This window comes from Nicotiana sylvestris, chromosome 6, assembly GCF_000393655.2.
Source record: "Nicotiana sylvestris chromosome 6, ASM39365v2, whole genome shotgun sequence".
Taxonomy (NCBI): Eukaryota; Viridiplantae; Streptophyta; class Magnoliopsida; order Solanales; family Solanaceae; genus Nicotiana; species Nicotiana sylvestris.
The window spans coordinates 212,133,429-212,205,517 of NC_091062.1; the positions used below are offsets into that span (position 1 = coordinate 212,133,429).

Below are 72,089 nucleotides of genomic sequence, written 5' to 3' on the forward strand. Positions count from 1 at the left end.
TGGAAAACTATTTTGTTTAAATGATTGATTCTTGAAAGTGTTCCTAAAAATTAAGGTGTTTGGTTTCAGTTCAGATTCATGGAGTTGGATTTGTAGTATTATTGTGCCATATTAAACAGAATATAATTTATGGCCCTCCGAAATCTAGTTTGAATTCCTTTTAAAGTAAATTGAGGGGTGTCGTGCCCAACAATCTTAAATGCACGGCCTTCATTTAGTTAATGTGTTTGCTTTTTTTTTTTAGAATTCGAGGCGTGCCATTTAGCAAATTTTCATGACCCTCGCGAAGTTAAACGCGTAGTTGCTTCAGGCGCGTTCTTTTAATAATTTATCTTCTTAAATTCGGGTGCACATTTATTGACCCAAATCCAAATCTCAACAATGTTAAGATATGTCAAAAACCATGGGTGTATTTATGTGACGTGGTTCGAGACGTGTTTTAAAAACGTTGCAATTTTCTTTAAAAAAATGAATAAAAGCGGTTAAAACTAAAATTTTCATAAATTCAAAATGTATTAAAATCAGATAATTAAGCCGAATATAACAGTTGAGCGACCGTGCTAGAACCACGGAACTCGGGATTGCCTAACACCTTCTCCCCGGGTTAACAGAATTCCTTACTCGAATTTCTGGTTCGCGGACTGTTAAACAGAGTCAAGCTTTTCCTCGATTCGGGATTCAACCAGTGACTTGGGACACCATAAATCTCCCAAGTGGCAACTCTGAATCTTTTAATAAATAGATCTCGTTTCGATTGTCACTTAAATTGGAAAAAACTCCCTTTACACCCTTTCTCGGGGGTGTAGGTAAAAAAGGAGGTGTTACAATAATAATTAAGATTATGGTAAGACTTGGCTTTAAACAATTCTGAATAATAGTCAACTTAAGATAATTTCTTCTAGATCTAAACTTAAGAAAAGACAGAGACATTGAATTTGCACACTGACCTAGTTGACTTTTGAGTACTATTCAAATTTAACCCGAGTCACTACAAAAAAAATTAAAACCGTTCTTAAGTTTGGGTCTTAGCTAAAATGGTCCCTATTTTATGAGATGGGCAATAATAGTCCCTTAGTATGGCACTGTGAGCTGCATAAACTTTTCTTCTGTAAGTTTTCACAAGCAAAATTCACGCACTACATCATGAAGTGTGCAGCATTCTATGTCACCATTAATTCTCGTTCTAGAGACCATTACAAGGCTTCTCTTAAGTAGATCGTTCAAGCAAAATCTAGATGCTTCCTCCATGTTCTTTGTGTCAACATTCACTACAAACTCTTCAGCCATCCACAACTTCAGCAAATCATGCATGGGAATCTTATGGTCTTCTGGAAACAATCCCATATAAAGAAGGCAAGGCTTTAAGTGGTCTTCTAAATGCTCATAACTTGATTGTATTACCTTCATGCTCTGCTCTCCTAAAACATGAGAACTTAAGTCATTGGCAAACTCCAGCCACAAGGATGCCTCCCTTTCTGTTTTCACTATAATTCCAGCAATCAGCACAATGACAAGAGGCAATCCCTTACAATGTTCGGCAATTTTTAACCCTGCTTCCCATAGATCCAGGGGGCAACTCTCTCCTTGAAATACTCTTTTCTGCAATAATTCCCAACTCTCTTCCAGTGTTAGAAATCTAAGAGAATAAGGATCACTGTGGTATTGAAGATGCTTAGCCACTTCTTCAATTCGAGTTGTTACCATTACTCTACTTCCATATTCACCTTTAGGGAAACATAATCCTAGGTCTTCCCACGCCTCAACTTTCCATATATCATCTAAGACAATGAGGTATCTCCTGCCTTTTAGAGTCTTCTGCAACTTGTCACCTATGTCGAAGTCCTCATTCATTTTCCACTCCTTATTTGTAGCTTGTTCAAGAATATCAACCAACAATGTCCTCATGTCATATGTTTGTGAAACAGTACACCATGCTTTAACATCAAAGTGGTTAATAATAGAGGTATTGTTGTACACTTTCCTTGCCAGTGTTGTTTTACCAAGTCCGGCCATTCCAAAGATTGAGATAACGTCGAGCTCCTTTGATCCTCCAGTCAATTTCTTCATTATATGTTCTGCATCTTTTGCAAAGCCCACAACTTCATCATCAATTGATGGAAAACTACATTGGGTAGAAGGCTCTGCAGGAGCTTGAGATCTTTTTTCACTAGTCTCAACAACCTCCATGTCAATTGGCTTGCTGTCTTTCACGATTGCCTTTGAGTTAATAGCTCTGTCAGCTTCAAGCCTTCAATAAAAAGCAATGAAACAAGATCAACAATCTTCATAATTTAGAGAAAAACCCAAATTATATATAAAAAGAAAAGTAGTGCTACATGTAAAGTCTTTTGTGTCTAAGTTAAAGGCACCAAGATTATTTAGAGAAAAAACCAAATTTATTTTTTTCCTTTTATTAGTAATACCTAATACATTCGTGATGTATTTCAAATTTTTAGCTATGCAAGCAATTCAATGCAAATACATACAAAGTAATGCTCTTTCTGCAGAAATTAAATGCAGCTTCTGATAATACTATTAACAGAAATTAGATGCAGTTACTAGGAAAGATCCAAAATTAATTTTGGTAGATTTAGTTAAAAGATTCCATGGTCATTTTCAGTATGATTTGCAAGGTTTATGCCCTTCCTGTTAAGAAAAATGACTTAAAAAAACTTTTCGCCCAGCTTACAGACTAACCATTGTTTAAGATCTGGTGGGAAAGAAAAGAATTAAACTCATAATAAAGAAGATAAAATGTGAAATATGCTACAAAAGACCAAATGAGAAATGTCAAAGTAATCTCACCTTTCGTTAGATTGAGAATGGAAATTGGTACAAGGTTGCTTATTTTGATGGTTTTGGGCTACACACGGACGTTGAAGAATGAAGACTGATATAAGTAGTGGTTGTTGGAATATATCAATAAGTAAACAAATTAATGTACTCCCCACAGACGGTGCCAATCTTTTTAATGTCTATCCTAATTTGCAAATATCTCTTATGAGAATTCTTTGAATGCTTTAATACTTAGCATCAAATTGCATGGTTATAATTATTTACCTGGTACAGAAGTTATGTGCATCTGTTATAGAATTCATTTCAAATCATTATACACTTTGAATTCTATGTGTAGAATAATGGATATGAAAAATAAAACTATTCTTATAGAAACCAACTTTGGTAAATCCAAAGTAACTACTAGAAGACCTATTAAATGGGATGAGATTGATTTCCCAAAAGAATGGGTCATAGAAGAGGCTGTTGCTCCTCGAAATACTGGTAATACTAAGGTTACAGAAATAGAACAAACCTCAAATGGTACTGTTAAAATCAGGTTCAATGAACCAGAACAAATTGATAATATCAGTTTATCATCTAGATTAACTAGATCTAATTCTTCTTATATTTTCCAATTGATTATGTGGTAGATTTTCCATCAAGAGCATCTACATCACAAATTAGAGAAAATAGTAGAAGAATAAATGAAGTCAGCATTAGTAGTGATAATATTGTTAAGGTCAATAATATTCCAGATCTTGAACCCACTACATCAGAAATGGATTTTAAAAATGGTTTTAAAAATGAATGACAACCAAATAGATTTTAGTCCGGGTTCACCGGCAAGAAAAATGATTTTAGAAGAATTTCTAAAACTCAGATGGGCAGTTTTCAGAAAATGGTTTCATGAAAATATGTCTCCTGAATTGATACAATTTTTTAGACATGACTTTTATACAGACATTAGCAAAAATAATAAGATTATTACTTTTGTTCCTTGGTTTATGTCTAAGCATGTTTATAACTATGTTTCTGTGTTGGAAAGAGATTATACGCTCACTAATGGGAATACTATTAATTCTATCTTCCCACCCCAACAATCTTTTCATATAGGGAAAAAAAGATAAAATCATTTACTGCACTGCTTTTTCAAAAATATTTGAGAATGATGTTGCTACAATAACTGCTAAGAATCTGAATACCATGCTTACCCAAAACAATTATACTAACATGTATGTGAGTATTCTGGGTGAATAGGTTATTAAGATCCATGAGAAATTGGACAAGCTTATAGCTGAGGTCCAAAAGGGTCAACATAAGGATACTAAAGGTAAAGAACAAATCGCTACTACTAGTATCTAACCACCACCTGAGGTGAAAGACTTTAAATTAAAAAGTCTCGATAACATTGAGGAACTTCTTAATAAGAAGTTTGGAGAATTTAGAGCTAGTCCTCTAAGTTTAGAGCATGCATCTACTAGCGGAACAAAAGTAGCTGACGAGATTAATAAAATCTCCGAAAAATATGCTCGAAAACCATATCAAAGAATGTTTTACTACCCAAAACCTACACCCCAAGATGTCCTGATAGAAGAACAGGACAATGACCATTACCACCAAGGTTATAGTGGGTCAGATATCTATGAATGGAAGATAGATGGTCTTGCCGAAAGGCAAATTTATACGATAGTACATAGAATGCTTATGTACAGTACTATCTGTAAAGTTAATAAGAATACAGATAGGGCAATTGCAGAAATGATTATTACCGGATTTACTGGCCAACTGAAAGGATGGTGGGATAATTATCTCACTCAAGACCAGCGCGTTCAAATAATGCATGCAACCAAGACTGAAGAGGATAAGATTGTACAGAACTCAGTCTACTCTTTAGTCATGAATATCATTGAACACTTTTCTGGAAGGTGGTCTGATAATAGTGAGACCATTAGGACAATGCTCTAGAATTTGAGGTGTAAAACCCTCACATCTTTTAGATTGTATAAAGATGTTTTCTTATCCAGAGTAATGGAATTACCAGATTGTAATAGTACTCACTGGAAGTCTAAATTTATAGACGATCTCCCTCCCTTATTCGCTGAAAGGATCCGTAAAGTCCTTAGAGGCACAGGGATGAGTATTGATTACAATAATTACTCATATGGGAAACTCTTTAGTGTATGCACTCAGGAGGGTTTAGCTCTGTGTAATTAATCAAGCTAAACCAGCAAATTAAGAAACATCGTCTCACTGAGAGACAACAATTAGGTGAATTTTGAGAGCAATTCGCCATTGATATACCTTCTAAGAAAAAGAAATCCCATAAAAAGGATTTCAAGAAACGAAAGGGTTCATCGGAGAAACGGCGGGAAAAGACCATTCGTAGAAAGGCTTTTCATAAAGCCAGAAAGGGTTTTGTTAAATCAAAAAACCCTCAGGCCTGTTATAAATGCGGTAGAGTTGGCCACTACGCAAAAGATTGTAAAATCAAGGATAAGATCAAAGAGCTGGATTTAGATGATAATATCAAAGATTTTATATATAAGATTCTTTTAAATTCTTCTCCATAAATATCTGACACTGATGAAGATGATTCTTCAACCAGTGAAGAACTAAGAGTCCTTCATGAAGAGAGTTATACTTCATCTTCTGAAGACGAGCAAGAATCCCGTAATAAGGGACAATACTCGAATCATTGTTGTAATACTGATGATGAAATCTTTAGTATTTATACTCAATTTAGAGACTTAAAGATCAATGTTATTTCTAATGACAATCTGATTGATCTTTTAAGGGTTATTAAAGACCCTAAAATAAGATCTCAGCTTATAGATAAGCTCCCTACAAGTTCAGAAATAGGAATAGAGGCGGAAGAAATTCCATCTCAAAAAGGACCTTACACCATGAGTGAAATACGAAAAATGGTGAAAAATAAGTCTCAGCCTGAAAGGTTAGCTACTGTCCAAGATTTAAGTATTGAGATAAATTGTCTCAAGAAAGAAATCTCGGAATTGAAAGCTTCAAATGTAGCTTTGGATGAAAGAGTTTTCAAATTAGAAAATTCTGATTCTATCAATATAGACCCCGGGATAAAAATTGCTGAGCTAGACAATATTGTTAGTTCTTCTGAGGAAAGAACTGCGAATACTTTACTAGCAGCAATGGATTTTCCTGTAGATGAATTTGTAGAAAAATTGCAATATTTTATCACTCAAAAACTTTTAATAAAAATAACTCTTTTAATTGATTATAATTTCAAAAAAGAGTTTGTTGCTTTATTTGATAGTGGAGCAGACTTGAATTGTGTGAAAGAAAGGGTAATACCCTCTAGATATTTTCACAAAACCACTCATCGTTTGAAAATGCTAGTGGTGGTGTAATAGGCATTTCATATAGATTGCCTAGGGCTTATATTTGCCAACAAGATGTTTGTATACCAGAAAGCTTTGTTCTGGTGAAAGACATTGAACGCGATGTTATACTAGGTGTCCCATTTTTTATAAAACTAATGCCTTTTTTATATTGGGATACAAAAAGCTTTACAGGTACTTATAATAGTAAAAGTATCACTTTTGAGTTTATAACTCAGCCAGTTCAAAAAATTTTGAATGAAATTATCTCTAATAATATTTCTTCAAAAGCCAGTCAAATAGAATTTTTGAAGCAGGAGATTTGTTCTATTACTATAGAACAGGATTTACAAAATCCTAAGCTGGTAGAAAAAATTAATTTTCTCAAAAATCAATTTACTGCTTCTATTTGTGGTGACCATCCGAATCAATTTTGGAGTAGAAAGAAGCATATTATAAGTCTTTCTTATGAAGAAGACTTTTCTGAGGATAATATCCCCACCAAGGCTCGGCCTTGTCAAATGAACTCCGATTATTTGGAGTTATGCAAGAAGGAAATTGATTCCTTAAAGCAGAAGGGTTTAATTAGACCCTTAAGGTCCAAATGGTCTTGCACTGCTTTTTATGTTAATAAACATGTGGAACAGGAACGAGGAGTTCCTAGATTAGTCATTAATTATAAACCCCTTAATAAGATTTTAAAATGGATTAGATATCACATTCCTAATAAGAAGGATTTACTTGATAGACTACATGATGCCATTATATTTTCAAAATTTGATTTAAAATCAGGTTATTGGCAAATCCAGATATCTGAATCAGACAGATATAAAACTACTTTTAATGTGCCAATGGGCCAATATGAATGGAATGGCATGCCCTTTGGTTTGAAAAATGCACCTTCAGAATTTCAAAAAATTATGAATGATATCTTTCTTCCTTATACGGATTTCATAATTGTTTATATTGATGATATTCTAGTATTTTCAAAAAATATAGAATCTCATTTTAAACATCTTGACCTATTTAGAAAGATTATTATACAAAATGGTTTGGTCATATCAAAACCGAAAATGATGGTATTCCAAACTTTTGTTAGATTTTTGGGTCATAACATTGAGAGAGGTAGAATCATCCCCATTAATAGAACTATTGAATTTGCATCCAAATTCCCTGATATTATTACTGATAAGACTCAGCTCCAAAGATTTTTAGGAAGCTTAAATTATATTTCCCCTTTTCTAAAGGATCTTGCTAAGGACACAACTCTTCTTTATGAAAGATTAAAGAAGAACCCTAAGGCTTGGACTGACAGTCATACTGAAGCAGTCAAGAGAATTAAGCAGAAGGTTAATAACCTCTCATGTTTGACTCTCGCCAATCCTACTTGGGCAAAAGTTGTAGAAACTGATGCCTCTGATATTGGCTATGGCAGAATACTGAAACAATGTTCCCTTGTAGATAAACAGGAATACCTTGTTCAATTTTATTCTGGTAAGTGGAATAACTCCCAGAAAAATTATGCGACAATAGCTAAAGAAATTCTTGCTATTGTTAAATGTGTGATGAAATTTCAGACTGAAATTATATAATCAGAAATTTATTATTAAATTTGATTGTCAGGCTGCTAAATTTATCTTTAATAAAGATTTCAAACATGATGTCTCCAAACAAATGTTTGCTAGGTGGCAAGCTTTATTAGCCCCTTTTGATTTTGAAATTATATACAAAAAAGGGTCGGATAATACCCTTCCTGATTTTCTTACAAGAGAATATCTGAACTCATAGTTCTTTCTTTAATTGGCTTTACAGATTATGAGGCCTATATACAAACCTCCTCGAGGAAGGGGGAGAGGAAGAACTCCTGTTGAAAACAGAAGCAATAATATTCTCGCCCAAATGGGAAGCCAACAGTTAATTACTGCTAATATAGCAGAAGGTAATACCAATCATCCTTTATATAAGGAATTCATGGATTTCATACAATCCAAGAAGAGTGAAGGTACATCATCTAATGTACCAACCTATTCCTCAGTAATAACAGAGGATAGCAATGAAAACCTTGAAGTTTATAACCGAAAGGATACAAAAGAGTTAATAATTCTTTTGGAGCAATCCGGCCTTAAATGGAAGGATAACCCATGGCACTTAATGGCTAGATATTTCGACATAGCGTCATACGCTACTCCTGCTTATAAATAAAGGATGCATTATGAGATAATACTCTCAACAACAGGATCAGCTGAAATCCAGCATTTTTATCCTGCGAATACCAAGAAAACTTATAGTTTCTCAAAAATCATTATCAAAAAGGTTATACCAGCAGATGAATGGGGTATGAGTACCCTTAAGGATCGGGAATATACTCATCCTGATCAAAAAGTCTCAGTTAAATTTAACTATTGGGACTATGTTGAAAGTTTTAATAAAACTTTCCTTTATGAGAATCCTAATAGGAGAAACTCATGGTTTATTAAATTATGTTCTCATATGAACAACCAACAAATTCCAAATTGGTTTTTTAAATGGTGAAAATTATATGGTCCATCATTAGAAATACTTCCCCCTATCTTTAAGAGTTTATATACTCAATGGGTAGATATATCTCCCAAAATTATGCTATTACAGAAAGATAATATCTTTTTCGACGAAATTGCTGCTATGTACTTCTTCATAGAATTTTCTATCCCTTGGATCATGAAATGGGATGTAGAAACAGGTTATACCAGTGAAGAAATCCCCTGTCTCCAAAGAATTGTTTATAACAAGTTTTGGACAAAACTGGTCCAAACAAACCAGCAGGGCAAATTATTTGGTGAAGAATTGATCCAATAAATTAATGACAAAATAGATGAATATGTCAAACAAGAAAGGATGAATATCAATGAGGGAGAAATCAGTCCTTTCCAACAAGTCACCAAAAGACTCCAAATGAAAAAGGGAGCCATATCTAAAAAAGAGATCCTTACTTCATACTTCGAGGAAATAAAAAAGGATCTTGCAAAGAATTTTAAAGCAAAAATAGGGGACGATATATCCATGACCTCACTAGCAACTACTTCAGATGAAGAAGTTTGTGCAGCAGGAGAAGCTCAAAGCACTGCGGACACAGAGGTAAATTTAGAATAAACTAAGGACTTCCTTGCAAAATTGAAGGAAACCGCAGAAGAATCTTCTACAAAGAAAAACGACAAGGAAAAGAGAATATATGAAGGACAAGAAGGCCTAATACAATGAATTATTGGGGTAATAAAAATAACTTTAATAAAGTAAAGGGGTCCCTCCATTATTGAAGGGAATCTGCTTTTATAAAGCAATTTGTCCGTTTGTAATTATTAAACTTTATCTTTTTACATTGTCGGCCAGTTGTTACTTTTTAGTTTTGTTTATTTGTAGACTGATCCATTATATAAGCATCATTTTTCATTCTTTAGAGGCAGGCTTTAGCCAACATCAGCTCTGCCTTCTCTCTAGATTTTCTTGTACAAAGCTCTCTAGTAATATTTTTCAAAGTTTCGAATAAAAATTAGAAAAGGTCACTTGGCCACCAAGAAGGGTCTCAGGTGTGGTACTGTTCCGGTTGGTTCTTTTCCTCCCCTCCCCCCCCCCCCATCTTTTTTATACTGTTAGCCTAAATGACAGGCTAAACAGGTAAGTGTTAGACTTGGTTCTAGATGGTTATTTACTATTCATGCTTATAGTAGTAGGGAGTCTACTGTAGCAAACACGATGGGGTTTTTGGTTAAGGACTATATAGACCAGGCAGTTACTAGTCTCGACAGTAAACCTTGGTTAGTCCCAAGCTAATCGGTGATGCTCGTTAAACCCGTTTAGGCAGGTGGCCGTTGAAGGGTTGTGAAGAGTATCGTGGTTTAAAGTTTCCTTAGAGATTAGTGGCTAGGCCATGACTGGTGTCCTTGTAATTCAATTCCTGGACCCTATTCGAAAGCGATCCATTCCCCCTGGTATCAGAGCCATGTTAGTAGAAAACCTAAGGTCTAAGTTTAACACTTAATCTCTTAATGAATATCATTAGGAAAAATAATACTGTTAAAAATAGTAGGAAGGAAGAATATGATCTTCCTCAACAATTAGACCTGCTTAATAAATGGACCATTCCAATGGTTAAACCTAAGGTTATATACCAATTAGGTACCTTTGAACGAATAGGTTTAAAGCAAGTGGTTAAAACTACTGAAGAAACGCTCACAGTAGATAGTGACCATGCTACATTCAGATTATTATCTGAGAATGATCTAGCGCCTTATAGGGATTCGCATAGATTTTTGCATGTAGGCTTAATACAAGTTACCTATGGATTATTGGCAAATCCAGATATCTGAGTCAGACAGATATAAAACTACTTTTAATGTGCCAACGGGCCAATATGAATGGAATGTCATGCCCTATGGTTTGAAAAATGCACTTTCAAAATTTCAAAAAATTATGAATGATATCTTTCTTCCTTATACGGATTTCATAATTGTTTGATGACATTCTAGTATTTTTAAAAAATATAGAATCTTATTTTAAACATCTTGACCTATTTAGAAAGATTATTATACAAAATGATTTGGTCATATCAAAACCGAAAATGATGGTTTTCCAAACTTATGTTAGATTTTTGGGTCATAACATTGAGAGAGGTAGAATCATCCCCATTAATAGAACTATTGAATTTGCATCCAAACTCCCTGATATTATTACTGATAAGACTCAGCTCCAAATATTTTTAGGAAGGTTAAATTATATTTCCCCTTTTCTAAAGGATCTTGCTAAGGACACAGCTCTTCTTTATGAAAGATTAAAGAAGAACCCTAAGGCTTGGACTGACAGTCATACTGAAGTAGTCAAGATAATTAAGCAGAAGGTTAATAACCTCCCATGTTTGACTCTCGCCAATCCTACTTGGGCAAAAGTTGTAGAAACTGATGCCTCTGATATTAGCTATGGCAGAATACTGAAACAATGTTCCCTTGTAGATAAACAGGAATACCTTGTTCAATTTTATTCTGGTAAGTGGAATAACTCCCAGAAAAGTTATGCGACGGTAGCTAAAGAAATTCTTGCTATTGTTAAATGTGTGATGAAATTTCAGACTGATTTATATAATCAGAAATTCATTATTAAATCTGATTGCCAGGCTGCTAAATTTATCTTTAATAAAGATTTCAAACATGATGTCTCCAAACAAATGTTTGCTAGGTGGCAAGCTTTATTAGCCCCTTTTGATTTTGAAATTATATACAAAAAAGGGTCGGATAATACCTTTCCTGATTTTCTTACAAGAAAATATCTGAACTCATAGTTCTTTCTTTAATTGGCTTTACAGATTATGAGGCCTATATACAAACCTCCTCGAGGAAGGGGGAGAGGAAGAACTCTTGTTGAAAATAGAAGCAATAATATTCTCGCCCAAATGGGAAGCCAACAGTTAATTACTGCTAATATAGCAGAAGGTAATACCAATCATCCTTTATATAAGGAATTCATGGATTTCATACAATCCAAGAAGAGTGAAGGTGCATCATCTAATCTACCAACCTATTCCTCAGTAATAACAGAGGATACCACACTACTATTATAAGTACCTGTAAAGCTTTTTGTATCCCAATATAAAAAAGTCATTAGTTTTATAAAAAATGGGACACCTAGTATAACATCGCGTTCAATGTCTTTCACCAGAACAAAGCTTTCTGGTATACAAACATCTTGTTGGCAAATATAAGCCCTAGGCAATTTATATGAAATGCCCATTACACCACCACTAGCAATTTTCAAACGATGAATGGTTTTGTGAAAATATCTAGAGGGTATTACCTCTTCTGTCTCACAATTCAAGTCTGCTCCACTATCAAATAAAGAAACAAACTCTTTTTTGAAATTATAATCAATTAAAAGAGTTATTTTTATTAAAAATCTTTGAGTGATAAAATATTGTAATTTTTCTACAAATTCATCTACAGGAAAATCCATTGTTGCTAGTAAAGTATTCGCATTTCTTTCCTCAGAAGAACTAACAATATTGTTTAGCTCAGCAATTTTTATCCTGGTGTCTATATTGATAGACTCAGAATTTTCTAATTTGAAAACTCTTTCATCCAAAGCTACATTTGAAGCTTTCAATTCCGAGATTTCTTTCTTGAGACAATTTATCTCAATACTTAAATCTTGGACAGTAGCTAACCTTTCAGGCTGAGACTTGTTTTTCACCATTTTTCTTATTTCACTCATGGTGTAAGGTCCTTTTTGAGATGGAATTTCTTCCGTCTCTGTTCCTACTTCTGAACTTGTATGGAGCTTATTTATAAGCTGAGACCTTATTTTAGGGTCTTTAATAACCCTTAAAAGATCAGTCAGATTGTCATTAGAAATAACATTGATCTTTAAGTCTCTAAATTGAGTATAAATATTAAAGAGTTCATCATCAGTATTACAACAATAATTCGAGCATTGTCCCTTATTACGGGATTCTTGCTCGTCTTTAGAAGATGAAGTATAACTCCCTTCATGAAGGACTCTTAGTTTTTCACTGGTTGAAGAATCATCTTCATCAGTGTCAGATATTTCTGGAGAAGAATTTAAAAGAATCTTATATAAAGAATCTTTGATATTATCATCTAAATCCAGCTCTTTGATCTTATCTTTGATTTTACAATCTTTTGCGTAGTGGCCAACTCTACCGCATTTATAACAGGCCTGGGGTTTTTTTGATTTAACAAAACCCTTTCTGGCTTTATGAAAAGCCTTTCTACGAATGGTCTTTTCCCGCCGTTTCTCCGACGAACCCTTTCGTTTCTTGAAATCCTTTTTATGGAATTTCTTTTTCTTAGAAGGTATATTAATGGCGAATTGCTCGCAGAATTCACCCAATTGTTGTCTCTCAGTGAGACGATGTTTCTTAATTTGCTGGTTTAGCTTGATCTCATTACACAGAGCTAAACCCTTCTGAGTGCATACACTAAAGAGTTTCCCATATGAGTAATTATTGTAATCAATACTCATCCCTGTGCCTCTAAGGACTTTACGGATACTTTTAGCGAATAAGGGAGGGATGCCGTCTATAAATTTAGACTTCCAGTGAGTATTATTACTCTCTGGTAATTCCATTACTCTGGATAAGAAAACATCTTTATACCATCTAAAAGATGTGAGAGTTTTACACCTCAAATTCTGGAGCATTGTCCTAATGGTCTCACTATTATCAGACCACCTTCCAGAAAAGTGTTCAATGAGATTCATGACTAAAGAGTAGACTGAGTTCTGTACAATCTTATCCTCTTCAGTCTTGGTTGCATGCATTATTTGAACGCGCTGGTCTTGAGTGAGATAATTATCCCACCATCCTTTCAGTTGATTAGTAAATCCGGCAATAATCATTTCTGCAATTGCCCTATCTGTATTCTTATTAACTTTACATATAGTACTGTACATAAGCATTCTATGTACTGTCGTATAAATCAAGACCATCTATGTTCCATTCATAGATATCTGACCCACTATAACCCTGGTGGTAATGGTCATTGTCCTTTTCTTCTATCAGGACATCTTGGGGTGTAGGTCTTGGGTAGTAAAACATTCTTTGATATGGTTTTCGAGCATATTTTTTTGAGATTTTATTAATCTCGTCATCTACTTTTGTTCCGCTAGTAGGTGCATGCTCTAAACTTAGAGGACTAGCTCTAAATCTCCAAACTTCTTATTAAGAAGTTCCTCAATGTCATCGAGACTTTTTAATTTAAAGTCTTTCACCTCATGTGGTGGTTGGATACTAGTAGTAGCGATTTGTTCTTTACCTTTAGTATCCTTATGTTGACCCTTTTGGACCTCAGCTATAAGCTTGTCCAATTTCTCATGGATCTTAATAACTTGTTCAACCAGAATACTCACATACATGTTAGTATAATTGTTTTGGGTAAGCATGGTATTTAGATTCTTAGTAGTTATTGTAGCAACATCATTCTCAAATATTTTTGAAAAAGCAGTGCAGTAAATGATTTTATCTTTTTCCCCTATATGAAAAGATTGTTGGGGTGGGAAGATAGAATTAATAGTATTCCCATTAGTGAGCGTATAATCTCTTTCCAACACAGAAACATAGTTATAAACATGCTTAGACATAAACCAAGGAACAAAAGCAATAATCTTATTATATTTGCTAATGTCTGTATAAAAGTCATGTCTAAAAAATTTTATCAATTCAGGAGACATATTTTCATGAAACCATTTTCTGAAAACTGCCCATCTGGGTTTTAGAAATTCTTCTAAAATCATTTTTGTTGCCGGTGAACCCGGACTAAAATCTATTTGGTTGTCATTCATTTTTAAAACTATTTGAAAAATCCATTTCTGATGTAGCGGGTTCAAGATCTGGAATATTATTGACCTTAACAATATTATCACTACTAATGCTGACTTCATTTATTCTTCTACTATTTTCTCTAATTTGTGATGTAGATGCTCTTGATGGAAAATCTACCACATAATCAATTGGAGAAATATAAGAAGAATTAGATCTAGTTAATCTAGATGATAAACTGATATTATCAATTTGTTCTGGTTTATTGAACCTGATTTTAACAGTACTATCTGAGGTTTGTTCTATTTCTGTAACCTTAGTATTACCAGTATTTCGAGGAGCAACAGCCTCTTCTATGACCCATTCTTTTGGGAAATCAATCTCATCCCATTTAATAGGTCTTCTGGTAGTTACTTTGGATTTAACAAAGTTGGTTTCTATAAGAACAGTTTCATTTTTCATATCCATTATTCTACACATAGGATTCAAAGTGTATAATGGTTTGAAATGAATTCTATAACAGATGCATATAACTTTTGTACCAGGTAAATAATCATAATCATGCAATTTGATGCTAAGTATTAAAGCATTCAAAGAATTCTCATCATTTAGAGATATTTGCAAATTAGGATAGGCATTAAAATAAACAGGGCCATAGGCCAAACTGGTTTGCACAGTCCCTATAAGAGACTTCTTCCAGTTTTGATTTCTGCTATCTCTGAGTGCTGCTATAAAGCTCTCAGGTAAGCCTCTTAGAGTGAGTGGCTTGAAGGCAACTTGTATTAAGCCTATATGCAAAAATCTATGCGAATCCCTATAATGGGCTAGATCATTCTCAGATAATAATCTGAATGTAGCATGGTCACTATCTACTGTGAGCGTTTCTTCAGTAGTTTTAGCCACTTGCTTTAAACCTATTCGTTCAAAGGTACCTAATTGGTATATAACCTTAGGTTTAACCATTGGAATGGTCCATTTATTAAGCAGGTCTAATTGTTGAGGAAGATCATATTCTTCCTTCCTACTATTTTTAACAGTATTCTTTTTCCTAATGATATTCATTAAGAGATTAAGTGTTATACTTAGACCTTAGGTTTTCTACTAACATGACTCTGATACCAAGGGGGGGACGGTTCTTTTCCGAATAGGGTCCAGGAATTGAATTACAAGGACACCAGTCCTGGCCTAGCCACTAATCTCTAAGGAAACCTTAAACCACGATGCTCTTCACAGCCCTTCAACAGCCACCTACCTAAACGGGTTTAACGAGCATCACCGGTTAGCTTGAGACCAACCAAGGTTTACTGTCGAGACTAGTAACTGCCTGGTCTATATAGTCCTTAACCCAAAACCCCATCGTGTTTGCTACAGTAGACTCCCTACTACCATAAACATGAATAGTAAATAACCATCTAGAACCAAGTCTAACACTTACCTGTTTAGCCTGTTATTTAGGCTAACAGTATAACAAAGATGGGGGGGGGAAGGAAAAGAACCAACCGGAACAGTACCACACCTGAGACCCTTCTTGGTGGCCAAGTGACCTTTTCTGATTTTTATTCGAAACTTTGAAAAATATTACTAGAGAGCTTTGTACAAGAAAATCTAGAGAGAAGGCAGAGCTGATGTTGGCTAAAGCCTGCCTCTAAAGAATGAAAAATGATCCTTATATAATGGATCATTCTACAAATAAACAAAACTAAAAAGTAACAACTGGCCGACAATGTAAAAAGATAAAGTTTAATAATTACAAACGGACAAATTGCTTTATAAAAGAAGATTCCCTTTAATAATGGAGGGACCCCTTTACTTTATTAAAGTTGTTTTTATTACCCCAATAATTCATTGTATGGGGCCTTCTTGTCCTTCATATCTTCTCTTTTCCTTTGTCGTTTTTCTTTGCAGAAGATTCTTCTGCGGTTTCCTTCAATTTGCAATGAAGTCCTCAATTTCTTCTAAATTTACCTCTGTGTCCGCAGTGCTTTGAGCTTCTCCTACTGCACAAACTTCTTCATCTGAAGTAGTTGCTAGTGAGGTCATGGATATATCGTCCCCTATTTTTGCTTCAAAATTCTTTGCAAGATCCTTTTTTATTTCCTCGAAGTATGAAGCAAGGTTCTCTTTTTTAGATATGGCTCCCTTTTTCATTTGGAGTCTTTTGATGACTTGTTGGAAAGGACTGATTTCTCCCTCATTGATATTCATCCTTTCTTGTTTGACATATTCATCTATTTTGTCATTAATTTGTTGGATCAATTCTTCACCAAATAATTTGCCCTGCTGGTTTGTTTGGACCAGTTTTGTTCAAAACTTGTTATAAACAATTCTTTGGAGACAGGGAATTTCTTCACTGGTATAACCTGTTTCTACATCCCATTTCATGATCCAAGGGATAGAAAATTCTATGAAGAAGTACATAGCGGCAATTCCGTCGAAAAAGATATTATCTTTCTGTAATAACATAAGTTTGGGAGATATATCTACCCATTGGGTATATAAACTCTTAAAGATAGGGGGAAGTATTTCTAATGATGGACCATATAATTTTCACCATTTAAAAAACCAATTTGGAATTTGTTGGTTGTTCATATGAGAACATAATTTAATAAACCATGAGTTTCTCCTATTAGGATTCTCATAAAGGAAAGTTTTATTAAAACTTTCAACATAGTCCCAATAGTTAAATTTAACTGAGACTTTTTGATCAGGATGAGTATATTCCCGATCCTTAAGGGTACTCATACCCCATTCATCTGCTGGTATAACCTTTTTGATAATGATTTTTGAGAAACTATAAGTTTTCTTGGTATTCGCATGATAAAAATGCTGGATTTCAGCTGATCCTGTTGTTGAGAGTATTATCTCATAATGCATCCTGTATTTATAAGCAGGAGTAGCGTATGACGCTATGTCGAAATATCTAGCCATTAATTGCCATGGGTTATCCTTCCATTTAAGGTCGGATTGCTCCAAAAGAATTATTAACTCTTTTGTATCCTTTCGGTTATAAACCTCAAGGTTTTCATTGCTATCCTCTGTTATTACTGAGGAATAGGTTGGTACATTAGATGATGTACCTTCACTCTTCTTGGATTGTATGAAATCCATGAATTCCTTATATAAAAGATGATTGGTATTACCTTCTGCTATATTAGCAGTAATTAACTGTTGGCTTCCCATTTGGGCGAGAATATTATTGCTTCTGTTTTCAACAGGAGTTCTTCCTCTCCCCCTTCCTCGAGGAGGTTTGTATATAGGCCTCATAATCTGTAAAGCCAATTAAATAAAGAACTATGAGTTCAGATATTCTCTTGTAAGAAAATCACGAAGGGTATTATCCGACCCTTTTTGTATATAATTTCAAAATCAAAAGGGGCTAATAAAGCTTGCCACCTAGCAAACATTTGTTTGGAGACATCATGTTTGAAATCTTTATTAAAGAAAAATTTAGCAGCCTGGCAATCAGATTTAATAATAAATTTCTAATTATATAAGTCAGTCTGAAATTTCATCACACATTTAACAATAGCAAGAATTTCTTTAGCTACCGTCGCATAATTTTTCTGGGAGTTATTCCACTTACCAGAATAAAATTGAACAAGGTATTCCTGTTTATCTACAGGGGAACATTGTTTCAGTATTCTGCCATAGCCAATATCAGAGGCATCAGTTTCTACAACTTTTGCCCAAGTAGGATTGGCGATAGTCAAACATGGGAGGTTATTAACCTTCTGCTTAATTCTCTTGACTGCTTCAGTCTGACTGTCAGTCCAAGCCTTAGGGTTCTTCTTTAATCTTTCATAAAGAAGAGCTGTGTCCTTAGCAAGATCCTTTAGAAAAGGGAAAATATAATTTAAGCTTCCTAAAAATCTTTGGAGCTGAGTCTTATCAGTAATAATATCAGGAATTTGGATGCAAATTCAATACTTCTATTAATGGGGATGATTCTGCCTCTCTCAATGTTATGACCCAAAAATCTAACAGAAGTTTGGAAAACCATCATTTTCGGTTTTGATATGACCAAACCATTTTGTATAATAATCTTTCTAAATAGGTCAAGATGTTTAAAATGAGATTCTATATTTTTTGAAAATACTAGAATGTCATCAATATAAACAATTATGAAATCCGTATAAGGAAGAAAGATATCATTCATAATTTTTTGAAATTCTGAAGGTGCATTTTTCAAACCAAAGGGCATGACATTCCATTCATATTGGCCCATTGGCACATTAAAAGCAGTTTTATATCTGTCTGATTCAGATATCTGGATTTGCCAATAACCTGATATTAAATCAAATTTTGAAAATATAATGGCATCATGTAGTCTATCAAGTAAATCCTTCTTATTAGGAATGGGATATCTAATCCATTTTAAAACCTTATTAAGGGGTTTATAATTAATGACTAATCTAGGAACTCCTCGTTCCTGTTCCACATGTTTATTAACATAAAAAGCAGTGCAAGACTATTTGGACCTTGAGGGTCTAATTAAACCCTTCTGCTTTAAGGAATCAATTTCCTTCTTGCATAACTCCAAATAATCGGAGTTCATTTGACAAGGCCGAGCCTTGGTGGGGATATTATCCTCAGAAAAGTCTTCTTCATAAGAAAGACTTATAATATGCTTCTTTCTACTCCAAAATTGATTTGGATGGTCACCACAAATAGAAGCAGTAAATTGATTTTTGAGAAAATTAATTTTTTCTACCAGCTTAGGATTTTGTAAATCCTGTTCTATAGTAATAGAACAAATCTCCTACTTCAAAAATTCTATTTGACTGGCTTTTGAAGAAATATTATTAGAGATAATTTCATTCAAAAATCTTTGAACTGGCTGAGTTATAAACTCAAAAGTGATACTTTTACTATATAAGTACATGTAAAGATTTTTGTATCCCAATATAAAAAAGGCATTAGTTTTATGAAAAATGGGACACCTAGTATAACATCACGTTCAATGTCTTTCACCAGAACAAAGCTTTCTGGTATACAAACATCTTGTTGGGAAATATAAGCCCTAGGCAATTTATATGAAATGCCTATTACACCACCACTAGCATTTTTCAAACGATGAGTGGTTTTGTGAAAATATCTAGAGGGTATTACCCCTTCTTTCACACAATTCAAGTCTGGTAGAGGCGGTGATGCCATTACCAGGTAAGTCTGGTAACCCTACATTACCTGTTTTGGGCCGAGTCACTTTACAAGGGTAAGGAAATCTGAATTAGCCCAATATGAAATTATACAATCAATTTCATATGCTCTCTAATGCTAGGCCGTCAGACTACCCCCAAAATATTTCTAGTAAAGGCCCAATAGTTGATAACTTGGATAACGGGTCTCTTTCTACACAACAATTACACGAAACCCATTTCTATACGCATGAAAAGTGGTCGGCCATATCAATCAATCCCTTTATTCCTAACACTAACTCTATAGCTCTTAAATCACCATCTTTAGTTAATTCTCGCACGTCTTCCCAAGAGTGCATGCCACATACTCAAGACATGCCATGTAACCAAGCCTTTACACCCCAAAACCTATTAAACATAGACAACTCATAAGGGACTCTTCCTAAGATAGACACATCGGACCAGGCAAGTAATAGCATAGTATCAACTTTGCATGCTATAGTAAATTTTGTTCCTTCTCAACCTGAACTTCCCCAAAACCAAGGTAAACAATATGATGATTTACCATATGAAGATCATCATGATCAGTCCTCTATCCTATCTACTCTAAATTCAAATACGTATCCTTACTCAACTCAAACTCCATACCCTTTTACTAGTATAACTTCTGCATCACAGAAACACCAAACATCCTTAGATAATGCAGAGGCCAACGTTTATAGGTATGAGTCGGAATATTCGAACCAGCAGTCAATCTTCCATATACCTCGTCTCAATGGATGGTCCTCAGTTGCCTCATAGCTCATCACCTCTAATTTACACATCTCAGGTGATGACAACCGATCTCCCTCTCCAATCTTGGCTAGAAATGGGGTTGCAGGGTTATGCACTGATATTCAACCTATAACTCAACAACCAAGAGTTGGTGTTGTTGACACAAAATCCGACTCACTTAGCGGAAATAGTGACGGAAGGAATGAGGTTGGGAATGGAGGCTTTCAATATGAACCAATGGTATACAATTCAGACTCCTCTTCCGATGGACCAACAGGCTTCAAGTTCAACTCAACAGCCATGGTCACACCAAATGGCACAAATGAGTCCAGCGTGGGAGCAAATTGTAAGCCTCTTACCCTTTTATCCACCACATCACATGGGCTAGATTTTTGCCCCGTGGTTTCAGCCCCTGGATACATTCAATCCACTATGCCCTTATTCCAGTCCACTCAGTCCCTTAGAGAGTCTTACTCCACCAAAGAGCCCAGTCCACTCTCCCCCTCCTTCTCCACAAGAACTAGACAGAGAGACAACAGAGGAATTGATAGCAATTCTTGCTGAGATGAGGGAGACAAGAACAGAATTTTGGTGGTTAAAAGGGATTTAGTTTTACAACCTTAAAGAACAGTTCAAAAAAAGTTTATTCTAAAGTGTCTACCGGAAATGGTTACATACAGCCTCAATTTTCGACCAACCACCAATCCCGACGTAGGAAAGTATGTTATGGTGATCATACCAACACTTCTTCAACTCCCATTGAGTCTGGATCCTCTAGTGACTCAGAATCCTTTGTCCCAACCCAGGAACCCTAATTCTTACAAGAATTTTCTAGTTTGGAATTGTAAGGGTTCTCACAATCTAGAGTTTAGGAGACATTTTAGGTCTTCATTAGATAACCATAAACCTACTCGTGCTATTTTACTTGAAACCCACTTGCATGACCATGAAAGGCTACGTGAAGAATTTAACTTTAGTAACATGGCTCAATCTCCTGCAAATGGGCTCATAGGAGGATTAGTGGTTCTTTGGAATTCTGTTCTCATCAATGTAATTGAAATGAGAGTTGGGGAATAGGAAATACATTGCCTTGTCCAGGTTAGTCCTACAAAACCTACTTGGATTTTATCTGCTATTTACGCCAGTAGACTCTATCAATTACGTGATATGCTTTGGAATAGTTTAATTAACCTGCATGTTAACAATGGTATGCCTTGGTTAATAGGGGAGATTTTAATGAAATTTTAGAAGCTAAGGAAAAGTTTGGGGTCTACCAATTAATAACAATAGGTCAGATAAATTTGCTAATTTTATGAATAAATGTAGACTTATTGATTTAGATTTTCAGGGCAGTAGGTTTACCTGGACTAATAAACAAAGAAATGGACGTACCATATTAGAAAAGCTTGATCGTTTTTTGGTTAATTATGATTGGCTAAATTTATTTCCAAACTCCACAGTTATACATTTACCTCGTACTCACTCTGATCATTGCCCTTTGCTTATTAATTTGGAGCCTTCTCAACCTCTTTATAATAGAATTTTTAGATTTAAGACTATGTAGACATCTCATCCTCAATTTCAAAAACTGGTTCATGCAACATGAATGAATGATGTACCTTTATTAGCTACTACTGAAAATTTTAAGAGAATAGCTACACGTTGGAATTTCAATATCTTTTGTAACATTTTTGAAGGAAAAAGAAAATTACTAGCTAGATTAGCAGGCTTATAGTCTTCAGTACATTATCCTACTAGTGTTTTCTTGCATAATCTAGAAACACAATTAAATTTGGAATACAGTCACATTCTTCGTTCAGAAGAGGAATTTTGGCAGTTAAATCTAGAATAAATTGGTTGAAGGAAGAGGATTCTAACACTAGATTTTATCATCTATCTACCCTTCATAGACGTCGTAGAAATAAAATAACTGCTTTACAAGATAATGTTGGGAATTGGGTAGACTCTAGTACTGAAATTTGTAATCTAATACTAAATTACTACACTAATTTATTTCATACTAATCATCTAATCTCAAAAGATATAATAAGGACTTCTTATAATTGTTATATTTCTTCAAATGATTTACTTATGATGGAATTACCACTTCAGCAAGAAGAAATTTTAACAGTTTTGAATAGTTTTAAACCATACAAATCTCCAGGACCAGATAGATTACATCCAATCTTTTACCAAAAATACTGGAGGGAGGTAGGTGCTAAAGTCACCTCTTTCTGTCAAAATGTGTTAGTTCTAAAACTATCGCAATAGATCTTAATAAGACTCTTCTTTCCATTATACCTAAGGTAAAGCATCCTACATGAATCCAACAATTTAGGCCTATCAGCCTTTGTAATACGGTCTATAAATTAATTACTAAAACAATAGTTAATAGGCTTAAACCAATTATAGGAAATATTATAGTAGCAACACAAATAAGCTTCCAACAAGGTAAAAGAGCTTGTGATAATGCCATAATAGTACAAGAAGCCTTAAATTATCTTGCTAAAATGAAAGGGAAATCTCCTGCCATGTTATTAAAGCTTGATTTAGAAAAAGCATTTGATAGATTAGAATGGCCTTTTATAAGACATGCTTTAGTTTACTTTAATATTCCTCAATCAATGATCTTTTTAATTATGTCCTGTGTGACAACTACATCAATCTCTATTTTAATCAATGGTTCGAGTACCCAATATTTTACACCTTCAAGAGGAATCCATCAAGGAGATCCTTTGCCACCCTATTTATTCATTATGTGTATGGAATTATTATCTAGAAATATATCACAATCAGTGGACTACTTAAATTGGCAACCTATCCGGATTTCTAATAAGGGTCCATCACTATCGCATCTTTTCTTCGCAGACGATATAATGTTATTTTCTAAAATAACTACTAAAAGTTCCCATGCAATTATTGATGTGTTCAATAACTTCTCAGAATGCTCAGGGCAAAAGATTAACTTTGATAAATCTAAGTTATTTTTCTCTAAGAATTGTAGTACTAATGATAAGGTTTTTGCAATAAACTCATTTAGTATGAAAGAAGGAACCTCTTTCGGAAAATATTTAGGATTCCCCATGTTCCAAGCAAAGCCTAGAAATGTTGATTTCAAATTTTTGCTTGATAATTTCAAGAATAAATTAGCAGGCTGGAAGTCTAAATTCTTAACACTGGCAGGAAGAGCCACTTTAATAAAATCTACATTAAATCAACTTTCTAATCATATAATGCAATATATACATATTCCTTCTAATATTCTCCATAAGCTAGATCAGTATCAACAAAATTTCCTATGGGGTTCTACTTTGGAGAAAAAGAAATTGCATCTTGTTAAATGGGATGATATTACGAAGCTAAAATATACTGGTGGATTAGGAATAGAAAAGTTAAGATATAAGAACAATGCTTTATTAGCAAGTTTAGCATGGAGATTATTTAATTCACCAAACACTATGTGGGCTAAGGTGTTACTGTCCAAATATCTACATACTTCTCATGCTAAAAGAAATTCCAATATTTGGTCTAACATCATCACTGGTTGGAACCTATGCCAGTTAGGCATAAAATGGAATATAGAAAGAGGCACACACATTAGGCTATGGGAGGATCCATGGATTGCACCCGGTACAACTATTAGATCAACTATCTATGGACCTTTACCTTTGGAGTATCAAGACATGACTATATCATCCTTTACTAATAATGAGAGATGGGATTGGAATAAAATTCCTTTTGACCTACCCAATACCATTAGACATCTAATTAAATCGGTTTATATTTCAAAATATGGTAACAAAGTTGACAGAATTTTCTGGGGTTTAACTCCTACGGGTATTTTCAGTACTAAGTCCATGTATAATATATTAGATACACAACATAATATTACTATAACAAATTATATAAATTACGACTGGATTTGGAGGCTACCTGTTCAACCCAAAATCAAAGGGTTCATATGGTTGCTTTTTAAAGAAAGACTACATGCTATGAAATATCTCAAATATTGCAACATCATTCAAGATGCTACATGTCAATATTGCCATGAGAAAGATGAAAACACTAAGCATCTGTTTCTAGAACGCATTAGTGCTAAAACACATTGGCAGACTTTGGGTATACTTGATTATATCATTTACTTATCACAAGATTCGAATGATTCTAATTGGATTCATAAGCTTATAACTTTCAAAAACTTTTATGTTTCATACAAGATAAATCCAACCACATACTTGTCTTTGAGTTTATGGAATATTTGGTTAGCCCGGAATAATAATTGTTATAAACATAGTACATCAATAGCTTCTACGGAGTTAACTACTCAACAAGCTGCTGAATTTACATATCTTATTGCTAAAAAGCATACTATTAGGAGAAAGAGACAACAAAATATTAAATGGAAACCTCCTAAATTTCCTTTCTATAAACTAAACACTAACGGTACTCATAATAACAGTAAGTCTGGTATTGGTGGTTTAATACGAAATGCAAATGCGGAATGGGTAACAGGATTTGCAGCATCAATTACAGCAGAGTCAGCAACTACAGCAAAAACATATGCTTTAATGCAAGGACTCCAATTAGCTCTTGATCGTAATCTACTACCACTGGAAGTAGAAGTGGACTCAAAGGATTTACTAAGATTACTCACTTCCACTAAAGACATACCTAATAATTTAATTTCTGATTGCAGGTACCTCCTGGACAGGTTTGGTAAACCTATAGTAATGCATGCGTATAGAGAGCGGAATGGAGTTGCGGACAAACTGGCAAAAGAGGGCTGCAATTTTGACTTACAATCAATGGTGCATATTTTTAATGACAGCCCAGTTTTAGCAAGGTCACTTTTGAGAGGGAAAAAAGTGTAGTGCATGGACCTGTTTTGGATAATGATAGGCCTAACTCTAGTGATTACAATATTGTAAATATGAATGTTAATAGTAGTAGACCTATGCGTAGTAGTAAAATAGTTGGACAAAATATTATAGCACCCAATGCAGGTGCCTATGCTTGTAATAGGATGCAAGGTATGCATCCCGCCTCTGTACGCAACGTTTAATATAATATAACTTATCTTTTAAATCAAAAAGAAACTTGAGATTTAGATTAAAATTATGGTGAAACGCTCAAACTATGGATAGGACTACAAAATTAAAGTTTTACTAGATAAAAAACTAAAAATTGGATAACAAATTAAAACTAAGGAAATACAAAATAAATATCTCGTGTGGGTAATTTTATGATCGAAAATTAAAGTCTATTTGTATCCTAATGTTAAAAGAGAAAGAAAATTTAATTACACGTTATACAAAAACAATTATAAGAAAATTCAATGGATTTAAAATATAATAAAAGAACTAGTGTAAATAGTGATAACATTCTCTCTTGGCGCACGTTAACGTGGCTTTGCTAACGTGCGCTTGGAAGCCATGAGAGGGAGAGGCAGACCCAAGCGGAACCAGACGAAGATACCAGTGAATGATCAGCGATCAACGGAAACAAGGAGTGTTGTGCTGGAGCTGTTTGTGTCACCAAAAGGGTTACGAATTGAGGAGCCGAGTGAAAACTGTACTCCTAGAAGCATGCAAAGTGAGCTAAACAGAGTAGATGTAGATCTATCACTGGGTAAAGGCAAATCGAAGGAAATTATAGCTACTCCCACAGCTGAGCGAGCTATAATTGACGGATCTGGACAAAAGGAAGTACAAACACAAGGAGAGAAACAGAATAAGAATGTAACAGTACCATGCAGCTCAGGTACTGTTAAAGACGGCGAGCAAGGAGAAGCAAGGAAGATGACCATGGACCAATCCTAGGCAAACGTGGTTGCAGGGAATAAATTGGCTATTAAAGGGATGAATTTACAGTACATAGCTCCAACAGTTCAAAATGGGGAAAAAATCGCGAAGCTAGAAATTGAAGATGTTGAACTAGAAACTGAGAAATGGAGTTCTGCTATTGTTCTATATGTGATTGGGGAAACACCTACAATTGGAGCTATGGATCGATTTCTGACCTTAGTGGGTAAGTTTCCAGTGAAACCACAAATCTTCTATCATAATGAAGGATATTTTGTAATAAGGTTCACTAATTTAGAGGAGAGGGATCAAGTGTTGTACTCTGGGCCACATACGATTAATAACAAGCCTATGATAATGAAGGTTTGGTCGGATGATTTTAATGTACATGATGAGGTCCTGAAAACCATTCCCCTATGGGTGAGGTTTCCAAACTTACCCATAAATTGCTGGGGCATGAAAGCTTTAAGTAAGATAGGAGCACATTAGGAAATCCAATATATGCAGATGAATGTACTACTGGTTCAGTTAGGATTTCTTATGCACGTATGCTGATAGAAATGGACATCACAAAGCCTCTACCTAGATATGTGAAGCTACAGGATCATAAAGGGAAGTTAATCCAACAGGAAGTCACCTATGATTGGGAGCCAAAATACTGCACAAAATGTCTGAAAATTGGACATGATTGTGCAGAGATTAAAACAGTACAACTCCAAAGAGTGGTGCAGCAGAGGAAGATCATAAAAAATAAGCAAGTATGGCTCAGAACTGACAGGCAACATGATAATGTGAAGAAGGCTGAAGTACAGTAGGAAGCAGTAGTGATTAATCAACAGAGTGAACCAGATCCAATAAACAATGATGCTCAGAGAAAGGAAGGGGGGTGGATAACTGTCCTAGGAAAATCAGCAGCAAGGGCAGCTAAAGCTAAAAAAGCTAAGGAGCAAGAGATATTGGGAAGCAATGGATTACAAAACCTAGCAATAAATCAAGCATATGATGAGCCAGGTACAAGTACAATGCAAGAGAGGAGTTAAAAGGTGCAGGGGCTGTATCACCACCCATACTTTATACCTGTATGAGTGTGATAACTTGGAATGTGAGGGGACTGAATAAGACTTATAAGTAAAAGGAGATAAAAGAATTTATAAAATGGAATAATAAAGCAATAATAACATTAGTAGAGCATAGAGTAAAAAATCAAAAAGAGAATGCAGTGATAAAGAAGCTAGCACCTAGTTGGGAATGGATTTCTAACTCAACTATAAACCATAAAAGCAGAATCTGGCTCATGTGGGATCCTAGGATATACACTTTTGAGCCAGTGGAAATAGAGGAGCAACTGATACATGGTCAAGTCAGAGTTATTGCAAAAGCTGTTATGTTTAGTTTTTCAGCAATATATGGATTACATACTGTTAAAGACAGGTTGAAGCTATAGGACAAGATGAGGCAAATCCACAGCATACAACAAGGACCTTGGCTAGCTATGGGAGACTATAATGTTGTTGTGCATCCACAAGATAGACTATGTGGTACAGATGTCCGAGATATGGAAACAAAAGATTTTAAGGAGTATATGAGGGATACAGGAATGAATGAGTTGCAGTATGTGGGGAGGAACTACACCTGGACTAATAATCATACCTATAGCAGAATTGACAGGGGACTTGTAAATACTACTTGGATGATGACAATGCCAAATGTGAAAGTTCAGGTGCTGGAACCAATGGTATCTGATCACTCACCATTGAAGCTAGAAATCTGTCAGGCACAAGGAAAGAAGAATAGGCCTTTCAAGTTATTTAACTGTATTGCTGACCACCCTCAGTTCATGCAACACATTGAAGAAGCTTGGAAGGATAGGAGCACAAATGGTAGAATGCAGACAGTATGGAACAATCTTAAAGGGGTAAAAGAAGCTATCAAGAGCCTAAATACTCAGCATTACAAAGGGGTCGATGGAAAGATCAAAGAGATAAGGAGGAAGCTACAGAGAATACAAGAGGAAATGAGCTCAAAGCTGCAGAATAAGGAGCTAAGTGACAAAGAAAAAGAACTGAAGGGTGAATTAGAAAAATGGGGAAAGATAGAAGAAAGCATATACAGGCAAAAGTCAAGAGTGCAATGGTTGAAGTTGGGAGATTCTAATTCAGCCTACTTCTATGCACAAATGAAGAACAGGAATCACTTGAATGAAATCCAAAACTTAACAAATGAGGTGGGAACTCAGCTCATGATGGAGGAAGATATAGAAGCAGAGATACTAGGATACTATAAAAAAATTGCTTGGATCAAGAGTTGACAGCATACCAGCCATCAATCCAAATACCATGAAGCAGAGAACAACATTAAATAGAGACCAACAGGTTCAGCTAATAAAGCCAGTCTCCAAGGAGGAAGTGTGGGAAGCCATGAAGGGTATCAGTGACCTTAAAGCACCTGGTTATGATAGGTTTAATGCCTTATTTTTCAAGAAGACTTGGCAGATTGTAGGTGAGGATATAACAATGGCAGTGTTGGAATTCTTTGAAACAACACATATGCATAAACCTATCAACTGCACAGCAATAACTTTAGTGCCTAAAGTCAGAACCCTATGAGTATTAAAGAATATAGGCCTATCTCATGTTGCACAGTTCTATACAAAGTGATCTCCAAGGTTATAACCAGGAGATTGCAGGAAGTTATGGAGGACTTAGTAGACAACACACAATCAGCTTTTGTGCCTGGAAGAGTGATAGCTGATAACATAATTCTAAGCCATGAATTAATGAAAGGCTATGGAAGAAGAGGAGTATCACCCAGATGTATGATGAAACTGGATATGCAGAAAGCTTATGACTCAATTGAATGGCCATTCATGGAGCAAGTTCTAAATGCATTGGCTTTTCCTGACAAATTTGTGAAATGGGTTATGACATGCATGGAGACTGTGACTTATACTGTGATGATAAATGGAAACCTGACAAAACCATTTGAGGCCAAAAAGGGGTTAAGGCAAAGAGACCCTATGTCTCCATTTTTGTTTGTGCTGGCAATGGAGTACTTAACAAGAAGCCTCAAAACATTGAACCAGATACCAGATTTCAACTACCATCCTAAGTGTGCAAAGATGAAATCTTGCAGCTTGGATTTGCTGATGACCTTTTATTATTTTGCAGGGGTGATATAGGCTCAATAAAGCTCTTGTTCCAATGCTTCATGGAGTTCTCAAATGCTTCTGGCCTGATGATCAATAAACACAAGAGTTCCATCTTCTTTGGTGGAGTATCACAAGCTGATCAAGAGGAAATCCTAGAGTTTCTAGGAATTCAAAAGGCTAAGCTGCCAGTAAGGTACTTAGGTGCCCCACTAAGTTCAAAAAGAGTATCCATAGCCCAGTGCCAACCTCTAATCGACAAGATAATGGGAAGAATAGAGTCATGGACTACCAAATTTCTATCTTATGCTGGCAGAGTCCAACTGATAAAAAGTGTGCTATTCTCTATACAGACATAATGGGCACAAGTTTTTGTGTTGCCTAAAAAGATTACAAAGTTAATTGAAGAAATGTGTAGAAGTTTTTTGTGGACTGGCGAAGGAAGTATATCGAAGAAGGCTCTACTTGCATGGGAGAAAGTCTGCTTGCCTAAATCTGTAGGAGGCTTCAACATTATGAATATAGCTGTATGGAACAAGGCTGCCATCTGTAAGCAATTCTAGAATTTGTGCAAGGAGAAAAAGAAATTGTGGATCCAGTGGATACATAGCTACTATATCAAAGGAAGACACATATGGGATGTTCAACTAAAACAAGCATCGTGGATAATGAATAAGATCTTAAAAGCAAAGGAGACATTCGTGGATGCAGGACTCAGCTATGAATACATCATGAATATGCAAAGCTGCTCAATCAAAAACATATATCACAGTTTGCGTGGAAGATTTGAAAAAGTTAGTTGGAGAAGGTTAGTCTGCCATAATACAGGATGCCCACGATGGACATTTATTCTAACTGTGGCAGCTCATGGGAAGCTATACACAAAGGATAGATTGCAGAAGCGGGGATTGCAGGTGGATCAGAAGTGTGTATTGTGCAACCAAGCCAATGAAACTATACAACACTTTTTTTTTGAATGCACATATACGAAAACATTGTGGAGCGCGTTGTTAACATGGCAAGGAATTAGAAGACCTGTAGCTGGTTGGGATGAGGAACTACGATGGGCTGAAAAGAAGACTAAAAGAAATACAGCTGCTGCAAAGTTATATAAAATGGCAGTAGCAGCAACAGTATACCATGTATGGAAAGAAAGGAATACTAGAATTTTTCAAGCAAAAGTGACAAGTTGGAAAGCAATGAGTAAGAAGATCATTCAAGTGATACATTGTCGAAGTACCAAACATACAGCGGGGATACTACATAGACTAGATTGGTACCCAGTGTAATAGTTAGATATAAGTGTATATAACAGCATATGGGGAGTGGGTGAAGTATAGGAAAGAAGGCTATCTTGTAAGGTTTTTTTGACTTACTTGTAAATATTTTCCCCGGTAATACAAAGTTTAATTACCAAAAAAAAAAGAATTCCTTCCAAAAAAATATAATAATAAAAAAATTATCTATTAATATTTTAAACTAATTCAAAGTTATAACTTAAAATAAAATGTGATATTATATATTTTGTTTATTGGTAAAATATTAATGTAAAAAACTAATTAAAAATTCATAGTAGGGAAGAGGATGTTAGAGGAAAATAGAGATAGTGTGAGAATATTTATACTTTGAATTAATTAAGTATAAGTATATTAAATAATTAAATAATACTCAAAAATATTATTGAAATATTTAAATGAAAATAGAGTTCCAAGTAAGAAGATAAAAGTACAAAAATAAATTAAAATTTAGGAATAAAAAAATTATATTTATATCTATATTTATATTTATATGTATATTTGTGTGTGTGTGTGTGTGTGTGTGTGTGTGTATATTCACTCATAAATTTTCTTCTATATTAGATGGAAATATGGAGGTAAAAAATTAATTAAAAAACTAGAATAAAAAAATATAGAAAGACATAAATTGAGATAAGCTATGACTATTTGTACTTTGGAGCTATAAAAAAAACTAAAAGTTACTTACGATATTAAAAATTTATTGAGTTTAAAAATTAAATAAATTCAAGAAGCAAATTAAGATCTTACATAAAGTATACAAATTATTTATAAGGTAAAAAAATTAAATAATCAAGAAAAAATAGTTTAATAACAAAGTCATATTAATATTGATAAATCACGCAAACGAATATTTTATACGTAAATATTACTACAATATTTAGATATAAATTTACAGTAAGTTTAAATTTGAAAGCATAAAATACTTTTTAAAATGCGGTCCAAATTAGAAAATAGAATGATAAAAATTATTTGAATTTGAGATGAGAAAGTTTTTAAATTTTTATCAATATTATATTTAGAATGAGTGGGGTAGAAATAAATATTAAATTCAAACAAGTTAATAAAAATTCACATGACAATGTAATAATATTAGTTATTGAATAATATAATATTATAAATAAAGAACAAATAGAAAAATTAAAATTCAGATTTTTTATCATAGAGAAAAGGGTAAAACTTATTTAAATTTGAGATGAGAAATTTTTTTATATTATGATAAGAAAAATCATAATATGGATAAGTCCACATAACTCAAGTCTAATAGATAAAATCAAAAACTAAATATTGAATAAAAAAAATTAGAGATAATGTGAGGAAATTTGTAAATCATAAGTTTAGAAAATAAAATAAATTTAAATATACAATACTTAAAAAATTAAAAAAATTCGAGAAATATTTTAAAAACAAAATAAATATTTATTTTATGATTACAAAAATTTATATATATTAATAAATAGAGAAAAAATAAAAATTCAGATTTTTTATCATAGAGAAAAAGGTAAAATTTATTTAAATTTGAGATGAGAAAGTTTTTTATATTATGATGAGAAAAGTCATAATATGGAAAAATCCACATAACTCAAGTCTAATAGATAAATTCAAAAACTAAAATATTGAATAATAAAAATAAATTAGAGATAATGTGAGAAAATTTGCAAATCATAAGTTAAGAAAATAAAATAAATGTAAATATACAATATTTAAAAATATTATTAAAACTTAAAAAAATTAAAATTTTCGAGAAATATTTTTAAAACAAAATAAATATTTATTTTATGATTACAAAAAATTTAATAAAAAATAAAAATAAAAATATATATATATATTAAGAAATAGAGAAAAAAATTCAGATTTTTTATTATAAAGAAAAGGGTAAAACTTATTTAAATTTAAGATGAGAAAGTTTTTTATATTATCATAAGAAAAATCATAATATGGATAAGTCCACATAACTCAAGTCTAATAGATAAAATCAAAAACTAAAATATTGAATAATAAAAAATAAATTAGAGATAATGTGAGGAAATATGTAAATCAGCAGTTTAGAAAATAAATTAAATGTAAATATACAATACTTAAAAATATTATCAAAACTTAAATTTTTTAAAATTTTCGAGAAATATTTTTAAAATAAAATAAATATTTATTTTATGATTACAAAAATTTATATATATTTATCTATATTATATAAAGAATAGTAGTGTTAGTGATATTAAAAAAGTTACAAATTGATGAAAAGCCACATAAAACGTAATAAAACTATATATTAGATTAAAAATAGCAAAATTATATTAAATTATTAAAAATTTACTATTAGAAAGAAAGGGAAAGACTATTTGAATTTGAGATTAGAAAGTTCTTAAAACTATATTGAGAATGTTCAAACTATGGAGAATACAACGAAATTGAAGTCTTATTTATGAAAAATAAAAAAATAAATGCATATTTAAAAATACATAATATAGGTACTAATGAAAATTAGAAATTAAATTTGAATCTTAAAACTAAAAAGGAAAAAAATTTACGTAAAGAAATAAAATGACAATGAAAATATTACTACAATATTTAGATATAATGTGTTCAAACTATTAAGAAAATATTTTCCTATGATTAATATCTGAATTGAGTGCAGTCAGATTAAGTTTGAAAGAATAACATAATATTTTGAAAATGCGGTCCAATTTACAACATAGAATGATAAGAATTATTTAAATTTAAGATAAGATTTTTTTATTTCATAATTTTTTTTATTTTTGAAAATGTCATGTAAAGAAATAAAACAGTAAAAATATTACTATAATATTTAGATATAATGTGTTCCAACAATTAAGAAATATTTTTCTATGATTAAATTAAAATTCTAAAAATATAAATTAATTTCTAATATAGGTAATTTTACTAATGATAATTAAAAATTAAATTTGTATCTTAAAGCTAAAAAGAAAAGAAAATTTAGTTGCATCTAATACAAAAATAATTATAAGAGAACTCAATATATTTGGAACGTAATAATCAAATAACTTATGTATTAATATTTTAGACTAATTCAAAGTTACAATTTAAAATAAAATATGATATTATTTTGGTTATAGGTAAAATATTAATATAAAAACTATTTAAAATATAGTAGGGAAGAGATTTATAAAAAAAAATAAAGGTAGTGTGATTTATACTTTAAATTAATTGAAAAATAAATAAATTAAATAATTAAATTATATTTAAAAATATTACTGATAAATTTAAATGATTAAAAAATTCCGAATAAGAGGATACAAGCATAAAAATATACCAAATTTCAAGAATAAAATATTTATATTTATTAAAGACTATTCAAAAGATAATAAGCAAGATATTAATTAAATTATTAATCTAATAAAAAAATTATATGACAGTATAATAATATTAAATAATAAATAATACAATAACTATAAGAAAAGAACAAAAATAAAAAAGAATTTGCATAAAATGATGTGATGAACAAGACATATTTGACTTTTAGTCAAAAACAAAGTGATAATAAGAATTTTCTTAAATTAATATGATATAATGTGCTCAAACAACACAGATCACAACATGACATATTTAGTATTTTTTAATATTGACACCGAAACGAAATACAAGTACTAAAATCAAGGGATTAGTTGCCACAAATAAAATAAAAGTTGTCTACTACGAGATTTGAATAATAATTTTATATCTTACTTCAAAATTAATATCTAATGTTATATAACTTTTATATGTAAAGTTTATATTTTAAGGTTATTTGTACATAATTCAAACAACATAGATTACAATTTGATATAATTTGTGTTTGCGCATCGCGCGAGTACTAATACTAATATTACTTAAGGAGAAAAGTATAAGTTCACATACATACCCCTCCTTGTAGATATGCTCCTAGCAGCGCATTGAGATTGAAGGAGACAAAAGCAAAGAGATCAAAATAAACAAAAAGTATTACAAATGTCGTGTCATATCAACAATTTATGCTCAATAGACATAATTTGCTGCGCATTTGCATCTATATTCGTTTTTTGGGTCACATTTAACTTGTGCTCATTTTGTAAAAATAATTGCAAATGTACTCACTTTTTCGCATAACTTCAGCATACGGGGTTGAAGTATCAAGGGCAATCACGCAAAACTTCAGCATTCTAGTAGACGGGTCTGAAGTAGCAAGTGTGCTGAAGTTTTTGTTTGTAATTGCTGAACTTAAGCATAGTAGCTGAAGTTTTGTTCTCTATTTGCTGAAGTTTTTGTCTGTAATTGCTGAACTTAAGCATAGTAGCTGAAGTTTTTGTTTGTAATTCCACTAAATAAGCTAAAGTTTTTTTTTGTCCTGGACTCATTAGTTTTGTCATTAAGCTTTTTTAAAAACTTCAGCAGAAGATGTTGAAGTTATTTAATTTATTTATAAAAACTTCAGCATTAAATAAGCTGAAGTTTTTTTGTCCTTAATAAGTTTTTTCAAAAACTTCAGCAGAAGATGCTGAAGTTATTTAGTTCATTTGTAAAAACTTCAGCACTAAAAGCTGAAGTTTTTTGTCGTGATTCATTAGTTTTGTTATAAAACTTTTTCAAAAACTTCAGTAGAAGTTGCTTAAGTTATTTAGTTCATTTGTAAAAACTTCAGCACTATATAAGCTGAAGTTTTGAAAAAGCTTTACAACATACTAGATAAATAATCAGATTGCCAATAGTATCTAAATCATAAATTTTTGGAAACAATAAACGTGAAAAGAACAGAATTATCATTGTCTACTAACTTACGTACGTGGAAATATTCACAAATTATTGTCTACTAACTTACGTAATTATTTATAATTTATTTTTAAATAATCTGATAAACATATTTATGGCAGTCATCCTATGAACTGAAGTTTCATAGCAACACCAACAGCAGCAGAAAGAAGAAGGAGGAGGAGGAGGAGAAGAAAGGGGGCTGAAGTTATTTAAAAAGTGGGTACAAGTTAAAGCTTTTTTAAAAAATAAGTATAAGTTAAATGGGGGAGACCAAATAGAGCGCCCCGTGCAATTTGCTTCGAGATCGGTACTTAATGGGTACAATTTTTCAGTTAAGATATCTAAATAAAAAAGTCGGACAAATTTAAGGGGCGGTCTAGCTTCAGCTAATAAAGAACTTCTCACATCTCTCATGTTGATGTTGGTCAATTGATATGTAAAAAAGAAAACTAAATTAACTTGGAATAGCCTCCAAAAAATGGTTTTTCACTTGCAAAATTTTTGTGGGTGCTAACGGCTGGTTTAGAGTTAATAAATTGTTGGTGGTGCTTGAATAATAAAATTATGGTAAGACTTGGTTTTAAGCAATAATTTAGAATAATTCTCTTACTTAAAAAAAATCTATTCTAGATCGACATTTAAGAAAAGATAGAACTTGAATGTGTATACTCGCCATATGAATCATATCATTGTAAAGTTGACCTTGAGTATTACTCCCTCCGTATCATACTTTTATATTATCAGCCATGGTTATTAAAAATAATTGTCTTAAATTATTTGTCATTTTAAAAATTCACGATAACAGTAATTATTATTTTTTTCATTTTTACCCTTAGTAATAATTGTTCTTGAAGATGAAGATAACAACTAAATAGAATAAATATTCAATGAAGAGAGATTTTATTTTAAGATATAAATAAGAGTAAAATAATCTAATCTCTTTCCTAACGAATATTTATTAAAGGGCGTGTAAAAGAAAAACACGACAGATAATTTGAGACAAAGGGAGTATAATCTGGGTCATTAGAGAAAAAATTAAAATCGTCCCTTAAATTGTGGGGTTTACTGAAATAGTCCCTATTTTATGAGATGAGCAATAATAGTTCCTATTTTATGAGATGAGCAATAATAGTCCCTATAGTATGCAAAAGTGGTGCATATTTGGTCTAATACAATAAAACTGAGTAAAAGTCAGGGGAAAAAGTGCATGTTATCGTTGCAGATGTCAAAACATTTATTTTGCAAATAGATGTGGTATTTCGGTTGAATTATGTGTGAGGAAATAATAGAGATGGTAAATTGTTTCATAATTTATAATAGAAAAAAATATATTGTGTAGCTAAGTTACCCTGTAGCTTAACTTTATGCCTCTTTTAATACCCTAACACGTAAAAAAATAATTTAAAACCCCCTTGAACGATCACTTTAAATCAGTTTTTTTTGTGTGTGTGTGGGGGGGGGGATTTGGGGGGGGGGAGTGGCACTCAACTGATATGATAAGGCAGAACATCTTTGCTAATAAAGAATGATTTAGCAAATTACAAATAAAGGAAAATATAATAACTTTCTTCATTTAATTTTTATGTGAAGGTGTTTAACTAGTCACGGTATTTAAAAAGGAAAAAAATACTTTTAAAACTTATGTTAAACTTGTTATGATATTTTTGTGGCTATAAAATCGAGTTATTGAGGATGAAATGAGAAATTTAAAGTTAGATTATTTTTAAGTTAATATAAAAAGATGTCATTCTTTTTTTAACAGACTAAAAATGAAATAGTGTCATATAAAATGAAACATAAGGAGTGAAAACAGAGGACTAGGATGATATGCAGAAATTATAGTAAAAATTGCACTGGGCGCCCTATTTGGTCGGCCCCATTTAACCTATACCATTTTTTTTAAAAGTTTTAACTTGTACCCACTTTTTAAACAGTTACAATCCTCTTTCTCCTCCTCCTTCTTCTTCTTCTTCTTCTTCTTCTTCTTCTTCTTCTTCTTATTCTTCTTCTTCTTCTTCTTCTTCACCTGAGCTTGATAATTTAGTTTCAGTCCAAATTTGAAAGTTTATATATAACTATAGATTAGAATTTAAATGTGGTTTTTAGCTATATATTAGATTATATTACTTGAAATCATATGAAGTCCATTCATATTTGATGGTTTTATGGAGAAATCCTCACAAACATGTGCTGAGTTTTCAGAGTACTTCACGATTTCATATTCAACTTATGGTAAGATTGTTGACATATCTTGAGAGCATGGGTTGTGCAGCTAAAACGTGCTGAAGTTCAGCAAATATAGAACAAAACTTCAGCTAAAACATGCTGAAGTTCAGCAAATAGAGAACAAAACTTCAGCTAATAGAATACTTGAGTTCAACAATTACAAACAAAAACTTCAGCAAATAGAGAACAAAACTTCAGGTACTAGAATGCTTAAGTTCAACAATTACAAACAAAAACTTCAGCCAACACTTGGTTCAGCAATTTGCTACTTCAGGTCGTCTACTAGAATGCTGAAGTTTGCGTGATTGTCTTTGCTACTTCAGGCCCGTATGATTGAAGTTACGCGAAAAGTGGGTATGCTTGTAATTTTTTTTGCAAAGCGGGTATAAGTTAAAACGTGACCCAAAAAACGGGTATAGATGCAAATGCACCAAAATTCTCTTATTATAGAAGCGACAATTGAGCTCCATCAGGAGTCAGTGTAATCAACATGCCTGCTTAGGCTAGAGAATTTTGCCACTGTTTTTCTATATTATTACGTTGAATGCCATAACAGAATTTAGTAAATAAAGACAACTTCTCAGCCAATTTAAAGGGCCACTTATAAGTCAGTGTCATCTACATGCCTGCTTAGGCTACAGAATTTTGCCACTGTTTTCTTTATTATATTACGTTGAATGCCATAAGACAATTTAGTAAGTAAAGACAACTTCTCTGACAATTTAAAGGGTCACTTATATAGGTAAAATAGCTCTAAAAGTTGCAGGCTTTGCCTTTTTTGCTAAGTCAGTGTATTAATAGCATACGACATGGACTTTTTCCCCTGACAGCTGGAGGTAACTTTGGTGCTAATCTAGCTAAAAATTTATAGGACAACAACAATCCAGTATAATCCTATTTAGTGGGGTCTGGAAGTATTGTGTGTACGCAGAGCTTACCCTATCTGGGCAGAGAGAGTTGTTTACAAATAGAACGCATCCTTTCCTCCTACAACTTCTCACAACAATCCCACTTAGCTAAAAATTTATACGAGGTTTATTTTTCCCTGCTCTTCTTCTGCACCAAGGGTAAATGTTTCTTTCTCACAACTTTGTGCAGCAAGGGGTTTCACTCAGAAGAGTTGTACCATAATTGGTAATATACATTTTCCTCATTTAGTTGCCTTTTCTGCTATTCGATCACATCTCTCTCTTACTTTCTCTATATCATGGGATTTCTCAGTTGTGTAATTTGTTGTATTTTCCTGTGTAAAAGGGCTGGTCTTGGTGTAATGTATTGTAAGATTAGGATTTCTATTTGGGAAAAATTGGTGGATGGTGCTAGGGTTTGGAAATTTGAGAAATTGATAAAATTTAGAATTTTATCTGATTCGTCCTCAATAATCCAGAAAGAGGATTGTGATTCTTGTAGTAATAGGCCCAAAGTTAAACACCTTCTCACTGTAAGACCTGCTTCGACACTTTCATTTGTAGTCTTTATCGTTATTTTTGTTTGGATATTGTTATAGTATAGTAACATAAAAATCGTCTTGCTATTCTGTTGTTCCCTAATTTAGTCAAGATAGAGAAAGCTAAGGATCTATTAATCATAAAATGCATCAGTTTGCCATTGCAGATCAAAATTGCTCTTTATTCTTTCTAACTATATAGAAGATCCCTAGAGCAAGCAGGAGACCGTTGTCATCTCTGCTTGCCGACATGAAGGCAGTTAGGTATTTTCATCTGCCTTTTGTGCTATGAGAAATTTCCCTGCGCTTCCGTATAGCAACAGGTTGCTAAAGTTGGTTGACCATGCTGTCTATGAGATAACAACGCACAGAATTTTTGAACTTCTTCCGCGTAACCTCTCTGCATCTGTCAGTGTCATAAACATGCATGTCTGGCCCAAATGCTTCATGCCAGCCCATGAAAAACCAAAAATCTAAAAAGATAGTTATTTGTAACTCAGTAAAATTCCACCGTCTTTGATATTGCACACGTGTTTCGCTCTCACTCTCTTCTGTTAAAACATTCGCTCAGTAGGATAACTACGACAAGTTACAGCAAACGTTTGGATGCAGTGAACTGAAACAACACTCTTCTTAGGCGGCGAATTTGGTTCTCTCTCGCTACTGTTAGGTACCCTTCTTTTTCATTGACTTTGTTCCTCTTGATTTCTACCCTTGCACTCCAAAATTTATCCTTATGCTAAAAGCCCTAATTTCTTTTATTCTCTTATTATGATTTTGGATAAATTGGAAAAACTGTGTGATTATGTAATAATTTGGAGGTCTCCTTCTCCATTAATAGATTTCGCAATCGCTGTGGATTTTTTAAAAATCAACTGAAATTCAATTGGGTATTGCTTTCAAATTTGATGGGGTTAACGCTATTACACTATCAAGCAGCTTAGTTGCAGTCATTACTCAACAATTCCTATGTGCCAACTTGTGTAACTGGGCCTGCCTGCCATTGACAAATTGGATTCTTTCTAACTGTATTATGTTTTCCCAAGAACTCACTACATTGAACTTTCTGAAGCTAAACACTATTTTACAAGAAATGAATTTTCTTTTTGACTACTGTTTAGAAGGGTAAGAAAGTTTTGGTTTGACCAAGGGAAAAGAATAGTTGAAAATGTTAAACCTAGAGCCTTCTTATTACGCTTTATGATGAACAATATTAAACCTAAAATCGGAAAGAAAGAGAGAAAAGAAATTAAACCTAAAAAGCTTAGCTCATTTAACTTAAATCATTGTGACATAACATTTTGGATTGGTTTGAAATTAAGGCTTGACGTAAAAGTTGTTCAAACACTTCATTTTCTTCATGTAAAATTGACCAATTATTGGACTTCCTATTGATGTGCTTAATAGAATCAAAAGGTAACGTGGTTCCCATTTCTGGTCTTCTGATAATCCCAAAATAATACATTTGCTGTTTGATATGGCTACTGTTGTGTGGTTAAAATTTTTGGTTTCTTAATTTATTTTTCTTCTTTTGATATGAAAATAGTTACAGTTTACTTTGCGCAAAGTGAAAGATAAGTTGCATTTAGTGGTTCGTTTGGTTATGCCGTTGCTAAATACTTCAAATGTGACCATTCAACTGTACTCACTTGAAGAAAAGCTTTATCTTACCACGAGCTACATATAACATAAAATGTGTTTGAGAATCTAATAAGCTGCTAAAATTGATCATTTAACCATGTATATATTACGTAGATCAATGCTATTTGTGCAATTCCTATTTTTTCTGCTTTTGATATAAAAATAGTTACAGTTTACTTTGCACAAAGTGAAAGATAAGTTGCATTTAGTGGTTCATTTGGTTATGCCGTTGCTAAATACTTCAAATGTGACCATTCAACTGTACTCACTTGAAGAAAAGCTTTATCTTACCACGAGCTAACATATAACATAAAATGTGTTTGAGAATCTAATAAGCTGCTAAAATTGATCATTTAACCATGTATATATTACGTAGATCAATGCTATTTGTGCAATTCCTAATTTGTATTTTTGATTTGGTAAAATTTCTACCGGATCAGATGATCTGACCTTCTGAAATTAATGACTGACTTTCTGAAATTAAATCAATATTGACTTTCAGCCAATGTTTTTTTAATGAATCTCTTTGTACAAGTCATTAGAACTATTTCTTAGTATGGTTGCACTATTGTTTGTTTACTGACCATGAATTTTATAACGTTTAAAAATTGTAGGACTCTTGTACCAACTGATATTAGGGAGCAACAAATTTTAATATTGATGGACTCTGGACAAACAAACAAGCGTCCCTGCTCTGAAAAGAAATGTCCTGATAGGAATATTAGACGACGCGAACAGTATAAACTTAAGATGGCGAATGAAAAAAATGCACTATCATTATAGGAAATACTCAAAAATCAGGCGTTGCAACATAATCGCTTTGAAAGAGCGACTTCTATCATCTCTACCGATATAACAACATCAGCACATTTACAGTGTACTTCTAATACAAAGGGCTCCTACTATACTTCCAAAACAGGTTAGTATACTAATTTTATATCGCAATCTATACAGTATGCAATTGTTTCATTGTTTAGAACAAATATAATTTTCTTGTGTGCATGACTATCTACCATAAATTTAACACTATAGACATTTGTTGCGCTTATGCCTACTATGCAGAGAGTAAGGTTACAATGCTTCTATCATTTCCTCCTTTTGACAAGGGAAATCCTCTTTGCACTTATGAGAAAGGCAAGTTGCCTAAAGTTACCATAATTTTACACTAATATACAAGACATTGTGTTGACTAAAAAACTACTTATCTGGTAGGTTCAATGTCGGCTATGCCTAATGAACAAAATGATACAATCGAGATAATGATAACTAAAGGTTTGTATTTGTGTCATCTTTAGGCAATATCATTTTGTGCTTACTATTTTACTCCTTACAACCTCTACAACATGCAGGTCGCGCTCGAAATAACAAAACTGCTATGAATATTGAATTACGTTCAGACTATGTGCCATTAAAAAAGGTTCCAAATTGTAAATTTTACTTTGCGAAAAGATTTGAAAATGAATCTCCTGGATTTTATTGTGGCACTGGTACAGTTAAGATAATTTTACATTGAATGCCCACTAAGCTACATGATCTATATTTTGAGAATAGTGAAAAATCCCAACACTTTCGAATATACATCAGAACATATAATAATACATTTGCATTTACATCACTTGGTGTAAACTATGATATAGACTTAGCGTGAAGGAATCATGGTATCTATACTTTTAGAGTTCAAGGACGAATGTATCACCTAATAGATGATTTGTATCCCGAAGGTAAAAAACCAAAAAATCTACAGTTGTACTTTTATGACAACAACAATGAGTTAGCAAATAGAATAGCATGCTCTAACAAAGTTAATGAATCTATAGTGAGGGAACTGATGGATATGTTGACAGTTAACCCGTACTCCTTTTTTATCCGATCTTTGATAGATATTCATGACCTACAAAACTTCCATATTGGATTGAAATGTGATCCTGATTTAGATCAACGAATATTTAATTTGCCAACTTCCTCAGCAATTGTTTTTGATTTTTCACATGAGGAATGCGAGTTTTTAACCAAAATTGTCCCTTATCTTTGGGAGTAGGTTTACTTTTATCCTTTAACTATCACTCTGAGCACCTTTAGTCCCTTATGTTTAGTAAAGTGAAGCATTTTTGGTCTTACTAACAGCACTTGGTTAAAATTTAACGGTGACTACACATGCCACTTTTAAAAAGTAAATCCAGCAGTAAAAGCTAAACTCATTCCCCCTTCTCCAAATTCCACGGCTACCATGAACCTTAGAAGAAAAGCTTCCATGGTAAAGAAGAAAATTAAATTGAAACACCTATATGTTATCTAAGTAGAACTTAACAAGTATTCAAGACTTCTCTTCAATCAACCTCGAACACTGAGGCAGCCCCCGGAAGATCACCTTCTCGAAGAAGTCAAGATGAGCCAAAAAGGGTCTCGATAGGAAAATGGTGTATCGGTCCAAACGGTCGAATGAACCATGTCAGCATAGAATAATTGAGCCCTTGACAGCGAAAACATGTATACTTGTGCCAAGTAATCAAAAGAGTATCTTTTACCACCAAAAACGCTTCGCGCTTCAAAGAAGTATGCTACTTTTACGAGAAGATATTTATCTAGCCTCAAGTGAAAATTGAGATGTTATTTTTCTTCAATCAGGTCTTTTCACCAAACTATACCCTTCCACCTGCAAGAAGCAACCCTGATGTAATGGCAATTGATATCAGGTAAGGTTGTCAGTTGTATAATATTTGATGTGTTTTCTCAAATCTTGCAGTCACATTTCTGTGTAATACATGCTTCATTTAAAAAAAGTTCTTTTTTAGTTGTTGTGTGTATGGCACTTTTAGTGGTTCCGGCTCATTGAAACTTGCTGTATATGTTGGGACAAACTGTTTTGTAGGTTCATCTAGTTCCGCTATCTACACGAATTGGTTAGTGAATAAGGATTAGTTGTAACCTTGCTTAATCGGCCTCCTTAAAGGAAGATAAGATATAAGAATTTACTGTTCTGTTAAACAGAATATTAATATACCAGACTCCGAAGGCTTCTGTTGGCTCACCTTAAATGGATGTTTTGGTGTCAGTTTTCTTGCCTGCTTAATGTCTTTACACTGCTAGTTTCAGAAATAGGTCATCATTCTTATCTTTGTCTAGATCACTATCATAAATAGGACGAAGTAACTACTCCAAACAGCTTGAGTACTTAATAATTTATGGAAATTTTAGTAGGATAAATATCTGTTATTTTGAAGTAAACAATGAAACTTCATTCTTTACATAGAAACTTAGAATCTGTTATCTGAAATCTTACAAGTAGCTTTGGCATTGAATGAATTTGTTTTCTAGATCAGTAGCTAACAAGCTTTCAAAAGAAGTCTTTAGGGAAATCAATCCTTTTGAATAGTGATCTGGAACTTAGACTAAAGGTTGTTGCATAAGTTGTAATACCATCAATTTCAGAAATTCTTGTAGATTACGGATAGATTTACAACAGAATCTATCATTGCCTCATGATCAAAATGGGCAAATGGAAAACAAATATTTTGTATGACTGGTCGAAAAGTGAAGCAGCAGTGTCGGATCCAACTACACTAATATATATAATCTCAAATATCAAGTTTCCAGCATCTATTCAAGTAGTCTGTTTCTGATTGATTTTTCAAGCTTTCTGACTTCTTTGTCCTACCTTTTGTTTAAATCAGGCAAGCATGGGGCCCTGGCATGGATATTATAAACCCTCATTTTCTGGCTTTTGCCGCAGCTGAGCGTCAATTCCTGCAATCGGAGTATGATGACTATGCCATTGCTAGCAGTGGGAGTTTAGCATGTTTCCGCTACGTTGCAATCATCGTAAGTAAAAACTGTGTAATGCTTCTACGATTTAGTGATTCTGTTCGTAAGAATAATATTATTGAAGGTGGGTTATCTTCTATTCATGCAGTTGATGCTACTCTTGCTGATTCGCCAAACATTGATGGCCACAAGGGACTTTTCAATGGTGCAGGACTCATCTATATTCTTCAACGTAAGTTAGAGTTGTAGCTCCGTATATCTTTAATCAATAACTTGTGCTGGAGAGTGGCAGTGTCATGCTGTTCCAATACTCGGTCCTTTCATTAGGTTTGCATAACTGAATATGATTAAAATGTATGCCGTCTCGTATCAAAAATTAATATGACATTTATATCATGTTTCTGTAGTTTAAGTTGTTCGTTGTGGATGCATGTTTATTATGGACAACTTCTGTTTTATTCTAATCATTCTATACATAGCGAGACTTGCACAGACACTCTAGTAAATCTGTCTGAAGCATGTTTTGTGAACTTCAGTTTCAGATTTCACTTCTACAGCTGGTGGCTTTCCTCCTCCCTTATTATGTAATGGCTCGGACATGGTACATGATACAATGCCGAAGAAGGAGGCAGGCGTGTTAACCTAATCGGTTATCCTAATCATTCTCCTTCCTCTTGCCTTCTGCCCTTCAATTTTGCATACCTTTTTTAGTTCTTGGTTGGCTAAATACGATGAAACCATAGTCATAAAGAACCGAATCAAGTACAAAGAGAAGATGTGCATCTCTGATGAACCTGAGAACTAAAATTGCTTAGCTCTGCCTTATTCGAAGTAGCTTATTGGAATAAAATCAGGAAATTGGTTCCTTGGTAACTATTGCTAATTTGCTACTATTGATTCATCTCTTCTTTTCTTTTTTTTCAAAAACTTTTCAGGCAGTTAGTTTTTGTCTATTAGTTTCTGAAGCACTACAACTTCTACGCTCATACATCATTGCTAACTTAAAAGACTTCCATAGAGCCAATTTCATTTAATGACTCCTTTTCCTAACAATTTCTTGGATTCTCATATGATCGCTATGGTAACCATGGCTTATCCTAATACAGTTAATTCTAGTGAAATGAACCGCTGGGATTTTGAAAGTGGATTTGCACTCAATTGCTCCAGACTAAATTATCCTTGACAGAGTTGGTAGTATATGCATCTTGAAATATAGTGTACTAAAAAAGACAACATTAATGCTTTTCTTTAAGTTGTTTAATTCTGCTCTGTAAGTTGCTGTCCATTGTTAGAATTGCTTGAATGTTGCTATGTAATACTTTCTATCCAACTCAAGACCTTTTCTTTTAACGTGGTTGAGCTGAATATGAGAAATTTCATATAGTTTCATGCACATATACACAAATGATATTTTTAGTGAAGAAAGACATCTCGACTTCCTTTTCCGTTTTCTTGTTAGAGATCTTAGGCTTCTGATGGTTCTGAAGCTGCAGACGGAAAGTTCTTTTGCTTTATCTTACATGTTAACGGTTGATTTCAGGCTTAAGAAGGAAGCCATGGTTGGTAGCATGACCTTTTGCAGCCTTTCTCGTCTCTAATGTTGGACAAATGCTGCTGCTGTACATCAACCTTCTCTTTCCCTAATATCTGTATTTATCTTCCAAGGTGCAAAAGTTTAGCTTAGCACTTTGGTGCTGAAAATCCCTTAGCTCTTTGAGCTACATATAAGCTCTTCCCCAGTTTCTCCTACCCGTGAACTCGTAAGCAAATGTAAATATGTGAGGATTTGAGTTCACTAGCGGTTTCTATCACCTTGTTCTATAATATCAGATATGAAATTTCTAATGGAACAGTAAGTTATCTGCATTTTGTTGAGGTAAAGCTTCATTTAAATCATCGCAACCTTGCGATACAGAGGTCAGTTTCATTGGCAGTTTTTGCCCAGTATTGCATGTTTTATCTGAAAATATCGGTCTATGGGGATGGCAACATACAGATCCAGGCAGTTTTGGACAGGGCCTCTTTTCTGTGCTTATAGTGGGAAGTTATATTTATTACTATTATATCTTCTCTTTTTTCTTCTCTTCTGGCACTTCATTTTTTTGAAGATGCTGTAGAGGATTAAGTGAAAGCCAGAAAATTGGTTAAATCAAGATTCTTCTGCACTGAAAGATCTGAATAAACTTTATTTTGCATTGTTCTCAAGATTCTTATATTTATTTTTGAAACTTGTGGTAGTCTAGTTGATGCATCGGTGAGGAGGTGTGAGCGACTGGCTGTAGTGGGCAAGCGGAGAGGTAGAGGACGACCTAAGAAGTATTAGGGAGAGGTGATGAGACAGGACATGGCGCGACTTAGGATTAATGAGGACATGGCCCTTGACAGGGAATTATGGAGGTCGAGTATTAAGGTTGTAGGTTAGGGGAGAGTTGTGAATATTTCTACAGCACAATAGAGTGAGACTAGCCAGTTAGGAGTTGGACTAAGAATGTCATTGGTCGTCTATTGATGCAGGGTTTTACCTGCTAGTTTTACTATACCAGCCATCTTTTTCGTATTTCGTATTATGTATTTCATATTTATTGTATTGCTGTTATTTTATTATGCATTTTTATAGTACTAATATATCGGCTTCTGTTGCTTTTGAGCTGAGGGTCTCCTGGAAACAGCCTCTCTACCCTTCGGGGTAGGGGTAAGGTCTGCGTACATATTACCCTCCACAGACCCCACTTATGGGATTATACTGGGTTGTTGTTATTGTTGTTGTTGTTGTGGTAGTCTAGTTGAAAGGTTCACACATGATCAAGCAAGCCTGTCCTCTAACTCACTCTCTAGAAAATTACCCCTATCCAAAAAGGAATAGAAAGAAATGTTCAGAGGCTCAAAACTCGGAAAAGGCATTTTCTTAGATTTAGCGTTCGGACCAACATCTTTTTACCTAATTTTTTTGAGTCCTTTTGGTTAATTTATAGCTATGTCTCTTGATTGGAGTTCAGCTAATCATGGTGGCCATAGTAATAACATAAAGAGGAGTTCCAATTCATGGTGGTCACTGTGTACAGTATAATTTGTATGGCACTCTCTATCAAGTTTCAAGAAAGTATGTTCCTCCTTTCGGTCATGAAACTAATAGTGGGCAGTTAGAACTAACTACATTATTTTGCGATCTTTGAAGACAGAATAAACTTACAATTCTCTATTCAAATCAGTCAAGTTTGAACTGAAAAAGAGAAAAAAACGAACAATACCAAACTTAATTAGGCATGATATCGGTATAATATTTTAAGCAACTGAATATCTGAAATACCAAATCGAAATATTTGAAAAACATATTGAGTTGGCCGATGGGAAATGAAAAGTAAATACTTTTTAGAACCCAAAGTTTACATCAAATTAAACCGGACAAAATAGTCTCCTGGCCACTTAAACTTGTACCCGATTGTCATGCCGATAAATGAACTTTCAAAATTCTCATATGAACACTTCAACTTGAGCATAAGTGAACTAATAAATACCTCTAACCTATGACTCAATCTACGTGGTATCAATTATTCCTAGTCAGCTATTGTGCGTATACGTCACGCCTGGCAGGAGCATGAATGTGATTTTTTCAAGAGGAATTTTCAGAAACCACTATTGTTTAGTGGCTATTAACTTACTATAACTACCATATATATAATTACTTCATATAGCTACTATTCAGGTGTTACGGTAGTGTATTCCCTATATTCGCGCTGCTGTATTCATGAATACAACATCAAAAATGCCTAAAAAACAGGGTAGACCAGCTGTCCGCGCATGTATTCACATGTATTCGCGCCATGTATTCATGAATACAGCAGCAAAAAGCGCCTAAAATCAGGGCATTCCAGCTGCACGCGCATGTATTCACATGTATTCGGTCTGATGTATTCATGAATACAACAGTAAAAAAGCGCCTAAAATCAAGGTAGTCCAGCTGTATGCGCATATATTCACATGTATTCGCACCAAGTATTCATGAATACAGGAATGGCAATTACCTTAAAAATATGTATGTCCAGCCGTCAAAGAGAGAGGAAAAACATAAATAGCGTATTTCATGCCTCAATGGTAGTATATACCATAAATACTTATTTTGCTATAAAATATAAAAGGTAACTATAGAAAATAATATTTTAAAATAATTTTGATTTATAATAAATAGGGTGTATACCTTTGCTATGGGAGGTAAAATTTCCTTTTTTTTCAATGGACAATTGTAATAAACCCAAGGGCCCATCTATTTAGAGGGCTTCTTCTTCCTTCTTTGGCCTACAACCTCCATTTTTGATTTATACAAGCTTTAAATTTCTTCTTCCTTCAAATTTTTTACAGATTCAAGTCAAATTATTTCTTCTCTAGGTCAATATTTTATTCTTCAGGCTAAGAATGCAATGGAAAATCATGTAGTGTGTCGTTGTGGAGTTGACGATGTTGTGTGCATAACCTGGAAGCCCACTAATCCGGGTAGAAGGTTCTTAGGATACTCAAATTATGGTACAACTAGTCGTTGTAATTTTTTCAGGTGGGTTGACCCACCTTTTTCAGATCATTACAAACAAGTAATTTCGGGACTGCTATCAAGAATTCGCATCAATGGGCAGCGAAGCAACATGGGAAAATAATATGTCATTGTGTTTGTTGTTGTTGCACTGCTCTTTGTAGTGTTATTCTTAGCTTAGGATCTTTTGTTATATGTTTATTCTTAACAAACAATGACAATGTCAAGTGCATAAAGTATTTTACTGCAATAAAAAGTTATGCTTGGCATTAACATCTGAACATATATTATACAAGTTCAAAACAACTATTTTGATTGTCACTAGCAGGCCATCAAATCTGCATACTAGCAAAAACCAGTTTACTAGTGTGTTTAAAACCAAACCAAAAGAATATTAATTAAGTTATGAATATTTCAGACCAATTCTTCCATAGAATGACCTACAAATAAGTTTTGATACTAACTGTCACACCTCCTTTTTACCGCCCCCGCGGGGGTACAGGGGAGTTTTTCCAATTAAAGGACAATCGAAACGGGATTTATTTATTTATTTCAGAGTCACCACTTGGGGGATTTAGGGTGTCCCAAGTCACCAATTTTAATCCCGAATCGAGGAAAAGAATGACTCTGTATTACAGTCCGCGAACCAGAAATCCGGATAAGGAATTCTGTTAACCCGGGAGAAGGTGTTAGGCATTCCCGAATTCCGTGGTTCTAGCACGGTCGCTCAACTGTTATATTTGGCTTGATTATTTGATATAATACGTATTATAAACTTATGTGCAAATTTTATCCTTTGGCCGCTTTTATTATTATATTTTTAAAGAATGTGAACATCGTTTAAAAAACATGTCTTTGGATTGCGTCACATAAAATGCATCCACGATCCGGAACGTATTTTTATTCAATGTTTTGGGATTTGGATTTGGGTCTCATAAATGCGTACCCGTGTTTAAGAATGTATTATTATTATATCGCGCCTAAAGCGATTAGCGCTTTATTACTTTGGGGAAGGCCGTGAAATTAGCTAAACGGCCCATCCCGAAGTTTAAGTAATCAATTTAAATTTTACGAGGGCCCCACAATTTGTGTTTTATTTGGCAAGGCTCGTCTCATCTTATTTTAAAAAAAAACAGTCCTAAAATACTTACATTTTCCTATTGAAATTTGTCTCTACAAAATAAAAGAAAAAATATCTTAATTTATTTACATGCTTGAGTTGTTATAGATGAATTTTGAATATGATTCATAAAATCTGAAAATGATGCAAACATGACAGTCCGTTGTCACTGCAGGCCCAGACCCAACGTGTATGACATAAAACTAAACTTGGGTCGTCTTATTCACATGTTATTACCTAGTTACATTATACTAGGCATGCTATCAGTTTGTCAAATTAAAAAAAAACTTAGCAATCTAATTTTAATCCTAGACCATTTACATGCTGAAATTAACCAATTTATTTTAACTAAACAATATTTTTACCAAGTTCCTACTAGATGGCCTATTCGTTTGATTTTTTTTTACTTGACGGAGTTACTACACCATTTATTTATTTTTGGCAATATGTAGATAGTTCAATCGTTAAGCTATCGTCGGATGTTCCACTATATGTATTAAATAGCTACACGATTCTGATTTTTTGCAAACTAAATAAATTATACATACAAATAAAATTCAGAATATAATTAAAGCTAATTCAGAATTTCAACTCCTCATTTTTCGTATTCATGCTTCATATTCGGATTACAATAACCAGCGTGTCAGATGTGTACCTGATATTGGAAGCAAAAGAAAATGAAGATGAGAATCAGCAGCAGTAATAACAGTACAACACAGCAACAACAGCCCAACAACAGTAACAACCCAGGAACAGAGTTTGCAAACCAGTGGAGCAGTAATCCCAAAAAAAACAAAAGCTTCAAGCTTTGATGAAACAACAATTAATTCTGATTTCAAACAATGAAAGAAAGCAGAAGTTTTTTTTTTGTTTTTTTTATTTTATTTTGAAAGTTTAAATATTTTTCGGAATTTTCTCTCTCTTAAATGTTCAGCCCTTTTTCTTTCTCTTATTTTCTTTTTTTGTTCTCTCTCTCGTTCTTATTCTTTTCTTGTTATTCCCCTCTTGTTATTCAAGACCTTCCTATATATAATCCCAACCCTTTATCTTCCCACTCATCCTCATTATATTAAATAAATATATCACACCACCCCATTATATTTTGTCCCCCATGTCTAACATAAACAAATACAAGATTCCCCCACACTAAAATTTGTCTTGTCCCCCATGCCTAACATAAACAAATACAAGATTCCCCCACACTAAAATTTGTCTTGTCCCCCCTTTATATTAAACAACTATATCACAACCCACCCCATTATATTTTGTCCCCCATGCTTCACATAAAAAAATTGCAAACATGTACAATTCCTAAACTACCCTTCCGACCTTATTACAATTACTATTTTACCCCCAAACGTACTGCGATTTACCACATTACCCCCATCAGCTATAACAAATCAATTAATCACACTCAACCAAAATATAGCCCATATGACCAATTTTTACATAAATTCAAACAACAATATGAACACGGATGAACATCATAACAATAATATCACATGAACACAAATTGAACTACAAAGAACAACTAAAATTTGATTGAACAATATTTTTAGCAACAAACAAACCTATTTTCAGATTCAACAACAACAACAACAAACAAGTATATTCAGATTTCTAAATTCAATAATATTGAACTTAAAATCAACTCTAACAACATTACAACAAACAATTCCTATATTAAACTTAAACAAGATTATGAGACAAATTCAAGAAATAATCATAAATGATAAACAAGAAATCAAACTATACAAATTTCGGATTCAAGATCAACCAAACAAAGTATGAACATGAATGAAAATATTCAATAACAATAACAAACAAACTTTGTTCAAACTTCGAATTAAACTTAAACAAAACAAATAAATATATTCAAATCACTAATCTTCAAATAATCAATTAATCTTTCTTAATTAAATTCAACAAAAATTATAACAAAGATACATGATCCAAAAATTAAAACCAAAACATAACTTCACATTAAATCACTGAATTAAAACCAACTTCAAAAAATGAATACGAATTAAATCTATATTAACAACAAACAACGGATTTAAACGATTTAAACTAACACCTTTCTACATTAAAACTAAATCCTCTTAAAATTAATAAAACAAACTGAAAATAATTAAATTGAATCTTCAACTTAAATCTAACAACAATATAATTAAACTAACAATTTTTATCTAAAACAAAATAAGAAAAATAAAGCAAACTTATGCTAATTCAAAATCTGAAAATATCAAACAAATTATGGACGTAATAGAACTTAGAATAACTAACCGTGAATGACCAACGACGAACATCGAACGAACTCTAAACGAAACCAACGAAACTTGGACATAAACGGACTTGAAGACGACAAAGCAACAAGCATCAATAGCAGCGAAGAGGACGATGAAGTGAAGAAGCAAATAGCTGGAAAAAACGCAGCAGCAGTGGCGACGCGGGCAGCAGTAGCAACGCTACTCAACTAGTAGCAGCGATGGAGACGACGATGCTCGTTTGGACGAAGCTTTTGCTTAAGCAGTAGCGGTCGCGAGCAGCAGCAGCACGAAGAGAAGAGACGCAGAAACAGCTACTCGGAAACGCTGTAATGCAGCAGCAAACACAGCAACGAGGACGATGAAGTGAAGCAGCAGACAGCTGGAAGAAAAACGCAGCAGCAGTGGAGACGCGGGCAGCCATGGGAGCTCGAGTTTGAGCTCGATGAAGCTCGTCCATGGCTGGACGTAGCAGAAAGAGCAGAAGCAGGCAGCAACGAGAAGGAGAAGCAGTTGGAACGCAGCGGCAGTGAGAAGCAGCTGAACGCAGCAAGAAGGAGCAGACGATGCAGTAGGGGAAGCCATGGATGAGCTCAAACTCGACGATGACGAAGCTCGATGGAGGAGGGCAGCTATGGAGTTGTTGGTGCGTGTGTGTGAGTGTGACGGGGTGAGGGGGAAGGGCTGGAGGGGGTGGTCGTTGGTCGTTGGGGGTAGGGCAGCCATGGATGGAGCTTGAAGATGGTGAAGGAGAAGAGAGAAAGAGAGAGGGGGGTGGCGGATGGGTTAGTATTTTTTAGGGTTTTCTTCTTCTTTTTTTTTTTGTTTTGTGTTGTTTGTAAGATAATAGGGGTGTTGGGTTATGGACTGGGTTGACCCGGTTTGAAATGGACTGGGTCGTTTGGGAAGATTGGGCCATTTTTTGGGCCTGTGGCTTGAAATCGAAGAAGAGGCCCAATTCCGACTTTCTTTATATTTTCGCTCTCTTTTCTTCTTTTTATTTCTCTAAAACTAAATTATAAAAATACTTAAATTATTATTAAGAACTAAATTAAGTTATAAAAGTGCAAATTAACTTCCAATAACAATTAACGCACAATTAAGTAATAATTAAGCATAAAATTGTATATTTGGACATTAAATGCTAAAAATGCAAACGATGCCTATTTTTGTAAATTTTTATTTTTTTGTAAACAAACTTAATTACTAACAAATTGTAGAATTAAATCATACATGCAAAATACGACATATTTTTGTATTTTTTATTAATTTAGCAAATAAACATGCACAGACAAATACAAATAATTATTCAAAATATCACAAAATTGCACAACAAGGAAAATTATTTTATTTTTTGAATTTTTTGGGAGCAATTCTCATATAGGGCAAAAATCACGTGCTTACACTAACAGACTTAAATTTTCACAAAAAGAAACTTTTCTTCAAATCATTATGGTTGAGACAGGTTGAAGTTGGACTGAGATTGGCTCAGGTTTCGTTAAGTTGAAGAAGGAGCTTCAAATTGGCTTAGGGTTGCCTGATTTGTCTCTTTCTAGTCTATTGTTGAAGCTGCCTTTGTGTTACTGCATTTGTTCCTTTCCATCTTAGTCGAGGTGCTCTATATCCAAGATCAATATTGGTCTGGCTAGCATTAATTATTTGCCTAGGATCATGTATGACTATGTCCCTTAACCCAAACTACATTCAAATAGAAATATAATTTTATAACTTAGTATAGTAATTAGATACAACAATTGGACAAAATTTCACATACTTACCCTCTCTATGAGTGTCCCTGATTCACCAAACAGTAGTCCAAGGCCTTCCATCTAAAGTTCTAAGAATTTGTTGAGGAGTCCTTGATCTTTCTCCAGATTGTTGTGTTCCTGATCCACCATCAACAGTAGTTCTAGAATTTCTTTGTGTTACAGATCTAGCTATTGCAATAGTAGCAGATTGTTGTGCTGCAGATCCACCACCAGCAGTAGTGCCAGAATGACCTCCTGTTACAGCTATTGTAGCATAGGCATTTGCAGTACTACTCCTAGTACCATCAATTGAATTTTGCCCTTTCTAAAATATCCAGAATATAAAAATTCAGCAAAAGACTAAAAAACACTTAAAGCATAAGAAGTATTTGATTCTTACCAAGATTGCACAACCTTTCTTGTTTTGCCCTACTGTCTTGCAATGAGAACAGGTCATTGGTGTCCCCTTCTTTGATCGATTACCAAATTTCTTTGTAAGTTCATCTTGAGCATTCCTTCTATGTTTCTTAGGTCTACCAGGCATCTTAGTAATTACAGGAGGCTCAAATTTGGGGTTTTGAGTTGGAGGCCACATCTCCATGTCGGTCATAGGTTGAATGTAACAATTGAATCCCTTGAGGTATGTTTACTTCTTATACCAATGCTCAACATAGTCAGCAGTGTCATACCTTTAAAAAAATTGCACAAAGTGTATGGGAGCATGGTATGCCTTTCAGCTGTCACATTCTACATGTACACTATTTCTTTACAAAATCAACTATGTGTTTGTAAATTCCATCTTGGATCCCAAATCCGGTGTCCCCATTTCGTTTATATTCATGCTTGGTGGCTCTTACATATTTCTCTTCAATACACCCTATTACCATAAGAGATATATCAAAATTCCACTTTATAGCAAATTCTCTCATATTAGCATCCTCTCCATTACCTTCACTCTGATCTCTTCCAACATGGTTATGATTGACTTGTGCCTAGAAGTAAGTATCCAACTGTTGAAGGTACCGGACATGTTGTTCTCCACAATATCACACTTACATAGTCTTTAAAAAAGGCCCTGCACCATGACTGTTTGGGATATCTAAGCAAGTTTTCTATTTTCTTATTGCCACCCAATTCTGCCAACTCATCTAGTTTAACTTTCAGAAATGCTTCAAATGAAGCTCTTGCACAACCCCGGAATTTCTTCCTTCTTTTCTCACTAATCCAAGTTTTCTTCCAGTTGCTCCATATGTGCCTTGCACACATTTTATGCTCAGTATTTGACATCAATCCAGATATAGCTTGAACAAGTCCCCTGAACAATAAAAACACACTGTTAGAGTTATCCAATGCAATCTTAAATATTAAAGTAAAAAATAAGATTAAAATAATACACATACCTTCCGCATATCAGACATAATTGTTAGTCCTTCACCTTCAGATTCTGTCAATTTCAAGTCCTCCATTAGACACTTAAAATATCAGGACCAACTGTTCTTGGTCTCTTTCTCAACCACTGCCCAATCAACAAGGTACATCTGGTTATTACCATCCTTAGCAATGCATGACAATAGCTCACCTTTACACACTCCCTTCAGAAATGCACCATCAAATCCAATTACATTTCTACACCCTTCTAACCAACCTGTTTTCAAAGCATGTAAACAAATATATATCTTCACAAAGAACTCTTTACCAGGTTCTATTTCTTTTGAAGTCCTCACCATAACAGTGCTTTCCGGGTTAGTAGTTCTTATCATGTCAGCATAATCATAAATCCTAGAAAACTCCATTTTGTAATCACCTAAATACTTACTCATTACCTTTTGTCTAGCCCTGGTACATTTTATTTTTCCTACATACATACCATACTTAATCCTTATCAACTTTTGCAACTTCTTGAGCTAACGGTTGCATAACGGGATTAGAGTTAATCCTAGGTTTACAAAAGAGTTTTTTGTAAATGCAGTTTTTGGCTCAGTGATTTAGTGGAGAGTTTGGGAAAATCCTACTGGAAGGTAGGTCGTGGTTTTTTTCACCTTTTGAGCCAGGTTTTTTCCACGTAAAATCTTTGTGTTCTTTATTTTCTGTATTTATTATTCCGCAACAGTAGTAGTTGGAACACATAGAAGAACCAGGTCCTTCTATAATCAAGTTAAGCGAAAATTGGGTACCACACAAATCACCCCTCCCCTCCTGTGTGGTATTGAAGTATAAAACATCATTAATAAATCAAAATGGTCCTTTTTTATTGACTTGAAATGCAAATTTCTCCACATCTAAGTACCCCGTATCATTTGCCCATTTGTTGAACTGAATAACATACAATTCATCAGTGTCACCAGTTACAATAGTAAGCCATATTATACCATTTTCATACCTCATTAATGGGCCACCTACCAGTTGTTCCTGATAGTAAAATTGTAATTTCACAAGAACAACCATCCTGCCTCACTACGCCTATGAAAATAAGATAAGAAAAGTTTAGATTAGTAAAATATTCAAAAGAAAGAGACAATATTCTCTGAACAGGTTTTTGAAAAGGAACAAGGAAATGTGGGAAAAGAACCCTAACTTTATCACTTTAAGGGACAAATTATTTTTATATGATAAAAAGCCCTAATTATTTTTAACCCTATATGCCAAATCAGCGATGAAACCGGCAAAATCCAGAGAAAAAAAATAAGAATTTAGTATGTTATTCCAAAAAGCCCTAATTTTAAACCCTAAATAACGAAAGAACCATTGCATGCATATAAAATATTATTCTATTATGACCAACTTCAATAACGAATAAAAATACAAGAAAACAACCATAAATTTCATGAAAGACAACAATTGGACCTTTAATGACTTCTATATTTTTGGTGGAGGAGAAAGCAACGGTACACGATTGTCTCAGATTCTTATTTTTGGACCGATTTTGTAAGAAAAATAAACACAACCTTCAGATGATCTAATAGAAGAAAAATCCTATGACAATCGTTCACTCCATTTGAGCAGACGATTGAAAATGTTAGAGGGGAATTGAGAGAGACGACCGAAAATGAAAATGAAATGAGTGTTTTAGGTCAAAAATTAATGGGAAATAGTCGGTGCTTAGTGGATTTTCGCGCCTAACACGTGGTAGGTTTTAATTCGTTTATTTCTGATTGGGTTGCCACGTTTGTGAAATTGTAATGCAAGCGCTATGATTCAACTGTCGGAGGTGTTTATTAGTTCCCTTATGCTCAAGTTGAAGTGTTCATATGTGAATTTTGAAAGTTTATTTACAGGCATGACAATCTGGTACAAGTTTAAGTGGCCATGAGACCTTTTTGCCATTAAACTATTTAGCTAAAATTAAAGTGGAAATACATACAACTTAACCCTGATATGTGTAAGGAAAATATGCATCTTGCATTCATAAATTTGGAGTAAAGATCAAGTGTAATATTCTCTCCGTTCCAATTTATGTGAACTTAAACCTACCAAGCACAAAAGCAGATTGACTGTCATCCACAAGCACATCAGAGTCTACTACTAGTTAGGATATTTGAGATGAGTTTGTATGAAGTTATACAGCAAGAAATAGGTATGAAGTGTGAGACTTTTGAGGGATTTGGAAGCTTTGGATAAGGGTAAAAGAGGTGAAGTTGATGGTGAAGGATTGTGTATAGGTGTTCGTAACACGCAGCGGAAGACAATAACAATCCTAGGCAGATCTTTTCGTGTTTAAAATTTATTTACATGTCAAAGATCAGATCTAAGACGTACCTGGTGAAGAGAGTCTTGTTTCAAAATTTCTTCGATAGTGCGAAGACTCTATGCGTATCCATATCGAGACCGATCTTTGCTATCAACTCTTTGATCAATGAAACCCGTGAACAAAATTGAACGAAATATTGTGTTGAAATTTTTCTCAAAAATATCAACTCAATGTTATAAGAAGAACAAGAAACACTTTTCTTGTAATTGTATTTTCTTTCTTGGCTTGCGTTGCATTCTCACTTTCACAAAGTGATTTTTCTTCTCAAGAATTAATAATACAAATATTGTTCCATCACCCTTTATATAGCATCACCTATAAACCTTTTTTCTATTTGGTTGAGGTAATGATTTAATTGAAGTAAAAGTTTATTCCAAAAATAAACTTTGTACAATTTTTCCAAAAAAAAAAAAAAAACGAATCCCATTCAAATGGGTTTGTGGCTGCCGAAGACGGTCAGATTTTCCAACTCAAAGTTAATCAAATATTAATCCTATTACAAAATGGGATAAAATTGCAACATGTACGTTCCTTTAGAATCCAATTCCAATCTGATTTCACGTCTTCATGGACTTTCACGTTACTAATCCAATTCAAAATTGGATTTAGCTAACAAGTCCTTTATTAATAGTTTATATAACATCTTTTATATAAAATAAGTATTAATTATATATCACATATATATTTAACCAAGAGATATAATTTAATTTTCTATTCCAAATAAAAAACTTCAATTTGTTCACAATATTAATTATATCCTCTGTGCTAGCAAAGAATATAATAATATTTCATTTGGACTAATAACTAAATGTATTTGACTAATTAAATTCCTTAATTTAATTACCAAATAATAAAATAATTAATCCTCTAGCAAAGATCAGAAGACTCGTTAGTGTGCGACCCCATAGGTTCAATACTAAGCCGGTAGTAAATTGACCATATCAATATACTAATCAAGGGTGACGTCTAGCAACACTCCTTAACGACCGGATAGCATAAAGTATACAATTTACTCTCAAGAACCACTAGAAGAATAATGTAGTAATTCCTTCTGTCCTTATAGCTCTGGATCACCCTAGGATATGGTTCAACTGTCAAATCCTAATAGGCGACCAACTATGTGTTCATGTCAAATATAATCAACCATTGAATGACCTAAGAAACTCTTTTCTTCTTTCATTTAACTGCCCTGACCAAGGTCTTAATTTGGCCGTTTATAATTCATGACAACATGGAGCTTAAACTCATTACTAAGAGTTGACAGATTCCATCTTAATCAATCACTAATTCTACAAGTATTTAATCATACCCAATATCCTTTCAACTATCCCTCTAGGGCCATAGGTGTCTAGTATCAAAGCACAATAAATAACTTGTCAATTACTATGACGATCTCAGGTCAAAGGAAATTTTTACATCACATTCTTCAAGAGAATATCCTATTGACAGTTTATGGTAATTCTAACCATTAAGAATTATCCAATGAGTCGGTTCAATGACCATATCTCTATATGCATCATCTATCTATGTAATTTAGTTAATGAGATCAACTAATCTTTATCCCATAAAGACGATCACATAAATATTGATCTAACTGGATTACTAATGTCCAAATTAATAATCTTACGATCAAGAACAAATTTAGATTAAATTGTAAGAGACTTTGCTCTCATTATCATGATCTCTATCACGATGACAAGTCTCAAATCTTAATCAATGACCTTATCAAATTAATCAAACAATTAATAATATTGATAAAAGAATATCAAATGCCATATATTTTATATCAAATAACGTTCACAAAAAATATGTTCAAATCATCAAATATGATATTGGATCTAGGGCATATCTACTATATCCCTAACGGATGGGTCTATACGTATATTCTAAAACAAAGAATTGTTGCACATCATCAATCACTTCATCCCCCACAATTGTTCATGTTCTTTTAAATAGTTCCAAGTCGGGATAAAAAAAGGGCTGACCAAAATGCTAGTGTTGTCTTCAAATACTTCCATAGCAAGCATGCATCTGCATGTATTTGTTTCTGTTGTTCCTCACAATAGCCAAGAAGTCCTTGTGATCAGCTAGTAAGTTAATTAATAACTTGAAAGATCTAGATGCTTGTTGTTGTTCCTGACTGAAGGATATGCACAAAGGTGTATGATCTGAAAATAATGGCTCATGCAATATAACCTCTAGTTGTAACATTTATATTCACTAAGGCTCTGTCAGTTCTTCTGCGAACATGATTGTTTGTCCATGTAAATATTTTAACTTCAGTGAGTCCAGTAATAGGACTCCCATTTTATTTGTCCTCAAAGCCCAATACATCATCGTAGTCACCCATGGCAGCCAAGGACCAGCCACTGTATTATCGCCTCGTCTCTTAGCTACACTGTCCTCCATTTCTACTAGAATCACTTTCTACCAAGCACCAATACTTGAGAGTTCTGATAAGTTAGAGCACCAAAACTATTTGTATTTTATATTGCAGATTCATTCGCTACAGTCATTTCCCTTTGTGCGTTGGATTTACTTTTTACTATCATCCAAACCTTCTCTACTGTTTGAGATGTTTCAATATATAGTTGGTGGCTTAATGGTTGTTGTACTTCAGTAGCAGGCTTAAAAGGTTATTCACTACAGTATTTGAGGCCGTCTAGGCAAGGTGATACTCCTCATCTAAAAGCCAAAAAATGCATAAGAAATTATTTAGTTTTTGGCTCGCAATAATTTGTACTTTCCCAAGAGAATAATCATAAGCTTTAATCAAAACTTGGGGTTCAATTCATAAACTTGAGGTGAAGACAAAAAATGATCCACGTCATGCCATGGCATTAACTAAGGTGCTTTTTGGGAGGCAACCCAACTTTACTATTTTTTTGATTTTTTTTTCTATTTGTTTACCTTTTCTATTATGTTATTTTTATTTTGTAGGAGCATGGGAAGCAAAATCATTGGAAGGATGCAAAAGCAAGCCAGATAGTTGGAACTAAGTATGGGGTGCGCGCATAAAGGATCAGGCTTGGGAGAAGTCTGAGTATCCCATGAGCTACTAATGCTTCGGTTTTTGGCATACCAGGGAGTTTCTTTATCATCTTGTTATTTATGGTGTGCATTGAGGATAATGCACACTTTTAAGTGTAGGGTGGGGACACTATTTGGATGATTTTCTATGCTATTCGAGTTGTGCTATTTTATGTGTGTTGAAAGAAAATTTAAAAAAAATTAGGTAGAAATAACCCCCTTGAGTTTCTTACGGTTATAGTTCTTTTCTAAGGGATGAATCTTTAAACATGGTAGTAATTTTTTTTAGGTAAAAGTTTCAAAAAAATTTGGACTTTTCTCCACTATGGACTTCCTAAACAGTTTCCCGAGGGTTTGAAGTCTAAAGAAAAATACAAGAAGATATTTTTTTCTTTTTAGAAATTATAGTGCAATGAGAAGAACTTAAGTATTTATACTATTTGACATGTTTTATATCGAGGCTTAGAGCTAGAGCATTTGCGCTGAGCACTTTCTTCTTGATTCTTGTGACTATATGTCTTGTGAATATATGTTACTTTCTGGTTAGTCATTGAACTATTTTCAAGAAACGATAATCTTTCGCAAGAGCAGTTATTTTGGTTGTATTACCTGATGTCTTGAACTTCAAACTGATGATGAATGCCGTGTGCTCTGCAACTTTAGGAGTTATTCTTGTTCTTGTCTGGAAAATCAATATCTTTGCCCTTTTCTATTCTCATCCTTTTCATTAAATGTGGATTTTTAATATTCTACTCTTGCAGAAGAGAAAAGAGACCTGCAGCTGAAATATAGACCAAATAGTTAAATGCAAAAAATGTGTCTTTTAGACAAAAGTGTGTTGCATGGCCATAGCTAATTATTACTCCCTCTGTCCCAAAAATGATATACTTTTCGGATTTCAAGAGTCAAACGATTTGTTCTTTAAAAATGACTCTCATATACCTTCTTTAAATATTTTGAATTGTTAGTTATTGTGACACATAGTACACTTTATGTAGTTTCCAATTATATAAATTTTATTTTAAAAAAAAAACTTAAAGATTCTGTGTCCGAATTTATGGTCAAAGTTAAGAAGTTTGACTCTTGAAATCCGAAAAGTACATCCTTTTTGGGACGGATGGAGTACCATACATTTTCACTATAGTTTGTAACTCTTGAGATTAAATTACTGTAAATGGGTAAGATATTAGGAGTTTCGGAAAGTTTCGCACTAAATATTTTGTTATCTAGTACCCCCTTTCGTTGAAAAATAATGCTTACTTTCCCAATTTAAAATGGGATATATTGGTTTGTATGTGAAATTATGTTTTCAAATGTCATAATGTTCTTAGGTAAAGCTCTTTCAGTTATTCTGGATCCACACGAGTGTTTACAGTTTTGGGTTCAGTTTTGAGCCACTTAAAATGTTTTCCAAAATAAGATATTGAATTGGGTCTTAAGGTCATATCTTCATTGATTGCAATTGAATGATCATTCTCAAATGTGTTTTTCTGGACTGGCTCAAGCTTGTTCAATCATAGTCAACTAGATTTAATTCCCTTTTTATGTCCAATTCATATGTTCACATTTGAATTGATAGAGTTTGCTAATACTGAAATTTCACGCCAATATAATCAAATTTTCAGTACAATGACATGAAAGAACTAGTATTGAGATTCTGTCTTTTATTGGACCTGCAATGTACTCATAGGAAATGTATTCAGAGACTGTGCAACAAAAAAGGTGACATCACTTGTGTATTGGGAAAAAATTGAGTTTATATTAAAGATGATGTGGCATGACACGTGGTTTAGTTAAATGGTCAAAGCGTAACAATTGACTAAGAGGCACGGATAGAGACAGCCACCGGAAGAAGAATTTAAATAGGCACGAGATGACGTATAGATACGAGTCTCGTATCAATTTAAATTATTTACAGCCAACGGATTAGAAGGCATTAAAGACAAAGATCTGATGACAGAAAGGAGTCCAAATTCATTATTAAATACTTGATACGTTAAAAAATTGGTATTTAATATGAATGATTGTATAACGGCTTATTTAATGTCATTTATTACTCATAATTATATCATTAAAGCTGAGGCTTCATTCCTTTACCTAGAATTATCTATAAAAGGAAGAAGTATCATCATTTGTAAGGACACGGAATACTATTGAGAATTCATTGAAATACACAACTATTTGCTGTTTTACCATCATTCTCAAAAGTATTTTATTTTGTCTCTTGATTATCAGTAACCCGAATTTCTTTTTAGCTTTGACCAAAGACTCAGATTTTTGGTTAAACACTTGTAAATCTGTTATAAGGTCGGTATATTTTAAACACTCTGCTATAATTAGAAGATATTTCTCTAGCCTCAAGTGAAATTGAGATGTTGCTTTCCTTCTATCAGGTTTTTTCACCAAACTATACTCTTCTACCTGAAAGGAGCAATCCTGATGTAATGGCAATTGATATCAGGTAAGTGCATCAGGTTGTCAGTTGTATAATATTTGGTTTGTTCTTACAAATCTTACAGACACATTTATGTGTAATATACACCTTATCGAAACAAATATAATATTTGGTTTTATTACGCATTTTTATGGTACTAATATTTGGTTTTATGGTTTTATTGCTTTTTTGAGCCGAAGGTCTCCTGGAAACAGTCTCTCTACCCTTCGGGGTAGAGGTAAGGTCTGCGTACATATTACCCTCCCCAGACCCCACTTGTGGGATTATACTGGGTCGTTGTTGTTGTTGTTGTTGTTGTTGTTGTTGTTGTATACACCTTATCGAAACAAAAAAAATTCTGTTGTAAGACACCTTTTGAGGTTGTGGTGCATTTGAATTTGCTGTATAATTTTGGACAAACTGGTTTTATAGGTTCATCTTCTTCCACTATTCTACATCAATTGGTTAGTAAATAAGGATTAGTCGTAACTTGCTTAATTGGCCTCCTTAACGGAAGACAAGATATAAGCAAGTTCAGTTCTGTTAAACAGTTTATGAAAATACAAGATCAGAAGACTTTTTTTGCTTACCTTAAATGGCTGTTTGGCATCAGTTCTCTTGCCTGCTTAATTTCTGTACACTACTTGTTTCTGGAATAGATCAATATTCTTATCTTCATCTGGATCACTATCAGAAAGTTGGAGGAACTTACTCTAAACAGATGAATATTTAATAAGTCGATTGGATTTTGTAATGTAATCGTTTGATTTTTGAAGTAAACGTTGAAGACTAAATATACCCCTAAAGTATTTGATTTAGAGCGGATTTATCCCCGTTCAAAAAGTGGCCTATTCATACCCCTGCCGTTACACATTTGGCTCGAGTTTGCCCTTTTTTCTAACAGAAATCATCTACCTAAATTTAAAATGCTTTTCCTCATTTAAAAAATAAAATAAAAATCCACTCACCTCACCGATCTAATGAACCATAACACACACCCCTTCTTTCACCCCACCACACCCTGCTCTAATACTAGCTCTTCACACACGCGCACCCACTCAGAGAAAGGAGTTGTGTAATGGCTGTATCTGTGCATCAAAAGATGAAGAACACCAGCAACAACACTAAGCTCCCAACGATTACATTCTCCGAACCAGATCTTTTTCACAAACTGCCTAAAAATACTTGTAAACAGCCTCGCTGGAAGACGAAAAATTTTGCCGCCGCCCGAGTGAAGTTGCGAAGAAATATTGGAGGAGCGAGGAGCAGGCCTGAAACTCCTCTTCTCCAATGGAAGCTTAACAAGCATATTCATCACAATGCTTGTATGACGGAGGAGAAGTCGCTTGATCAAAAGTGTAGCCAGAATGTTAGAAGTGTGATTTTTGCTAGGAAGTTAGCTGCTGGACCCTTTATGCTACCACAAGAGCTCCACCATTGAAACCACCTCAAACAGCCACCATCTCGTCCTCCGTTTACATCACCTGAACTCCATTTTTTACAGGCAACGGAACTCCAAAATCAGTTGTTTTTAGTAACCAGAGGTCCACCCATTATCATCTTTCTGTACGCGGCTCTTTTCAGTCAAGTAGAGATAGGGTTTGTCGTTCGAGGTCCGCGACGAGGGGTTGGTATGGGACCATAGATTCTGTGATTTCTGTTAGATTGGGGTTGGTTTTTTTTTGGGGGGGTGGGGGTGTTGTGTGTGTGTATTAGAGTTAATTAGATTAGAGCTATTTTTTTTATTTTTTTTGGCAATCCGCTAGGCAAGCGCCTAGGGCTAGTTTTTTATTAATAAATGAAAATAAAAATGCAACAATTAGGAAAAATACAAATTAGGGAGACAATAGCACCGGTTTTGTTACTTATATGTCTTGGCTATATAATCACTCCTTTGCGCCTCACATTACCTTAAGATGACAGCCTCATGTAGAGGATTCATGGTGTAGCTGCCGGCAAAGTCTCACGAGGTCATATAATCTCATAGCCGTGTGGATATTTTTCCAAAGACATGGGACCAAGCAACACATACCGGGCTAAACCTTACCTTACTATTCCTATTGAGGCATGGAATTAGAGCTATTTGTACCCCTGTCATTACACTTTTTCCTTGGATTTGCCTTTTTTGCCACGTGAAACAGGGGTATGAATAGTCCACTTTAAACGGAGGGTAAATCTCTTTTAAATCAAATACTCTAGGGGAAAAATTAGACCTCTGCCCGAAATATATTACAATATCTCATATTGGTTGAGGAGTGAGCTATTATTTCATTATATGGGATTGGTTAGCTTCAACGTCCATTTTCTTTATGTGGTATCAGAACCAAACTCATCCTTGTTCTTGGTTTACCCAATGTTGGGGCCCATCTCATATTGTCACACTTCAAATGTCCAGTCCTGGGCGTGCCAGGAAGGGGGAGGTGCCAAAGTGTCTCACATTTAATGAGGGAATTTCTTTTATTGTTTTGGGCTATCCTCACGTTACTAGCTAGCTTTTAGGATCAAATTAGATCCCCAGTGCATTTTCTTTACATAATAGAAACTTGGAATCTTGTTATGTGAAATATTATAAGTAGATCTGATATTAGTGTTCTCTAGTCTGTGCAAATGATTGAGCTCCCAAAGTAATATGACTATAAAACCCAGAAGTTAAAATTCACTGGGAAAGGGCTGGGGGAATGGCATGGTTCTGTCTTTCTATCTTATTTGTCTCAAGGAGTCGAGATTTATAATCATATAGGAGCTGCTTCTGTTCTAAACTCTCCTTAATGAGAATTATCTCATGTTGGTCGCTACCAAACAATTAACCTTGTGCATGAGCAAGTTCTTTACATTGATAGGCTAATTAGGTTGTTGTGTTGAAATGATTGTGTTGCAGTGAATTTTTTCTGAAATCAGTAGCTAAAGAGCTTTCACGAGAATTCTTTTGGGAAATCAATCCTTTTGAATTGTAATTTGGAACTCATATTAAAGGTTGTTGCATAAATTTTATTCTTATAGATTACAGATAAATTTACAACAGAATCTCCTATTGTTTTATTTATATCAGTGGTCAATGGTGAAGCAGCACAGTAGGATCCAACTACACTTATGCATATATTCTCAAATGTCATGTTTCCAGCATCTACCTAAATACTCTCTTTGTGATTTGTGATTTGAGTTTTCAAGTTTTCTGACTTTTTTTTTGTCCTATTGTTTAAATCAGGCAAGCATGGCCCAAGAGTGGATATTAGAGATCCTTACTTTTTCCTGGCCTTCGCTGCAGTTGAGCGTCAAATTCCTGCAACCAGAGTATGATGATTGTGCCGTTACTTGCAGTGGGAATCTAGCAAATGTAAATGTGAGGATTTGAGTTCACAGGCTGTTTTCATCTCATATAGGAGTGACAAAATGGTTAAAAGAAAACAGTTAACCACCATATTATCCACTAAAAATGGGTTGGATAATGAACTTTCTAAAAACGGGTCAAATATGGATAAGAACTATATTATCCATTTAGAAAATGGATAACCAATGAGTCTAACTTTTATATTTGTAAACCCTCAAATTGGGGGTTCCTCAAGTTAGGGAGACTAAGGATTCTCCCAAAAGTGATCATATATAAGAAGTCATGGATAATATGGGTAATCCATATTATCCTTACCCATATTATCCGCCGGTTAACCCGTTTTTTATCCGTATTAAATATGGGTCGGGTCGGATAATTGATCCGTTTTCATTACCCGTTTTCGACCCGACCCGGCTATTTGCCACTCCTAATCTCACATATTAGATGTCATTAAAACAAGGAAATTTTACGACCTATAGAATACATTAGTACCCTATTTATATTAAATAAATACCATTTTAAAATATTACATTCTATAAATATCTTTTATTCTTTATAGCAAAAAATCTAAATATAGTTTCATCCTACAATTAAGGCACCATATATGCTAAAAAATATTTTTCTCTCTCCTTTTTTGTATTTTCTCTCACCTAATTACTGTATAACTCCTAAACACGTTCTCTCTCTCTTTTACATTGTGAAATATGCAATGTATTCAACTGTATTTTTGTTTGCAACTGTTCAATTTTCCAGTAAGTTTTCAAATGTATTCATATGTATCCAGCTTACTTATTTTTTATGTCATGTGTGTGGTATCTAGTTTTTAATATGTATTTAGCCTTGTTACTGTATTTAGTCTTCTGTAAGTGTTTGTAGTTGTATTGATATGTATTCAAAACTGATTTGCTATGAAATATGCAATTCTGTAAGTGTTTGCTCTGTTTTTTGCTTCTTTTCACGAAAAAGGGAGAAGATTATTCTGCTTTCTTTGGGCAGATTAATGTGTACTCGTATTATTTCTTTGAGTTAAATTAGGAGACTATCATGTGAATTTATTTCCTTCCGTTTTTAACAAGTTTAACTCCCCAGAATTTGCGCAAAAATGTTACTGTATTTTATTTGTATTAAGCTTGAATACAGATAAATACAAATACCCATTAGCTGGAGTTCCCGTTTTTACGCCTATTTTTTGGTTGTATTAATGAATACAACTGCTTAAATACATGAAATACATTGTATAAAAACATAAAAAGTATCTATAACAAGTAATATAACAAAGGGTATCTATAAATGACTAATTAGGGCTAAAAGATGGTGCTTTATGAAAAATTCTCTTAAAACAATTGGTAATCCATATGATATTTCTAATGAAACTGTTAGTCATCTGCATTTTGTTGAGGTAATGCTTCATTTAATTAGTCAATGGGGAGGCAGTACTAATACTTAATTATTCTATGTTAATTGAACTTGGCTTGTATAGAGAAAAAGTGTATCAGATTGAAATCCAGGCACTTTCTATTTTTTGCTAGATGTGCTCATGCAAATCCAGGTAAATTTGGATAGGAAAGGTTTATGTTTTTTGTGCTTACACTTGGAGTTTAACATAAACGTTATATCCATTTTTCTTGCAGTTCATTTCTTGAAAATGTAGCTGACAGTTTTGGTGAAAAGCTTGACCTTTCAATTTTGAAATTCTTTTTCAGTGAAGCAAACACTTGCTACCAGTTATTTCTCCTTTTTCTGCCGAAGTAGTCTCTCTATTTTACATGGACAGTAAGTAGTTCTTTATAAAGTTTAGTTGAAAGCTAATTTTTGTTCTTACCCTTTTTTTTTTCCTTTTCCAGCAAAGCAAAATGGTTTAACCAACGTTAAGACTTTTGTTTTTCTTTTACTCTCTTCTTAATTAGTTTTAAGCCGAGAAGCCTGTCAAGAAATTCAGGATGTTGAAGAACCGATAAATGCAAAAAGACGCACACTTCGAGAGGAGGTTGTATGCATGAACCTTCTATCAAAGGTCAATCCATCTTCCACCTCCTTTATGTGGATTTGGAATCTCCATTACCCCAACAAAATAAAGTTCTTCCTTTGGCAATGCATGCATAATCGTACCTCTTGCCGAGCTTATCTAGCTAAAATATGAATCAATATTGATGCTACATGTACTATTTGCAAAATTGGGGTGGAGGACATCCAACACATTTTTATTAAATGTCTAGTCTCTAATCGTTTTTGGGAGAATATGGGCCTTCCTTTCCTAAATATTAGTGTGATACAAATTGGCTAGTGAAGCTGAGGGATATCTTCATTCAAAGTAGTAATCACCAGATTAATTGGGATACTTTAATTCCCTTCTCTATCTGGGAAATATGGAAAAACAAGAATCATAATAATATCAACAATCTTAATCGTAACCTGGAAGCAAGAAAGATTATTCATCTAGCATGGGAATTCAAGTTCTTCACGGAGAAAAATCCCTTCATGCTCAAAAAAATCAAAATTGAAATCAATTGGGACAAACCACCCAAAGGTATGATTAAATTAAATTGTGATAGGTGTCTTTTCTAGTAGCAATGATGCAGCTGGGTTTGGTGATGCATTCCGAAATAGCAATGGAGACTGGATTGTGGAATTCCACAAAGCAAGTCAAGCAATTTCACATACGCATGCAGAGTTCATGGCATTACTAGAAGGACTAAAAAATGCTAAAGAAATGAACTTCCTAAACTTGGAAATTGAAACTAATTGTACGGAAGTCATCAAGCTTATATATGAGGATAGTTATAACTTCTCTAACATTGTTTCTGATTGCAGATGGTTAATGCACCCATTGAAGCTCCCACAACTGAAGCATAATTTAAGGGAAGGAAATGAAGTGGCACATATGCTGGCCAAAGAAGCTATCAAGAGCCCACCCTCTACTAAGTGTTTTTACCATGCTTGTCCACCCTTTTTTGTTGAACAAAAAGTGATCAAGAACAAGCATGGTGCTTGTAATAGCATTAAGAATACTTCTACTACTATTTGAAACTATTTGGCAACTATGGGCAATAATAATGCCCTAAAATTATCTACTATGTCTATGTAACTTTTGTTTATGTAATATAATTATCCGTATTTTGTGTCAAAAAAAATGAATATGATAACATTGGACCTAAGAAAATAACAATCAAACAAAAAAAAGAGAAAAGTAGACAGCAAACAAATCTAGGAAGCAAGTAATAAAAATACGGAAATTCATGCGCTGAAATTTATCCGAAAATCCACAACAGCACAGAAAGTATTAGAGGCAATACGATCATATAATTGAAACATGCAAAACACATAGTTTTAGTTTTTCTCCCCTACACATGCAGAGTTGATGGCATTACTAGAAGGATTAAGGGGTAGTCGAGCGGTTTTCCTCTTTGTCCCTGTTTCTCTTTTTGTTCCGGCGAGTATGATAGTGTTTTTGTCTAGCACTACTAGCGATTTATGTTATGTTTCACATTTTTGCATAATATTTGTGTTACTGCTTTTCTATTTATTTGTTATCTCTCACATTGTTGATATTATTTTGGGTTTTTGTTGTTACAGATCTAGTGTCTATGAGCCGAGGGTCTCCCGGAAAAAGCCTCTCTATTCCCTCCGGGGTAGAGATAAGGTCTGCGTATACACTACTCTCCCCAGATCCCACTGGTGGGATTCTATTGGGTCGTTGTTCTTGTTGTTGTTGCACCACAAAGTATTTATTACTTTTTCCATCCCAATTTAGTTGTCCAATTTTAATTTTCCGATTATTATGAAAAAAATAAAAGAATACAAATTATTTATATTTCTCTCTTAAATAATTTTTTTATGGAAACAAGGAATTCTAAAGAAGTCATGAATGAACAGTTATGATTCTTTCTTCTATAGTATGTTAAGAATATTATATTTATGGAAAGATTTAAACTCCTAAATATTAATAGTTCTTACATAATTCAAATAAGGAAAGAATTAATAGTTAAAATTTTAGTTAATTTTAAAGTCATAAAAATTAAGAAAATAATATAATGACAATGACTATTTTGTGTGTGAATTCTATTTTAAGGGGTAAAAAAGATGAACGATATTTTGCTAAAGAGCTTCATACTTTTAATATAATAATATAATATAGATATAAATTTTTTGGTAATAAATTTATATGACTACTCATTAAAAGGACTAAACTCAGTAGATGTGGATTTCAGGTTTGTAATTCTTCTTAATTGGATTAATTTCACAATTCATAGTGTTTCAGAAAGTAAATTAAAGTACTTTTGGAAGCAATAAATTGTTTAGTTGGAGTCCATAAAAGCTTTTTTTGGTGTGCATGTAAGACTACACTTCTTTCTTCATGATTAATCAACTTGCTATAATTCAGCACTAGGTGGCTCAAGGGGGAGGTTAGTAAAGTGCTTTAGGCCCCTAAAAATATTTTTAGTTGTGACTTTACAATCTTTTTTTCGCTTAGAAGTTTATAGAAAAAAGAAAAAAATACAAAATCCTTATAAAAAAAGAAAGAAAAACTATCTATTTTTTAACAATAAAAAGATTTTAGAACTTTGAATTAAGATACTCACATCTTCATATTGATAAATAACGTTTATTACAATAAGATCCAAGGTAACAAATTGTAAATACATGGCTAACATCTTATAAACTTGAATTTTCTTACCAATGTAAATATAAATATTATATTTTATAAGATAACTTCATAACATGCAAAAAAAGAAACCAATGTAATATTAATACTATATTATGCAAGATAACTATACGATAGACAAAAAAAATAAAAAATTAAGGCCACTGATCAAAATTTGACTTTAGGCCACGACTTTTATTGAGACGCCTTTGATTCAGCAATACTATAAGACAGAGACAAGTTTAACACAGTAGATTTACTTTTATACATCTTTCACCAAAAGCAAGATCACAAGGAAATGGAACATTAATTTACTTTTTTTTTCCGGACTAAGTAAACTATATGTTGTTCCAAATAACACAAAGTACAAGAAATTCTACCAATAATCCAAACAAGAACAAGTCCCATTTCTAAAGTGATGAAACCTAGATCTATCTCTTACTATAATTTCCCTCTCATAAATTCTTGAAATAAGCTTAGTAGCTGCATGGCAGTCACTGCAGACCCTTAGGTTTTTTATGATTCTAATAGGGGCACCAGAATTAGATGCAATAAGAGCATAAGCTATGGCTAACCTTTCACTATGGTATGAAAGCGCATCTTCCTTCTCTTCTTCTTCAATGTCAAACAACACTTCTCTTGTTCCTGACTTATGACCCTGTTCTTGCAGCCTTCTATTCATCTCATCTAGCTTCAGATATATCCGTTTAGCGTGTGGATGAGTCTTATCGCCAATAAGGAACTCGTGCATAGCACCATCAATATCGACAATGCTACTACCAGGAGCTTTGTCGATTCCATGATCTTTCATCAATTTCCTTACATTTTTCACATCATCCCACTTGTTCAAG

General features: G+C 33.6%; 5 protein-coding genes across 5 annotated transcripts in view; 2 read left to right on the forward strand and 3 right to left on the reverse strand.

The window, feature by feature from the left end:
• Positions 1 to 1,116: 1,116 nt before the first annotated feature.
• On the reverse strand, positions 1,117 to 3,082 carry LOC104211999 (putative late blight resistance protein homolog R1B-12). The gene is made up of 3 exons (XM_070149966.1): positions 3,061 to 3,082; positions 2,806 to 2,863; positions 1,117 to 2,248 (listed from the first exon to the last, which is right to left on the reverse strand). The coding sequence occupies exons 1-3, from the start codon at positions 3,080 to 3,082 to the stop codon at positions 1,117 to 1,119; spliced, it is 1,212 nt and encodes a 403-aa protein (XP_070006067.1).
• Positions 3,083 to 14,442: 11,360 nt separating this feature from the next.
• Positions 14,443 to 15,489, reverse strand: LOC138872022 (uncharacterized). Its single transcript, XM_070149967.1, has one exon. It carries the CDS (start codon positions 15,487 to 15,489, stop codon positions 14,443 to 14,445), a length of 1,047 nt encoding a protein of 348 aa, XP_070006068.1.
• A 12,098-nt stretch (positions 15,490 to 27,587) lies between these two features.
• Positions 27,588 to 28,445, forward strand: LOC104213096 (uncharacterized). The gene has a single exon (XM_009762517.2). It carries the CDS (start codon positions 27,588 to 27,590, stop codon positions 28,443 to 28,445), a length of 858 nt encoding a protein of 285 aa, XP_009760819.2.
• A 1,505-nt stretch (positions 28,446 to 29,950) lies between these two features.
• Positions 29,951 to 30,571, forward strand: LOC138872023 (uncharacterized). The gene has a single exon (XM_070149968.1). The coding sequence runs from the start codon at positions 29,951 to 29,953 to the stop codon at positions 30,569 to 30,571; it is 621 nt and encodes a 206-aa protein (XP_070006069.1).
• Positions 30,572 to 71,386: 40,815 nt separating this feature from the next.
• Positions 71,387 to 72,089, reverse strand: part of LOC104225915 (pentatricopeptide repeat-containing protein At5g43790-like) — a 3,825-nt gene continuing 3,122 nt past the window's right edge. The window contains exon 2 of the mRNA XM_070147861.1: positions 71,387 to 72,089. This exon is cut by the window's right edge and continues 1,472 nt beyond it. Coding sequence (XP_070003962.1) covers positions 71,615 to 72,089 — 475 coding nt within the window. The 3' untranslated portion in view covers positions 71,387 to 71,614.

What these genes read in the sequence shown, in the direction of transcription:
- LOC104211999 (XM_070149966.1), bottom strand. Translation starts at nt 3,082, where the DNA reads ATGCACATAACTTCTGTACCAG. An exon ending in GCACATAACTTCTGTACCAG is followed by an intron (nt 2,864 to 3,060) that starts GTAAATAATTAT and finishes GTCCGTGTGTAG; the next exon opens with CCCAAAACCATCAAAATAAG. An exon ending in CATTCTCAATCTAACGAAAG is followed by an intron (nt 2,249 to 2,805) that starts GTGAGATTACTT and finishes TTTTTATTGAAG; the next exon opens with GCTTGAAGCTGACAGAGCTA.
- LOC104213096 (XM_009762517.2), top strand. Translation starts at nt 27,588, where the DNA reads ATGAGGCAAATCCACAGCATACAACAAGGACCTTGGCTAGCTATGGGA.
- LOC138872022 (XM_070149967.1), bottom strand. Translation starts at nt 15,489, where the DNA reads ATGAATATCATTAGGAAAAAGAATACTGTTAAAAATAGTAGGAAGGAA.
- LOC138872023 (XM_070149968.1), top strand. Translation starts at nt 29,951, where the DNA reads ATGAATAAGATCTTAAAAGCAAAGGAGACATTCGTGGATGCAGGACTC.